Raw genomic sequence first — 72,089 nt, 5'->3', positions numbered from 1 at the left:
TGTGCTTGAGGGAACTCACTCACTACACCTTGGTAGGATCAAAGGTACGTCAGAGCTAGGTGAGAGATAGCCATAGGTGCTCGCTTGAAACACTTGAACAATAAGCGGTCCGTGGGTCTTGGTGGTTGAGCATGAGCTCCCTACAATATGAAATAATCTCTAGAAACCACATTGATTATTTGAATTGAGTGTTATCTAAACTCAAGCAGGCCCCTAACTATGCCTAGCACTACCATGAATTGTGAGACCCCAAGATGTGACCAACACTAAATCAAGGAGGCTACCACCTAATCACCTTGATTGGTCTCCTGATCATCTTGACCAAAAGATTCCATCATCTCAATTTCAAACATAATTTGAAGTGATTTTCTAATTTGAAAGACTACACGCCATTTTTTAGTTTCTCCTTTTTTCGCTTTCCTTGTACCTGTTGTAAATTTCCAAATTTTTTCTTCTACCTTCTCTTGCATATTTCTTGGTTGTGCCTTTGTAAATGGTTACACCTTCATAGATGGACTTAACAATTATCTTTTGTTTCCCTAAGAGAGAGTAAGATGTTACCCTATATGGTTTAATGGTAACATTAGGAGGCAAAAGTTCTAGTCGACCACCAATATCTATCCATGCATTATAGATTTCAATGAGGGCCTTTGTTGATAAAAGTATTTGTAATGTGCTCTCTTTTTGCTATCAACTTGACTCTAAGATACATGAACGATATCCTTCCTTGTCGTTTGGGCCAAATATCTAGTTTTGATCTTCCTCACAAAGATATTAGGCTCTATAGATCCAATAAAACAACTAAAGGATAACTTGTATTTAGAGGAATCCAAAACAAGTGTGTAATTCAGCAATTAGAGCACCTTGGTTCCATTCTCATTTTGCTCCTATTTTTGTGGCCATCAAGATGATACGTGCTCAAATTAACCACAATGCCAATAAGAGATGTCTTCTCTCTAATTCATTATTCCATAGCCTCTTTCTTGCCCAAGGACCATTCTAGAATTTGTATATATTTCTAAGGATTATATTATCATCTTTGTCATAAGCGACATAAAGTATTGTGTGTGTCTCATCTTCTTGTTGTTCCTTCACATAATTGGCTAGAACATTGCTAGGCAGTTGTTGGGCTGGGTGGTCTATGGATCTCCATGGGATTTGTCTCCCCTAGTCACCATAGGTCTCTACTCGCATCATTAGGTGTAGGTAGAACTAATGGTGCTCCTTTATCATAAGGTGGATCTCTATTAGCTTGATAAGGATTGTATGTGATTAGGAGAGAAATCTTTTAGAATCATGGCACACTTCTACATCATTTCCATTTCTCCCACAATTAGAGCAAAGTCTTCCCCTAGTCTCTTAGCATTCTAATGAAAAATGGTTACCATCATAATAGATTCAATAAAGATTGCTCCTCGTGAGCTTTCCTTTGAGACTTTCAATTATTCTCATTAATTCTTGTCTTAATTTTGTTACTTCTTGTGCTAGGCTAGGCTTGGTTTCCTTTACTTGTTGTTTCTCAAGGTTATAATGCCTATTATTTGTGTTTTTCCCTTGTTCTTCTCAAGTTTCTCTCCTTCAATAGGTCATCTATCTTGATAGTTTGTTTGAATGATTAGTTATTTTCCCGATGTGTGAACAAACCTTAGGTGTGTGCATGTGTGTATTAAAAGTGTGAACACCTTCTACACCACTATTTAGTATTAGATAAGGGTCAAAGGTTTGGGGGAAAGTCCATGCCTGTATAATGAGCCCCTAGTCCTTGCACTTTTACCATCAAAGTATCACATCAACCTATTTGGATTGGTATATGTGCAAGAGTTATCTCTATCTCTCTCTCTCCCCTCCAACCCTGGAGGTTCACCCCCCTTAGCTCCTCCTCTCACATGAATGTCCAATGATGTCAAAGCCACTCATTATGACCACTGCCACATTGAATGAAAGAACTTCCAATGTGTCACTTGCCACTCATGCCACCCCTTTGTCTACCAATCTAACTTACTTAACCACTCTACTTGAAGGCACCACCTTTTGTGGAAACCAACACCATCGAGAAGCCAACATTCAAGCTGTAAACTATACTAGTAGTCCTATGCATAGTTGTCACCTACAATCTTGAGCACCACAAGTAACGCTGCCTCTACTACGTCCTGCACTACTCCTTGTCCATTACTCGCATTCTATTTGTGTCATGTGATTCCTATCTTGACTTTGTATTTGTCAGTTGTGTAGCATGCAACTTAACAACTACCTTCAACCCATAACCTACTCCACGTGGCCCACCTTCAAAACTTAGATCATGTTGATTCATGTCAAGTCTTGCTCAACCTATTAGCTCCTACCTATTAGCTTCTACCTACCAGCTTCTACCTATCAACTCCTACCTATGCTTTCTATCTATCTTAATAGCTCATCCCCTATAGTTAATGATGCTAGGCTTTGACCCACTACCCCACATCATTACCACTCCCTCCTAGCTCATCCTCACTGCAACTCCTACTTGTACCATCATTATGGATGTCTCACAACCTCAAAAGGTTGTGTTTGTGTTAATTCACTTGAATTCTAGCTAGGGATACATCTATTTCAACCTATTGTGATCATTGGCATCGACATGCTATTGCAACTTTGACATCAACTATCACCGTAGTTTAAAATGGAAGTGTTGACATTACACAATGGTGTCTACTATTGGCATGTCAAGGTATGACATCACCATTGAGAAGTTATCTTGTATCAAATTCTGAATATGGAGGACAAAGTTCTAACTCATCCTGATGTGGAAAGGTGCATGAAAAGTCATTTCTACAAAAGAACTAGAGCATGTTTGAGGGAAATCACAAGTTCATCTTCAAGACTAGCTTTAAAAAATGAGAGCACCCTAGTCATCATCATGCTCCACCTCTTTAACAATATTTTCCATCACCTCAACTTAACCAAAATAGAAAAATAGATATGTGAAAATCTTGATAAAACATTTGGGTGACATTAATAACCCAAAATTACTCGTGAAAATGAAATTATGAAGTATCTCTTATAATCCATGTGAATCTTTTAAACAGCACCTTGATCACCTACCTTCTCTTTCAATAATTAATGGCACTCAATAGTCATCTAAATGACAATGATAAGAAAGTTGTCCTCCTCAACAATTTATTAAAAGGAGATAAATTTGATGAGGTTGTTATAGGCCTTAAAGTGGCAAGGGAAATGAAGTATGAAAAGATGGTCATCGTCCTCTTGGAAAAAAAACAACATACCAAATATGCATACATAGTGCTTGGAGCCTTCTACACCAAGAGAAATCATATGGTTTCTCACTCCATATCAAACATAGTGACAGTGACCTAGAAGAGTCACCCACCATATTCAATGAGGCTTCTACACCAAGATGGTTGCTATCCTCTTGGATAACAAACAACACACCAAAGATGTAGACATAGTTCTTGGAGCCTTCTACACTAACAGAAATCATGTCACTACTTAGTTCATATCAGACAGGTCACCCACTATATTCGACAAGGCTCTTACTTTTTCTATTCAATCATTGTCTTTAGGCAATGATAACCAAAAACCTTTTAAACATGCTTTAATAATAAATTACTTTAAAAATACTGAAAGTGGGTTTTGAATTAGACATTGACTATGCTCTTGCATGCATTAAGACCCTTTCCAACACATATATTACACTCTCCCTAGATTTTTACGTTAAATTTTTCCTTTTCTTTTCTATATGATTATATTAGGAGTTGTGTTTCAAGGGGTTGTAATCACTTTCTACATGATCTCTAAGTTGAGCCCAAAACCTTTAACTAAGTATTCAACCTTGAATCATGTGTAGTATGCCTCTCAATCATATTGATTGCCTTTGAGCCATTACACATGCACCTTAGAATCATGCCCATATGCCCAATGCCTTTGAGCTATCCTAGCTTTTGATCAACCTCTAAACCATGCACATGCCTCTCTGTGCCATATTCTACTTCAAATTATTGATCTTGTCAATAGATCCTTTCATGATCTAGTTAATATTGCATCTCTTTCACTCATGTATCTCCTTTATAAAATCTATTGTATGGGATTAGACACTATGTCTATTAAGGTAAGACCTTCTTATCATCCTTGTGTGTGTGCAAGATTTTTCTATTGATGGTCCGTAATGGCCTATGAAGCAATAGCTTCTCCAACTAGTCCATGTTTAAGTATAGCCTTTTATAACTAGCCTAGTCTTATACCTACTAATAGAACCATTTTCATTATGCTTGATTTTGTAGACCCACTTACAGTCAATAGCTTTCTTGCCATTAGGCAATGGTACTAGATCCCAAGTCTTATTGGCTTCTAATGCAACCATCTCCTCATCCATTGTAGATCTCAATGAGCATGACTAACAGCATCCTCAAAATAGGTGGCCTCAAGATCCTCAACCACCTTTACTATATAAGCATAATGGTGAGCTACATAACCTTTAAAACCAAATTTTTTAACAATGTATATGAACCTGCTAGATATATGTACCACTGGATCAGTTAGTAGAGCCTTTACATTACCATGTGCTCTCTATACGCCTAGTGTCCTACATGAAGAAATACGAAGCTTATCATCTAAACTCTCTAAACCACTACAATCTCTATCAAACTCCAAATGACTAGTAGATGCATGAATACCATCTAACACTTTCTTATTTCCTTTGTCTTTACCTACAATACTAGTAGATACATTTGAAGATATGGGAGTACTCCTTAATCTCCTAGACCAAGTGCTAGTTTTAGATGTAGTACTAGATTATGTTTTTGGTCCACTAAGGCTTTGTGATTCTTGCTTTTCTTTCTACATATAATTATCACGACCATCATCATCATCCAATGCATGGCCACTAGATGCATACCAACTACTCATCTCATCAAAAATAGCATCCCTACTCACTCTGAACTCACCTATGAGAGGGTTATAACAATGATACCCTTTCTACTCTAAAGAATATCCATAAAAATACATTTTTAACCTTTGGATCAAGCTTCTTTCATAGCTCATCTAGCACATGAACATATGCAATACAATCAAACACTTTCAAGTGTGACACATCAGGCTTCTAACCTATAAAGTATTCTTCATGAAGTTTTGTTCATAATATAGATAGCAATATGAAAAGCTTCAAACCAAAAATGTTTTAGCAAATTCTTTTCAGCCATCAATGTGCAACTTCTATAATATGTCTATTTTTTCTTTCTACAATCCCATTTTGTTGTGGGGTATACTTACAAGTAAACTCTCTCTTCATCCCATGAGACCTCAAGAAGTCACTAAACTCATTATACTCTCCCCCTCCATTTGACATCAAGTGAAGCACCTAGAAGTACTTGACTAAGAGCAAGGAGCAAATGGGATATCAATCCTCGCATTTGATTCCCACGTCAGAAGTACTAATAGTTGATAAAGAAGTTGACACATCCTTTGATTCCAAACCCACAAAAGGTCTTGACTTGATGCGAGTGATGATTCTAACCCCAAAATTCCACCACTCACAAAATCTTGCAAAGCTAAGACAACTCCCAATCCATATTAGGAGAAAGCACCCCAAGAATATATCACTAGATGACAAATTCTAAATCAAGAGCCAAAAAAAAAACTGCAAGATCTTCCAAAGCAATTCACAACATACAATGGAGGAGATCGAGTCATTATCCCACTTAGCACTCACAAAATATCATAAAGATAAGAACAAAGTCCCAATCCATATTAGGAAAAAGTGTCCCATTGATATATCACTGGACAACAAATTGGAAATCAAGATCCAAAAAAAAATACAAGATCTTCTTAAGTGATTTGCAAAATACAAAGGAGGATATCAAGTCGTTATCCTACTTAGAACCAAGAGAGAAGGGCAATCCAATGAATTTATTGAAGGCATGACAAAGGTGAAGGAGGCAAACCTTGTTGAGCTAGGGAAACCCGCCAAACTAGTCTACATCACTAAGAATCTTACCTATTGAGGAAGAAAAATATCTCATTGATTTACTAAAGGAATATTGCGATGTGTTTGCCTAGAACTACTCAGATCTCAAGGGCATACCATCCAAGTGCTAACACATATAATATTGCTTAAACCTGATGCCAAGCTAGTGAAGCAAAGACCCTACCCTATGAATCCTCATTATGCGCATGACATCCATGAAGAGCTAAAAAATTGTAGATAGTAAGATCAACTTATAAGATTGAGCATATGGATTGGGTATTACCCATCGTTTGGTATTTGAGAAAAATGGAAAGATATGAGTATCCACCAATTATAAAAAGCTCAATAGCGCAAGTAAGAAAGACCATTATCCAAACACTATCTTACACTGATTACATGAACATATGAGTGGTAGATAAAAAATCTTACAACTTTCTAGATGGGTTTTCTATGGTTACAATCAAATGTAAGTTCACTTAGATGATAAACCACCTTAACCATTAAATGGGGAGTGTTTGCCTATATTTTCATGCTATTTGGTTTGGCCAACACCTTATGTACACACTCTTCAAGGACATATTGAGATGATGGCTCAAGGTGTTTGTGGGATGACCTTTGTATCCATTCCAACTGGGAGGGGCACCTTGAGAAATGACCTCTTTGTTTTCTTAATACACGAGCAAGGTATAGATGATGAAGAGGAGAGCGAATTAGAAGAAGGTGAATCAACAAAGTATGAGAGTGAAGATGAATTAGATGATGACTCCACTGACTACAATATCCATGGTGGCACAGAAATAGACCAGATCTTGGACACAAAGCCCTCCCAAGTGAAAATTCAACTCATAGATGCATGCATTGTCAGAATAAAATCAAAGTTCAAATGGTTGAAGCATCTAGAAGTACTTGATTACAAACAAATGGGATATTAATCCTCAAAGTTGATTCCAATTTCAAAGTGTTGATGGTAGACCAAGAGAAATACGTAACCTTTAACACTCCACCCATGCAAAAAGGATCTGATTCAAAGATGGATAGATCTAACCCCAAAATTTCACAATCAACAAAGTCTCAAAAAGCAAAAAAAAAAAGCTTCTAGTCCATCTAATCTCAACAATCTCTAAGCGTACCACAAGTCTAAGCCCAAGTGTTAGAAGAAACTCCAAGATCTATTTGATTCTTTGATATGCACATTTGAGAGGAATTTTATAATTTGCAAAGGGAAGGGTTCGTTTAGAAGCTCAAGTTTATGGACTAGGAATCACCTAACATCATGGTATTAAAAAGGAATAGAAAAGTATGAGTATACATTAACTACAAAAAGCTAAATGCTACAACAAAGAGGGACCACTATTTGTTGCATTACACCAATCACATGGTTGAAAGAGTGACATCGATGACCTCGATGTCCACTCCAAGTGGAAGGAATACCTTGTGAAACTTTGCTTGGTCTTTGAGGGGTCTAGGCAATATCAACTCTCTTTAAATCCCTTCAAATGCCAATATTGGATTAAGCATGACATATTTTTGTCCCACATGATATCAAGAATGACATTGCTATTAAGACTGCCAAGATTAGAGTGATAATGGATCTCTTGCCATTCACAAACCAAAAAGGCCTTCAATGATTCTTAAGAGGTAGTAGATATTATTTGCGCTTTGTGCTAAATTACACTACCATAGTGAGGACACTTTACAAGCCCCTATTTATTTGGGAATGGACTAATGAATGCCAAGCTTTATATGCATCTTTGAAAAAGACTCTTATGATTGGACCCATTCTTTGAGCCTCGGACTAGATAGTCATGTTCTGTGTGCACATCGATGCATCTAAGATCGCAATTAGAGCAGTATTGTGCTGACTTGTGAGTATAATGTGGATTTTTCTATAAGTTTTACCAGTACACAACTCATTGATGTGGAAATGAATTATTCAAGAATGGAAAGGGAAGGGTTGGAAATGGTGTATATTATTAAAAAGTTTTGACAGGATTTACTGGGAATACTATTCATCTTCTTTGTAGACCATCAAATGCTTTTGTATCTAATGAATAAATATTACATCACAAGAAAGATAGTTCGATGGCTTCTATTCTTGCTAGAATTCAATCTTTTTGTCATTGTGTGAAAGGAAAAGAGACACTTTATGGTCGATCACATGTCATGCATGACAAGTGACGAGAACATCACTTGTAATGTGCCCAACTAAGGAGTCCTCAGTAGAACAATTTAATGGTCCATCGAGAGAGTTTTCCTAAACAATGCTAGTTGGTATTCTTTAGAATAACACTAGGTTTGTTGCTTAGGCTCTCTCGAGTCCGCTTATCGTAACCCATAAGCATTGACCCGAATTCGAGTTCCTAAGGTTACCTATCAGCATGTTTAGTATCGATCTTGGAGTGTCTACTTGTGCTAGATCACTCGAACCGAAGTCAATTTGTGTTGCACTTGGTTCAAGGAGATTGAGAAACTATGGGGAGTATATGTATGTCAGCCCCTCTATCCCCATATAGGGCATAGTCTCACTCCAATCCCCTAAAATAACACGGAGTCAGGGTTCTAGCTTATCTCTACTTAGTCAACATTTATTTCTAATTAGCATATTGAATTTTAAAGAATATCTTAGCTCATCAAGATCACCCTTCCTTAGGATGGGTCTATTGGGGATCTTGCCCTCTCCCTTCCCTCAATTGGTCAGCTTTAGTTAACTAATTACTTACACGCTATTGCTTGAACATATAAAGCCAACTTCTTTAATTAACCTTTTAGGATATAGGGTATGTTCACGTAATCTAAAGTCATGATACACAACAAGAGAAAACAATCCTTTAGAAAAATAGCTTTTATTTATCTTAAGAAGTTTTATACAAGTTTATCTTCTGTCCATAGGAAAGAATAACTTGAAGATTTTATTCCCACCAACATTTTCTCTCTTAACTCTGGTAGCATGGCTCTCAGGAATTCCATCCTGAGTCTTACGAGGATTGGGTGGTTCCTAGTAGCCTAAGGGATTTACTAGCTAGAGCCCCCCTAGTACTCTCACCTCCTCCTACCCAATAGTTTCCTAGGGAGTAACCTCTCTCCATCCAAGCTCTCCGAGGAGGTGGGAAAAAACCAACCCCCTTGGTGTAGGGTTCTATAGCTAGCCTTGGGGGAGGTCTAGCACAACTCTTTTTTTTTATCATGTTGTAATTCATATTCAATTAGGATCCTAAAATTATACAATACAGGCATATCTTTCCAAGTGCATTAAGCAATCTTTTGTATGTACTATCGAAACCACAAACATGTTTACAATCATAAGCTGGATTTAACCTAGTAGGCAATCTTTTAACACTAACATCTCCATTTGTAGCTCCAATGCTACCCACTTTAGAGGTTCCCTTCTTCGGGGCCATTGCAGGTGAAGAACTTCTTTCATACAAAGCTCCCAACTTTGTCAGAATTGAATAGTACAACTACTAGTCTGCGGCTAGGTAGGGTCTTTATGAGACAAGCCTTTGCAAGGATGGGTTATCATTATAAGTGTTAGAGGCTTGACAAGGTGGAAAAGATACTTGAGATGTGGATAAAGCCTCTGTCATATGAGAAAAAGGTGGGTCTCCACTCATGTATGCGACCTCCTTACACTTTTGATGGCAATTCGTTGGAGTTGAGAGTGGCTCTCTTTCTCTCTTATTATCCTTCTCTCTCCCCACTTTCCTTTATCTCTTCTTGTCCTCTCCCCTCTTCTTATCTTCTTCTTCTACTTTCTCTTTCTTCTTTTCCTCTCTCTCCTCTCTCTCTCTCTCTCCAAAAAAAAATGCAAGGTAATTGGTAGCTTTGTTAAGCCTTAACTAAGGCTTATATAACCTTAGCAAAGGCTATTATTAGTCTCTTGTTCTTCACACTATGATAGCAATCTCTCCTTCATGACAATCGACTCAAGGTAGAATTAAGTGGTAATAATGGAACTTTGATGTGACTGTAGTGATGATTCTGATGCATGATGATCATGAGGAGGGATAGGCAATGAGCTTACAATTGGTGTTGATCCGTGAGATGGTGACGGTAGTTGACGATGACATCAACTTTTTTTCTTTTTGTTTTTGAACATCTAAAAGTTTTTAAGCCCTTTAACCCCCCCTCCCAAGCACTAGTTCACACGAGGGGAGGAACTTTGAATCCTCTTCCCCTTAGAGGAATTGAGATGTCCTCATCTTGAAAGAAACTAGGGATGTTGATTACAAAGGGCTTCCTCATCAATCCAAGTGGCATCCTCTTCAAGGTAATCTTTCCACTAAATGAGATATTCCCTAAGGGTTCTTCCTTTGACGGTGCATTCTTTTATATCAAGTATCCTATCAAGTTGAAGCTCAAGGACTCCTTGGCTTGGCATTACAGCTTGTTGATCATCAAGAACATGATCACGATTGGCTATGTAACCTTTCAATAGGCTAACATGAAATAGATTATGAACTTTCAAGTACTCATTAGGAAGTTATAGCTTGTAAGCATTGAGTCCCAAATACTTGAGGATCTTGTATGGTCCACTATATCTTCGGCTTAGTTTCTTGAATTGTCCCAAGGATAAGAAACTCTTCTTAAGGTGGATGCAAACATAAACCATGTCTCCTTCTTTGAAGATTCACTCTTGCCTTCCTAAATCGTCATATGCTTTTTACCGATACTTGGAAGCTTAGATATCTTGTCAAATAGCTTTAACCTACTCGTCCATTTCTTCCAATATCTTTTTGGAAGCTTCTACCTTTAGGATAAGATTTCAGGTTGGTGCAATTGTAAGGGAGACAATCAGCATCAATGTAACAATATCATCTAAACCCAACATCTGTCATGATACAATGGAGAGGAATCATATAGCTAGTCTAGAACATGCATAACTATCACTCTACCAAGATTCAAGGTATCTGGGTAGAGAAAATCAAACTTAAGAAAAATATATCCTTGCTATAATTCATAGGTCCTAGGTAATATGAAAGCATATCAAGTAGAGTATTTTTATCAAACTAGGAATATTATTTACAACAGTTCTAACCATGGAATTTTGATACATCAATGATCTTTTAGTTTGAATGCTCAACAAATATATTTAAGATTTTACATTTTAGAGGAAGATCCAAAAAGATATCCTTATAATAATTATTATGACGTGAGCACCCTAAAATGGCAATACACTTAGCTTGGAGAATGCGCAGCACTTGGTCGTAAAGATAGCAACCTTGACAAATCCACTCTCCACCTATGTTGAGAATAGGTTTTAGGCATATTCTTCAAAGATGAATAGATTGACCACTTTAAGGTCTTCCATCCACTTCATCCTTTTGAGATTAATTTGTAATAAATAAGCAAGTTGATTGACATTTATGAAATAGTAGACTTTGCTTTGTATACATCACCACTCCCAATGCAGTGGGGAGTGTTATACATAGGCTCCAAGATTCTCATGAAGCAATCATGCCAATCAAAATCAGGAGATGCATTACAGAGATAAACATTGCTCAAAGTACCATGAATTTTTGCCAATCTTTATTATTCTAAAAACAAATCCCACCATTTGTTAGATGATGAGTCATTTTTTAATTCCCTTTTTCCTTAAACAAGATTGCAAACAAATCTTCATATGCATTAATTCGATTTTGCTCTAATACCATGTGTAATGTGCCCGAGTGAGAAGTCCTCAGCAACATGATTTAATAGTTGTAAAAAAGTTAATTCCCACAGCAAGTTAAAATGCCAAGAAAGCCATAGCCAAGGTTGCTAGGATACCGTGAATCATGTTAACACCACTTGAATACAAAGGCTACCATGAATCATGAGAGGCTACAGCATGAAATCCTTCTCATGCTATGGAGGGGCATGGAATCCACCCCAATGCTATGGTGTCCAAAGAGTATGCACCCTCAATGGATGGTGGAAGGTGGAAAACTCAAACAGGAAATGTTTACAATTGGCAAAAAGATCTCTGGCAAGTTACAACTTAGCCTTTTATATCTAACCCTAGACCTAAGGCTAAATATTGGCTAAGGTAGCAAACCCTTCCACTTAATGATATACTCCACAAGATTTTGGTTCCTTAGAATCTTCTTCCACTTACCAACAATCATTTCAGGTTCATAAATGTTGAGATACATGGAAGACATTGTGGTTATGAGTTGTTGAAGGCAAATAAAGTTGATATGCAAGATCCCTAACTTTCTTGATTATTTTGTGTAGACCATAATGGGCAAGTTTATTATGCCCTCCCTTAAGAGAAGCATAATGAGATTTTTGAACCTTCAAGAAAACTCATTCACCTTTGTCAAATTCCACATACCTTTTTTTTCATCCACATAGGATTTCATTGTCTCTTGAGCTTTTCTAATATTGTCCTTAGATTACTTCATAAGAGCCTCCACCTTCTCTAACTCTTCACAAGTATGAGGATTCACATCATCTTGAAACAATTGAAAGACACTTGAACTTTGTAGCCATACAATGCTTTGAAAGGAGACATCCCAATACTCATGTGATGAGTATTATTATAGCAAAACTCTGCAAGGTGAAGCCAATGATCCCATGCATTTTGTGTATCTTGCCAAAGGTGTCGTAAATAGGCCTTTAGCTATTTCTTGACCCTTTCGATTTAGCCATCTATTTATGGATGATAAGCAATGCTAGGAGTCAAAATATTTCCCATAGGAAAGAGAACAAAATCTTCCAAAGGTTGCCGATAAATTTAGTGTCACAGTTGAATACAATCTTCATTAGCATCCCATGAAGTTTGAAGACACTTTCCACCATAAACCGATCAGTCACTTGCTTTGCTGTAAATTGAACCTTCATTGGGATGAAATGGGCTAATTTAGTCAACCAGTCTACAACCACATAAATACTATTCCACCCATACTTCATTGTAGGCAATCTCGTAATAAAAAAAATCCATGCTACTGTCAATCCACTTCCCATGAGGAATAGGTAGTGGATGAAGCCATCCACTGGTAGAAGTGTGGAATCCTTGTTTTGTTGACACAAAAGACATCTCATGACATAATCTTTAACATCCCTCCAAATTCCTTTCTAATAAAAGCTCTCGCGGATATTATCAAATTTCTTGAACAAACCATAATGGCCTATTAAGAGTGCATCTTTGCAAAATACTGTCTTTGAAAGATGAATGAGGAATCGAATAGATATGTCCATGATACCAAAGAAGACTGTTATGCCACTTATAATTTGAATACTCTTCTCCTTTGCCTTGCTAAAATTTCTTCATCATTTTGGATGCTTGCTCATCAAGCAATTAGTCTTCTTGAATGTCATGGATCCAATCTTTATCCACGATGGACATAGTGAAAATGGAATGTTGAGTGTTGAAATGACTTGTCTTTTGGCTGATTTTTGTTGTTTTTGAGAGCTGAATGGTTGATTTTATGAGATGATTGATTGGTTTAGAAGTGGTTTGAGAGTGTTTTGGATGATATTGATTGTGTTTTGGAAGTTCATGATGTTTATTAGTGGTTCTGTGATGTTCTGATAGGTTCTGATTGGTTTTGTATACCTTCTGTTTTGTTCTGTTTTGGTCTGTTTTGGTCTGTTTTGTTCTGATTGTCTTCTGTAAGGAGGGCTGGAGTATTGATTGATGAAGATTGAGATATTGTGAAAGCTTATTGAATGGTTTGTGAAAGTTTGGAATGGTTTGAGTATGAGTTATGTGGTTTTGATGACCTTCTGTAACCTTCTGTAGGTCTTCTGTAGAGCTTCTGTTTCTGTTCTGTTCTGTTCTGTACTGTAGCTATTCTGGTACTGTTCTGGTACTGTTTTGTATGCTTCTGTATGTGTTCTGATGGATGAGAGTGTAGCTTGGGAAAGTTTTCTAGCCTTGGAAAAAGGTGAATACAAGTGCAAAAGAGCTGAAAGAAGTGGAAGAAGTAGCTGCTGAAGACTCAAGTGAAGACTAGAGTGAAGTGACAGTAGTGAGCTATGAAAAGACACTGTAGTGGCTTTGGTGACTTTTCATATCAGACATACCTCTTGGGAGGGGTATCCACGACCTAAGAGGGATTATTGAGATTGATTTTTGAGAGATTGTAGTGAGGATATGATGTATTATTGATGGAGAGAGAGAGAGAGTCAGAGATAGCCAATTCTACTCAAACAGAGTGATTGTATATGAGAGATTGAGAGAGAAAACTACGGAGATATTGAAGATGAATACTATGTGATGTATTTCCATTCAAAGATTGTGTATTCCTTTGCTTTCTTTGTTCTATTGATGGATTTTGTGAAGATGTTGAAGAATATGGTTGATTCTATCAAATCCGTGGGAGGTCTACATGATGCTGCATGAAGATTTGTTGTGCCTCGTGTTCTTTTCTTCATTGTGATCATACGAAACATGATAAACAAGCTTGTTGATGTTACAAGATAGATTTTCTTTGAAGAGAATTCCATTTTCCTTGGTGTTCCTCTTGGGGCTCCATGTTTTTGGTGCGCAGCCGGGGAAACTTGCCATCAACAAGCACCAGAAGAGGCTGAAAATGAAGGAAATGGCATTGCCAAGAAGAGAAGAATTCAATGGATGTTTGTAAAGTTCCTTCTTCCACTGAAGATTTGGAATTTCTCATAATCAGAGCCACTTTCCACAAAAAGTTCATCCCACAATGGCGGAAACACATCACCATCATGATGCATGCTCTATGTGGTGGACAGTTTCCTCTTCCTGTTGAAGCAGCAGAAACTTGCATCTTGGTGGCAAACTGTTTGGGAATAAACTGAAGAGAAGAAACAGAGAGAATGACCATCCATGGAAGATTTGGCATTCATTGAGAAGTTTCCAGACAACATCAAGTGGGAGATTGTGAAGAAGCTTCAGGAATCTTGGTCCGTAGAGGTTCACAAAGATAAGAAGGAAAAGAGTTGGAATTTGTTCGTGGATGCTCAACAGCAAGATACATGGGATGCTTGGTGTACTGATAATCTTCTGTTTGTTCAATTAGCAACCCACTGGAAGTTGGTAGACAGAGTGTTTTTCACAACCTACACTGTTGAAACCATCAGAAGTTGGCATTACTATGATGATGGCACCACCACAATGCTTAAACGGATGCATTTTGACACCTTCAGAACCAAATACCTTCCTCTGTGCAGTGGTATGAAAGCAGAATTCGGGGACGTTGAAAAGAAAGAAGTAGAAGAAATGTTGGCAAGAGAGTCCTCCAGAGACTGAAGCCTTCTGTTAACCCTCTGTGGAGCACTAACAACATAGTGGAGCCACACCCCTGATGAATGACGCAATAAAAAGGCAAGCGTTAGAACGAGTCCAGAGGTACGTGAGAAGAGAGAAAGCAAAAATCAAGGCTGAGAACGAGCTCTCAGCAAAAGCCGCCTTTGATGCCCTTGCGGAACTCTTTACAGAAGTCCCAATGGCACATCAAGCCCTTCCTCCTCCTGTTGGAGGTCCACTTCCAAGCTAGATCCGTCCTGTAAATATTGATGACAGGCCAGCGAATGTAGTCCCATTGCCAGTTTTTAAGGGAGAGTACAATGAAGTCCCCGATCTTCATGTAGCAGAATTTATGGTAGCATGTATGGCTAACAATGCCAGAACCCCTGAGCATTGGTTAGCAATATTCCCCGCCACTTTCAAGGGCGCGGCGTTTCAGTGGTATGAGAGACAAGCAGCAGGAACTTTTGGCACATGGGACGACCTGAAGTTGGCCTTCCTCACTAAATTCAGGCGTTAAGGTTTTGAAGAGCAGATGCGAGAGGAATTTATGAACCTAAGTCAGTCTTCTGGAGAAAGAGTGGAAGCTTATGTCTCACGAATGGAATCCATCCTGAAAATATGGACTAACCATAATCTAGATGATGGTATTCAGAAGGGGGTGTTTCTCAGAGGATTACAACCAGAAGTCCGTAAGTTTGTGGAGCTGCAAAGACCAGCCACCCTGCAAGCTGCAACAGAAGGTGCAAGACTGTACGATGAAGTGGAAGCTAGATTAGCGATGAATACAGGAAGAGGAGTCCTACCTCCTCTGATGCCAGGAATGATGTACCCACCCAATGCAGTCCCTGGGACTGTCCCCTACCCTTACCAATAGATGCCCCCAGTATCACAGTACAGTACACCAAATCCACAGTGGCCACAATCCATGCCTCAAATGGTGGTTCAACCACAACAACATTGGCCCCAACCAATTTCCTCAATGCCAAATCAGCAGCAACAGTGGAATCCTACCAACTGGAGCCAACTTCCAACAGTTCAAACAGGAGCTCTGAATCAGAACCAAAACAGAGACCCCTCTGTACCAGCCCAACCCGTTTATGCAGTGATTACAGAGACTCCTCAAAACCCTACTGCCAGTACGTCCGGAGGAGAAAGCTTGAAGGATTACTTATCTAACTCAGTTGCAAACATCAAAAAGGAGTTGATGGATGTGATTACAGAGCAGCTACAGACGCTGAAAGTGAATACCGCGAGCATATCCAACGTTGCAGGAGCAGGAAGAGATGTGATGCGGTCAAATACTTGGTGTGGTAAGTGTCATCAAGTAGGCCATTTAGCCACTGAATGTACACGAAAACCAACTATTCATGGGGCCTTCTGTTCCTACTGTTTGCGGAAGAACCATACAGAGGACATTTGCTCTCTGAAGGAGATGCATGATAGGAGAAGGAAGGAAGAAGACGCAAGATTCAACTTGCTGGAATCCAAAATGACAACACAGGATATTGGACCCAAGCCTAGAGAGTTTGGTCCTAATTTCGGGCTCAGAAGATTTCCTTCCCAAAGTTACAGAGGAAGATAGTCTGGCGGTGGTCAGAGATCAGAAGTGGAGTGTTACAGATGCGGAGAAAAGGAACACATTTCACCAAATTGTTCAAATCCCAGAAGGTCAGTGGATTACAAGTCCTTATGCAGTCGATGCAAAGGAGAAGGCCACACTGCAAAAGACTGTCCAAGCCCAGCCCCAGTGAAAAAGAGTGCTACTGATAGTCCGGCCAAGGCTCAAGAGCCTACCTCCAATTTAGTGGAATTGGAAGTTGCTGCCATCACTCGTGCAAAACAGAAGGAACCACCTATCCAAAAAGAAAATAACCCTCCAGCCAGAACAGTGAAGTTCAATCTTCCACCAGAAGAATAGAACAGAACAGAGCCTAACAGTGCCATACAGAGCACTACAGTGCCACAGAGAGTTACAGGGATAGTTACAGAGACAGGACCAGAGGTCCAGGATACAGAAGAGGAGGAAGTGCCACAAGTGGCAGAAGAAGTTCCTGTAATTCCTCTGTTGGAAGAAAGAGGGAAAATGAAAATGGGTATTGCCCTATTCCCTAATCGGTTAGAGAAGCCAATGGATCCTATTAAGGAATACGATCTACTAGTCAGAGATCTAGATACCTTTAGACCAAATCTCACATTCCGACAATTATTGATGTTGTCTCCCAGTTGCCGGAAAAGATTCAAAAGTATACTGACAAAAAGACGTGGTTTAAGGATTGCTCCCTCAACAGTGACAAAGTCCAACAAAGTTCCAAAGCCTATCAAAGAAGTGGATGTGGCTAATGTTTTCCTAGATCCGGGTACTCCAGAGACTGGCGTGTGGATAGAAGGCTGCTTCATTGCAAACGCACTGATTGATGGAGGCTCATCAGTGAACATTATGACGGATGTGACAATGAAGGATCTAGGCCTACAAGGTGTGCAACCAACCCAATGGCTCATCAGACTGGCGGATCAGAGCAGAATCAAGCCTTTGGGCATTCTTCCATATGTGAAGACTACAGTGGCTGGAAAAGATTATTGGCTAACCTATCTGGTGGTGAAGCCAAACTCTTATGGTACATCCTATCCTCTGTTACTGGGCAGACATGGCTTTTTGAAGCCCGAGCAAGGACGGATTGGTTCAAAGGAACCTTGACCTTGGGTAGAGGACCCAACAAAGTGGTGCTGAAACTGTATGGTTCTCAAAAAGGACATGGATCCACCTCCTTGGAATTATCTTCTGACTCCCCTAATGAGGCTACAGATGGAACATCAGCAGACGAAGATGCTGTCAAACAGATCCTTCCCAAGAAAACAGTGGCATGTTCCTTAACAGTGGATACTGTAAGCCGACTCCTAAAAGATGCAAAGCCATTATCAATGGGTGAATACTTCCTGCCTGAACTGGGAATGACTTCTGAAATCACTTCTGATAGTGAGATAGAAGCATGGATGTATTGCTCTCCCTGTTACATGACCATAGTAGAAGCCAAGACAAAGGCAGAAGATGAAATAGAAAACCTGTTCTTCTCTTACAGAGCTCCTACAGAAGCAGAAGCAGAAGCAGAAGCAGAGACAGAAGCAGAGACAGAGACAGAGACAGAAGCAGAGACAGAAGAAGAGACAGAGACAGAAGAGGATGAATATGATATTGACAAAGAAGGTTATGAAAGTGAGCCAGAAGAATCTATCCCATCCGAAGAGGATATATATGAAGAAGAAGTTCCAGAAGCTTCAGAAGCAGACGAGCTCATGCTATGGGACAGAATGGCAATGGTACCGTTTGGTCTGGTAAATGGATCTTCTCATATGCAAAATCTTTATAAGAAATGGATTAAGAAGAACAAGCCATCTTTCAGCAGCGGCTCATGCCGTCCTCACCCATCCTTGCCAAAGAAAGATGATGATGATGATGCACCGTGCCAACAAGCACCAGTCCCACAAACCCAACAGAAATCAGAGGGTCCCTGTTATGTGACGTTCCTGGATGTGTCATCTTCAGAAGATGAGTCTTCAAGCCAAGAGGTAATTAATTTGGAAACCAAACCCGAAACAGCTCTAATCCCATTTCAACATCTCAAGGAGCAACCTAAGTCTCCACCAAAAGAAGAAGTTGGTTCTAGTGGGACATCAAAAGAGGACACCACTCCCTTGAAGGAGTCGGATCTGTATCCAGAAGCAGTCCGTGGGACCTTCATTCGTGAAGTAGAAGGTGAAAGGCAGTTAACCTTTGTGGATTCAGAAGGCACTGAATGCCACTTGAAGGTGGGTAGCAGCCTCCCAGAAGAGGAGTTGTCAACCTTGTACAACTTGTTGAAAGAGAATTTGGACGTGTTTGCATGGTCTTACAAAGACCTAAAGGGGATTGATCCCACAATATGTCAACATCATATTGACTTGGAGCCTGATGCCAAGCCAGTACGGCAACGATAGAGGCGAATGAACCCGAATTATTCCACATTGGTGAAAGCGGAACTGCTGAAGCTTCTGGAAGCCGAGTTCATCTATCTAGTGGCAAATAGTGAATGGGTTTCACCCATCGTGGTTGTACCCAAGAAGAATGGCAAATTGCGAATATGTGTGGACTTCCGAAAGCTTAATTCCAAGACAAAGAAGGATCACTTTCCTATCCCTTTCACATACCAACTGTTGGACACAGTGGCAGGACATGAGCTTTATTCCCTTCTGGATGGATTCAGCGGATACAACCAAGTCCAAATCGCAGAAGAAGACCAGTCCAAAACAACCTTCACCACAGAATGGGGAACCTACGCTTACCGAGTGATGCCATTTGGGCTCTGCAATGCCCCTGCTACTTTCTAGCGAGTCATGATGGCCGCATTTCAAAATCATCTGCACGACTTTATTGAGGTATATTTGGATGACTTCTGTGTCTATAGTTTGATCCGTGAACACTGGGAACACTTGGAACAATGCTTTGACCGATGCTGGGAGTATGGGATTTCCCTCAACCCCGACAAATGCATCTTTGGGGTCTCTTCTGGAGTTCTGTTGGGCCACATTGTCTCTGCACAAGGGATATCAATAGACCCTTCAAAGATCGAAAAGATTGCAGCTCTGACAGCACCCACCAACCTCAAACAGTTGAGGGGATTCCTAGGCCATGTGGGTTACTACAGAAGGTTCATAGCCCATTTTGCGACAAAGGCAACCTCCTTGCACAAGCTTCTGAGGAAAGATGCGGAGTTTACTTGGACGGAAGAATGTGACAAAGCCTTCAACACTCTGAAGCAGTGTCTGATTGAGGCACCCATTCTGCAACCTCCTGATTGGACGAAAGAGTTCCATGTACACACTGATGCATCAATTGAAGGCTTAGGTGATGTCCTCTGCCAAAAGGGCTCCTCGAAGCTGGATCAACCGATCTACTACGCAAGCCGAAAAGTCACTGATAGGGAACGGAACTATACAGTGACAGAGTTGGAGTGCTTGGCAATGGTGTTTGCCCTAGAGAAGTTTCGCCATTACCTCCTATCCACCCACTTTAAATTTTATGTGGATCATGAGGCCCTGTCCTTCTTGATGAACAAAGCAGATGTGAAAGGACGAATGATGAGATGGCTCCTTCTATTTCAGGAGTTCGACTTTGAGGTGATTACTAAGCCCGGTCGTTCCCATGTTCTGGCTGATCATCTGTCGCGTATCCCACAAACGGCAGACGAGGAGCAGGAGGATCCAGACCTCCCTGATGCTTCCCTATTCTTGGTAGAAACTGTCACTCCCTAGTATGCAGACATTGCCAATCTGCTAGCAACCCAACAGTACCCTCCTGGCATTTCTAGTCGGGAAAGGAAGAAGCTCATGCTAGAATCAGCCCCCTACACCCTGTTAGGCGATGCACTGTACAAGAAAGGCAAAGATGAAGTGCTTAGAAGATGTGTTGCAGGAAATGAGATTGGAATTGTTCTGAAGGCTTGCCATGACGAGCCATGTGGAGGCCACTTTGCAGGAGAAGCTACAGCCAGGAAGGCTCTGCTAGCAGGATATTGGTGGCCTACCATTCATAAGGATGCCTATGATTACTGTAAAAGATGTGATGCTTGTCAAAGAATGGGGAAACCCACGAAGACAAGTGCTATGCCACTGCAACCTATCCTTCCTTTAAAGCCGTTTGAGAAGTGGGGCATCGACTTCGTAGGCCCAATCGATCCTCCTACCAAAAGGAAGCAGAGCAGATACATCCTCGTATGTACGGATTATGTTACAAAGTGGTGTGAAGCTAAAGCCCTTAAGCGGGACGATGGTAACAGCGTGGCCCTGTTCATGTATGAGAATATCATCACCTGTTTTGGAAGTCCCCTAGAGCTGGTAAGTGACAGAGGCACTCATTTCCTTAATAAAGTCATGGAAGAATTGACAGAGTTGTATAAGATCCGCCATCGCAAGTCCACTCCTTATTACCCCAGAGCCAACGGCCAAGTCGAAGTCACCAATCGCATCCTCTGCTCGATGCTGACAAGAACAATTGCCGCACATCGTCGTGATTGGGATGATCGACTTACAGAGGCCCTCTGGGCGTACAGAACCTCCCATAAAGCAGCAACACGACAGACACCATTCCAGCTGGTGTATGGTACCGAAGCTGTTTTTCCTGTTGAACTGGAATTACCTTCTTTGAGAGTGGCTATCAAAGAGCGTTTGGGACGTGATGATTCACTGCAACGCCATCTCCTGCACCTGGAATGTTTGGACGAAATTCGTAGGATGGCTCTACAGTGTATGGAAGCCACGCAAGCTCGATGCAAGGCTTACCATGACAGCTTTATCAAGCACAAGGAGTTCAAAGAAGGTGATTTGGTCCTCGCCTATGATTCACGATTTGGCAAGTTTCCTAGCAAGCTCCAACAGCGGTGGATGGGCCCATATAAGGTACTTGCCGTCAACCCTAATGGCTCTGTCCAAGTGCAGACCGTTGATGCCTCTGATGATCCCTTTCTGATCAATGGATATCGCCTGAAGAAGTACTTCCCTCCTTGGGGATCTTGACAATCATGGTCACTTGATCTTTTCCCTCATTGGCGCGCCACTGTACTTCTTATGCTACTACTTCTGATAGCCGTTTTTCAGCTATTCCTGATAAAGTGGACACAACCCTCTGTCCCCTCAAACCCCCCTTCCAGCCTTGATCTCTTATCCTCTATTTTCCACCAGCAACAGTGGCGAGGTTGGTTCTGACAAATGGTCTTTCTACCATTCCCTTGCTTAATTCGAAAAAAAAAAACAAAGAAAAAAAAAAGAAGAAAAAATATACATATCGGTCATGGGAAAAAAGGACTTAGGTCCCTGTCATGCCGACCTATTCTTCGAGAAAAGGTGGAAACACCCTCGGGAATAGGGGAAAACAAAAGAAAATAAAAAGAAAAAAAATAAGAAAAACAAAACTGTTATGAGAGAAAAGGGAGAACTTCCCTGTCATAGCAGGCCTCGTTCCGAGAAAAGGTGGTAAACATCCTTGGGCGAGAAGCTGGCTGTGGAAAAGGTGGTAACACCCAGCAGTCCAGAAAGCGGATTCATCAATTGATATCCTCAGGATCCAGTTTCGAAGCTACCTCCCTTGGTACGCCGTGTCCTGGGTCTTTCTGCAGAGTGTCTACCTGTCCTCTAGCAGACGACATGTTCCTGTCCAACACAACGTTCGATTTGATGGCTACCTCCCTGGGTACGCCTCTTCAGCAACTGATGACGCAATCTTCATCGACAAACAATTGAGTGACGGGAGCTTTCATCCCAATCGGATGGGGAAATAAGTATGGTTGCCCTCTATAATTATCAATAGAGCGTGAGACAGAGGGTGGGGCGAGTGACCAGTCTTTTCCCTTCAAATCAAATGAGAGGTGAGAAGTGTGAATGCAATGTTGCACGCATGGGATGGGCCTCTCAATGCACAAAGCACAATTTGTTCTGTGCACTGCACTATAAGGCTCCCTGGCCTTCCTTCTCGCACCGTATACCGACACAGGGAGGGATGCACAGTTGCACCATCAAATGCGCACAAGGCATACAACCTTTGCACAAGTGACCGTGAGGTTTACATCAACGGGTTTTAGGAAAAGGCTGCCCTTCTGTATTTATCAATAGAGCATGAGACAGAGGGTGGGATGAGTGTGACTGGAGTTTCTTCAATCAATTACCGAGAGGTGTGATTGAGGGACATTACGACATTTGGAGTCAAGTATGTTCCCGTTTCCCTATGCACCCACGGGATGGGTCTTTGCCGTCATCACAAGCCACGTCACCCTGTTCTGTACACTGCACTGTAAGGCTCCCTTGCCTTCCTCCTTGCACTTATGCCAGACGGGTTGGACGCACTAATGCACCATCAACTGTGCACCCTGGCATACTCCTTCTGCACCATTCCCCCCTTGTCGATTCCTCAATCGGGTACGAGATATGGGTTTCCATCCTTATTCCTTGAGTGATATTAGTCGTGGGGCAAGTGACTGTTCTTTCATTCCATTTGCGTGACTGTGAATTGAGTGTAGTATCCCTCATCATCGATAAATTTCCTGCGATTCCTTCCATCAGCTACCTTCCTGGATACTGCCGCGTGGTCCCTGCCATGACAGACGTGTGCCAAGAAGATGCCTTGGTACCTCCAGACGCCGACAACAACACTGGCCATGCCATCGACACTCAACCTTGCTTCTTGACGAAATGGGCCAAGTTTTTCTAACCCTCCCACTTTGGTTTCTTCGTGACGGTCATGTTTTAAGTGTGGGGACGTTAGTGGATGGTCTGTGGCATGGTCCTAGGTCCTTGTTGCTTGGTTAACCCTATCCGTTAAGGTCTTAAGTGTGGGGACGCGACCCTGCGCGTCTACATTGCATACCCTTCTGCATATGCCTCAACCTGCTAATGCCTCTATGCCATGCCTTGCTTTTACCTTGATGGGGTCCCTTCCCACCCAAGCGTTCATTTTCCACCCACCCTTGGGGCTGTTCCCTTGCAGTTTTCCTTCCTTCCCTGCTTTTGAGGTCCTGCCATGTGAATGCACCCTACGTTCACCAAAGTCCAAATCCAACCTTATAGCCCTGTTCCTCTCTTTGACTTGACCATTTTTCCTTTTTACCTACCCTTGTTTCGGTGCACGGTTTTTGCGTTATTAATTTTTGAAGCATTTTGCGCAAATTAGCTCGTTTTCCATGTGAACGCGCTTTTCTTGCTTCGGAACTATGATCTGATGTCATAGCCCTACCAACCACTTTTCCCCTGACATTTTCCCTTTTTACTCCGCGTCATTCCGCTGCACGGTTTGTCCAATATTAATTTTCCGGTTTTTTGATGACTTTTTAATGCGTCTTTTTGACATTTTTCCATGCGAACCTGCCCTGTTTGCATCGGAATTCCAATTTGATTTGATAGCCATGTCCCTTGTGCCTTCCCCCACCTTTTTCCTTTTTCCTCCCCCCTCTTTCGCCTTCTGGATTTTTTATTATTAATTTTTAAGTGAGTTTTCGGGTGTATTTTTGGAGTTTTTCGCATGTGAACCCCTCCTACTTCCACCAGAACTGCAGTTTAACGTGGCCATCCTGTGCAACCCCTTCCTACAGACATTTTTCCTTCTTACTACATGACATTCCGGCAAACGGTCCGTCCGATATTAACTTCCGATCCCATTTTTGAGTTTGTTTTTTGGGTTTTTTCCATGTGAACGCGTCTTATCTCCGTCGGAACTATGTTTTGATGTGATAGGATTGTCAGGCACGTCTTTTTGCATAGTTTTCCTTTTTCTTGCACCTCGTTCCGATGCACGGATCTTTCGATATTACTTTTTAATTGCGTTTTTTGGTTCATTTTTTGTGTTTTTTGCACGTGACCGCCCTTTCCCCCCCCGGAACCTCCGTCATATATTTTCCTTGTTTTTCCCCTGTCGTCTTGCCCACTTTTTGTTTTTACGCTATTTCCTTTTGAAGTCCGGATTGGGAGATATTAATTTTTCTTTAATTTTACGTGTTTTCGTGCGACTCGTCTTGCGCGTGAACGCGTCCTTTTTCGATTTTACGCATCTTAATGCACCTCGGTCGCCTCCACGTACCCCGTCGCGACGTTCCGGCGCTCTTTCAATCCCGTCACGGCAAATTTTTTTACCCCGCTCCGCGCACGCGCGCGGAACGGGGGTATGTCTCTTTCTTGGGCCCCTACCCCACCCATTTCTATTTCCCCCACCCCTACCCTTCCCTGGGTACCCCTTACCCTACCCTGCCCATAACCCTACCCCTACCCTGCCCATTGCCCTTCCTACCCCTACCTTTCCCTATCCCCCCTCCCCTCTCACGACCGTTCCCCACCCCAACTACCTCCCTTCCTCTCTCCCTCTCCCGCTCCTGCATGTCCTCTTCCATCCCCTCTCCATCTCCACCTCCTCTCCTTCCCCTTCTGCTCCTTCCCTCTCCTTCCCTTCTTCTCCTCTCTCATCCTCCCCTCCTTCTCTCCTCCCTCACGACGCCCTCCTTCTCCTCCCTCTTCCCCTCCCCGTCCTCTGCAGTCCAGCACGCCGACGTCGCTCCTGCCCTCGCCATCGCAGCGTCCGCCCCTGCTCCAACTCCGCCCGTGCCGCCCACGGCCACGTCGTGACGACGCCGCCTGCTGTGCTGACGGTCCTGCGCCGCTTGCCACCTCGACGCCCGCGCCCTCCCTCCCACGACGTCATCGCTGTTGGCCGCCGACGCCCTGCTCCACTGCTGACGTGGGCCTCCTACGCCTCTGCCCGCCCTCAGCCGCCTCGCCTGCCCCGTCGAGCCCTGTCCGCCCTGTGACGACGCCGACACCCGCTGCCCCTCCTCGCCGTCGCCCTTTGACGCCCGCCTTCGCCACGTGGCGCCCCCGTGTGCCTGCTGACGAGCCGCCGCCTCAGCCACGCCCGTTGACCTCCTGCCTCCTCCACGTGTCCTCCACTAACCCCCCTTCCCACCCATTCCACTCCACCCCCCCACTAACCCCCCTTCCCACCACCCACATACCCTCCCCAGTCACACCCCGATTCCCACCCTCACACCTTCCCACCTCCAAACCCCCATTCACACCCTTCTATTCCCCCCCTTATTCACACACCCCTACCCAAATCCCCATTCCCACCACCCTTCCTACGCACTCCCTCCCTACCCTAACTCCGGCTCACCCGTCCCCGCAGCAATCCCACGTGTCAACTCACCCATATCAACACCCCAAATACCTATGGTTCTCACAACGCAATCCGTGCGGTGGGTTTTATCGTGTCTCCTCGCGGTTGTTCGCGTGCGTGAATGCGGGCGTATCTTTTAGGTGCTGTTCACGCGCGGGACGCGCGTTTGGATTTGCTGATTGAGGTGGTGCGTGCTAGTTCATGCATGCGCAGCTGTCACGAGTGTCCGGGTATTCCTTTTGGCATCTCGAATATCATTTTTTTAAACATCCACACCTCCATTAAACACACTTAAAATTAAAAAAATCATCATAAACGAATTTGACAAACATTTTGTAATTTTATTAAAAATTCTTGACACCTTTTTCCACCATTATATATTTATTTATTTATTTATTTATTTATAGCCTGAAATTTCTTATTCCACAATTCCAAACAATTTCATATTTTCCAAATTTATTCAACATTACCTGAAAAAACAGAGAACACAAAAAAAACCAAACAAACAACAAACAAAAACTCATTTTAAATTAGTCAAAAATACCCCAAACAATTCTAAAAAAATTCTCCAAAATTCCTCTCACCCCCCCTTGACCTTTTTTCCATTCCTTTTTCACTTTACAATATTTTTACACATGGAACCCATATTTACAACCAATTAATTAATTTACAAAAAAAAAACACACAAAACACAAAATACAAAAACATTGAAAAATACAAAACAAATCATTAAAAACTCCTTTCAATTCTGAAACAAAAAATATCCAGAAAAATCTAGAAAACTTTCCTTTTATTTTTGCAACCCCTAGCCATATTTTCTAAACCTGTCACTTTCGGAAAAAATATTTTTGCCTATTTTTGAACTTCCAAAATCTTTCAAAATACCCAACAATATGATAAAAATTCATTATAAATGCTACAAAATTCCAAATTAATTTTTGAAAATTTTCTAACACTTCTCTTCACATTTTTATTTATTTTTGGCATATTTTTCTCAGATGTCACACTATTTAATTTCACACCTAAATTCCTTAGAAATAAAACACAAACCTAAATTCCTTAGAAATAAAAACACAAATCAATAAAATAACAAACAACCTTTTTCATTCAACACACCAACTAACCATCTAGAAAAAAATCCAGATATTTTTGGATTGAGGAGAGTGCATTCTTTGCATTTTCATACACCCACTACCAGGTATTTCCCTTTTCTTCGTTTTTTTTTTAAATAAAACATACACACAAGCTCCCCCAAAACCCACTATTAATGTAAAACTAAAAAAAAACAACCACGGCAAACAACAAAAAACACACAAACAATACCACCATGGCACGTGCATTCGCGCTATATACACACATACTTTTTAATTAAAATAAGCCGTTCACTTAGCACGCGCTACGTGCGCTACAGAGACACTTTAATTTTTAATTAAAATGAACCAGCCGTCACATGAGCACGCGCTGGCAAAAAAGCGCTCCACATCACCTTAATTTGTAATCAATGAACTTGCATTTAGAGACCCCGTCTGGGTATCGCAGTCCGGGATTCGAATTAACGCACCGGTTTAACCTAATAATTGGTAATTAAATTTATAATAAGGAACCGCCGTTTTCTTGCTAAGGTTTATCACCTAATAAAACTTCACCCATTCTTAATAATTTCTTAAAATCAACCCTTCATTCAATTAATCCCCCCTCACTGCACTTACTTCCCCTTTTTAACGAACCGTTTCGTGGGATGGGTATGCGCAGTCCTTGGAGTTATTTCCATAGTCAACCACTGGTTTATCAACGAGGTAGTCTTGATATGTGTCGGATGTGGTATTGTTTTGGCTTACTGTCTTTGTTCCGGTTCCGGGTACGGTGTGCAATTTTTTCTTTTATTGCCTGATACGGGGTTCTGGGTGTTTGTCTGATGCATAGCATGAAGCTTTCGGTCGCATTTGTCTCGAGGTCATGTCGAATTTTTTCTAAGCTGTGGTTTGCTTGGGGTTAGTTAGTCGAGTCACGTTTCATTGTTTTGGTTGTTCTCTTATCCTTGGTTTTTTGTCTGTTGCTTTGCAGGCATTCTCCTTGATTGTCTGTGTTTGTGGTGTGTGTGTAACCATCTGAATGGTGCCTTCTCATGCTCCTCCCACTATTTCGTGTGTGAGCTACATTTTGGAGAATTGTGGTGAGTTGGGGTCGTGGATGGAGAGTTGAAGCTGATGCAGATGAAGAAGAAGCAAACTCTTATATCCTTTACAAATTTGTTGTGATTTTTAGTTTGATCAGAAGTGTTAATGTATAAAGGGTTTTCCTTTCTTTGTATTTTTTATATCAGACACAGGTTATGAGTTGGGGTCGTGGTGGATGGATTCTTTTTGAAGCGATATTGACGATCAAAGTTGAGCTTTTCCCTGAACTTGTATTCCCTTTTTCCTGGGTCGCGAGGACGCTTCCTTATTAAGTGTGGGGATATGTTGAGTGTTGAAATGACTTGTTTTTTGGCTGATTTTTGTTGTTTTTGAGAGCTGAATGGTTGATTTTATGAGATGATTGATTGGTTTAGAAGTGGTTTGAGAGTGTTTTGGATGATATTGATTGTGTTTTGGAAGTTCATGATGTTTATTAGTGGTTCTGTGATGTTCTGATAGGTTCTGATTGGTTTTGTATACCTTCTGTTTTGTTCTGTTTTGGTCTGTTTTGTTCTGATTGTCTTCTGTAAGGAGGGCTGGAGTATTGATTGATGAAGATTGAGATATTGTGAAAGCTTATTGAATGGTTTGTGAAAGTTTGGAATGGTTTGAGTATGAGTTATGTGGTTTTGATGACCTTCTGTAACCTTCTGTAGGTCTTCTGTAGAGCTTCTGTTTCTGTTCTGTTCTGTTCTGTACTGTAGCTATTCTGGTACTGTTCTGGTACTGTTTTGTATGCTTCTGTATGTGTTCTGATGGATGAGAGTGTAGCTTGGGAAAGTTTTCTAGCCTTGGAAAAAGGTGAATACAAGTGCAAAAGAGCTGAAAGAAGTGGAAGAAGTAGCTGCTGAAGACTCAAGTGAAGACTAGAGTGAAGTGACAGTAGTGAGCTATGAAAAGACATTGTAGTGGCTCTGGTGACTCTTCATATCAGACATACCTCTTGGGAGGTGTATCCACGACCTAAGAGGGATTATTGAGAGTGATTTTTGAGAGATTGTAGTGAGGATATGATGTATTATTGATGGAGAGAGAGAGAGAGTCAGAGATAGCCAATTCTACTCAAACAGAGTGATTGTATATGAGAGATTGAGAGAGAAAAGTACAGAGATATTGAAGATGAATACTATGTGATGTATTTCCATTCAAAGATGGTGTATTCCTTTGCTTTCTTTGTTCTATTGATGGATTTTGTGAAGATGTTGAAGAATATGGTTGATTCTATCAAATCCGTGGGAGGTCTACATGATGCTGCATGAAGATTTGTTGTGCCTGGTGTTCTTTTCTTCATTGTGATCATATGAAACATGATAAACAAGCTTGTTGATGTTACAAGATAGATTTTCTTGCAAGAGAATTCCCTTTTCCTTGGTGTTCCTCTTGGGGCTCCATGGAACATACCCACATTCTTGACAAAGCATTCGCTACCATATTATCTTTTGCATTCATATATGATATCTCAAAGTCATATCCTTGAAGAGTGGCTAACCATCTTCGTTGCTTGGGAGACAAATTTGGTTGCAAAATAAAGTATTTTAGCACACAGTGATCGCTTTCGACTTTGAAATGCCTACCATAGATATAGTGATTGCACTTTTTAATAACATGCAATATTGCTAATATCTCCTACTCATAAGCATGTATTTGGCGCTCCTTGTCATCAAGATTTTGGCTCTCATAAGCTATTGATATAAAATAGCCCCTACTCCTCTTCCATAAGCATCTGCACATATAATATTGGCTATGGAGTCCCAATAGAAAGCTTCTTTTTTAAGCCTATCTATCAATGGAGCCACCACATGAGCATAATTCTTGATGAACCTCCTATAAAAAGAAAATAATCCAAGGACTCTCAAAGATGTTGACTTAGTAGGGGTAGACCATTCTTTGACACATTTCACTTTGCTTCAATCCACTCTAATTCCTTGCTCTTCTACAATATGACCTAAGTATTCCACTTCATCATCTTGGCAAAGAGTGCATGTCTTCTTAGTATATCAAAGACCTCCCATACATACTTCAAATGCACATCTTTGGACTTACCATAGATAAGGATATCATCAAAGAATACAATGATTATTTTGAATAAGAACGGCTATAATATTTTGTTCATAAGGGTTTGAAACTAGCGGGTGCATTGGAAAGCCCAAAATGCATAACCAAAAAGTGAAATAATCCCCTTTCGATCTGAATGGCTATTTTGAACTCATCCCCTTGCTTCAATCAAATTTGATGATAACCCAAACAAAGATCTATTTTGATGAAGACTTTTGCATCCTTAAGCTCATCCAAAACATTGTCAATGCACGAAATAGGATGCCTATTCTTAACCATTGACTTGTTCAAATCCCTATAATTAATGCACATGCAAAATGATCCATCCTTCTTCTTGACCATGAGTACGGGAGAGGCAAATGCCAATTAACTTGGCTGAATTAAGTCCATTTCCAACAACTCTTTGACTTAGTGCTCCACCATTTCCCTCTCAAACTTAGATAAGCTATAGGGAGGTCTATTGATGGGCTTTGTATTGGGCAATAAGTCAATAGAATGGTCAACCTCTCCTTCAAGAGGCAAGGATGATAGTGGTTGAAACAAATCCTTATATTTCTCCAATAGCTCTTCCAATATGGGTCCTTTTTCTTTGAAGAAGAAGATGGTCAATTTGATGGTTAATCTTCATCTACTTTTGCAAGCAAAAGTGTGAAAATGCATGACTTGGCATTCATTTCCTTCCATAATTTCTTCATGGAGTGAGCTCTATGTATTTGTGGTCAATGCCCTTGAATTCTATATGTTGCCCTCGCCAATTAAGTTCTATTTTCTTTTATTCTAAATCCAAAGCAAAATTTCCAAGAGTTTTCAATCAATTACAACCAATAACAATATCAATTGGACCCATATCCAAAGTGATCAAATCTACTTTTATGGTACAGTTAAAAGACAATTCAATAGGAGTACATGGACACACTTCTTTACTAGACTCATAGACATCATTTGCAACTTGTATCTACAAAGATGATTCCATATCAATGGGTAGCAACTTTAGCCTACTCAAGGAGTTGGTATTAACAAAGCTATGAGTGCTAGAATTAGAATCACTGGTGCCACCCGAATCAAATGAAAACCCATCCCTATGATCATAAAATTCCTCATTGGTGACATCTTCTTCTTCATGTATTTCTTCCACCATTGGATAAGCTCAATATGCAGTAAATTACCCTCTTGTTCTTCTTCTTCTTCTTCAACTTCCAATCTTGAGTAGTCACCATGTTGATCTTGGAATTTTTGGTTTTGCACTTGAGTTTGTGATCTTCTTGGGACCACTTCTCTCCACATTTAAAGCACAATCCTTTGGAGTGCATTTTCCTAATCTTGTCATGAGGAAGGAAGTTACTGTTGAAACTATTTTGAGTAAATTTTAGAGCACTTTCAACCTTGAAATTTTTCATTTTTCCTAAGCCATATTTTTAAAAATTTTATTCCTATTTTGGAGCATAATCCCCACCTTGTTTAGAAGCATAAACAGTAGGAAAAGTTAGCACTTTGCTATAATTACTATTATGACTACTAAAACCCTTGTTTTCTTGCTTGAAACCCTCTCTTGGTTGGCTAAAAACTTATCCATATCTTGCAGGTTGATTGGAGGAATTACTCCCCAAACTTCTTTGCTGAAAATTCCCTACATCTCTCTTGTATTTCTTAGAATATCTTTCAACCAATTGAATTTCTTCATGTAAAGTTTTGGGTTGTTGAGCTCCCACTTCCGATGACAAGACTAAGTCAAGACCAATGATATACTTGTTCAACTTTGGAAAATATGAAATGCCCTTTAATATACATAAAGAGATTCAAATAGGTGTTTGAATAATCTTTAATGGAGATTCCTCTTTGAGCCCATGCATACCATCTTCTTTGAAGTCTTTCCTTCTCTAAAGGGGAAACAAAAACATCAAGCATGGCTTGCTTGAACTCTTCCCGTGTAAAAAAGTATTGGCCAACCTTGCAGATACATCGCCACCAAGTATGAGTGTAGCCTTCAAGGTAAAGAGCCACAAAATAAAATTTTGCTTTATCACTTCAAGGATAGAGAGTGAAATCCATCTCAAGTTTTTTTATCCACTCCTCCCATGCCGAAAGTGAAGAGTTGTTTCCCTTAAAGTTGGGATATTGATCTTTTCTTTGTACTCCTCATTGTAAGATGGTTGCAAATTATTATTTGGATATCAATAAGAGTGTTGTCTCCATGAATCCTTATTCCAAGAATGTTGCCTAGGATAGGATTGTGTGTCCAAAACCAAGTGACAAGGGTTAACCATTTGAGATGTGCTCTTTACTTGAATGATCTCAAGATTATCTATTTCTGTCATTTTTTCCATTAACATGAGCTTGGTTATTGATTGCATTCCCGTTAGGCACATTAATGAGCTAGTGATAAAAGTACTTATAAAAAGGGCTCACATCCATGATAATCTTCATCCGCCCTAATATCATCTTATTCATCTACATGTCTATGATCATCTTTAGGGCTATTGAACTAAGGTCTTGAAGTATAATTGCCATGAGCTTGTGTGATGAAAAGAAGTTACCCTTCACTTTTAATGGTTCACCTCTTTTAAAAGTAGGCATAATAGGCTAAGCACTTTCCTTATTAGGATGGGCTGGATTGGAATCACAAGAGCTCTATGAAGGTCACCAATAGGTTGGGATTCTCTTTGTGATTTGTTGTCCATAATCCTTATGGTTGAAATAAGCTCTTCAAATAGGGATTTGTTGCTTTGCTATAGTTCAATAATCCCCTTATTCATCTGTGCCACTCATGGAATCAATCCATCATTAATTTTTGTCAAATCTTCATTCAATTTCTTCAAGCCATTAGAAATCCCTTCATTCATGTGGTGCAACTCTTTGGATAATAACAAATAGTCATTGGCTATATGTGGCTCATGAGTAGCTTCAATCCTTTTATGCATTATGTAGACAACTCCTACAGTAATGTCTTCATCCATTTGCTCATGATTTTGAGCCTCATTAGTATAGTTTTAACCCTCATGAAACTCTCTAACATCATCATTCATTGCTTCTAAAACAAGATCCTTCTTCTTGTTCCTGGCCATTGAAAAAAGAGTGCTATAATAGTAGACTATCTATCAGTAAATCCTTTGTATCTCTCCAATTATAGTTCCAATCAAGTGCTCTATAGCTCAATTTGAAGTTTATAAGATGGAGATATAGGAGATTTAAAGAGGTTTCAAATTGTTATAAAGGTGTAGGTGAAATAATGTCAAATAGTGTTACCATGTTATGTTGTCTAGGTGTTGTCCCACTATACCTCCTGTCAATAAAACTGAAATATCTTGAGCTCTCGATATCAAATCAATGAGATTTTTGATTCAAAATGGAGCTGAATATATATCCCCTCTATGTATGGAGCTATCAAGCTCTAATCATGGATTAATATAGAAATTTTTGTAATAAGATATTCATTGTTGTACTAAAGTTTCATGCACCCTATCTACTACATATAAGAAATATGAAATAGTCACAATATGTTCTATGTTAGGCTCTCTATACTCTTCAATATCAAGCTCAATGATTGATTACTCTTAATCTCCCCTTTCCAATAATAGGATCAGCTCAACAATGGGATAATAAAAGAGATTAAGAGCATTTGGTAGTAGGAATACCTCTTGTTGCTAATAAAGAGTATTGAATGGGCAACAACCAATCAATCCTCCACATAATCCATCCCCAAACTAATCAAGATTGAGTGTTGTAGGTTCATCTTCAACCAAAATTTGGTCCCGTAATGCTTGCCCAAATATGTCTTCAGCTTGTATTAATGAAGATTACTCCAATGGATTATAAGAAATCCATGCTTGGGTAGATGACTTCAATCAACATAGGAGAAGAGCCTTTGAGTAATGAAAAAGCACTAATTCTTGATGAAGATCAAGAACTAAAGAAGATACCATACATTCAAGTGTCCAAGAGAGTGAAAATGCATTCAATCTTCATGATATGCTTCAATGTTCGCCAAATCTTAGTGGTATGGATTTAGTCTTGCCTTCCTTGAGTTGAATAAACCATAAACCCCATGGTTGGAGCCTCATTCAAGCAAAAATTTAAAGAAATTTGTGGCTGCCATGTTTTTCCCCGAATTGGAATGAAGAAATTGCTTAAAATCTTGTCAAGAAGCTCCGATATCAACTCAATTATGAATGTATATACTTGACTTCAACTTCCTAAGGCCAAGGAGCACAAAAGCCCTCTCTCCTGAATCTACCATAGCTAGGGTTTCCATAAAGCTTCTACAACTCAAGAGAAGAGAGGGAGCTTAAATATAACTAGCAAGAGCTCTGTATTGGAGAGTATAGAGCCCTGGTTGTAGCTCAAATGAAGCTAGAGGTGACATGTCTTGCTAAAGATGAAGAATTTGATGGTTGAAATTCAACACAAATTGCGTTGATGCATCATGATGTACACATGGGGTCTTTTGCTCAGCTTTCCTAGCATGTATGGTGCTCAATGGGTAGGAAATAATATCAAGAAGAAGCCTATGCCATCTTAAAGCAGAAAAGGAAGAAAGAAGAAATATTGACACAAGAATCTCTATGAAAGCTTGTGAGAAAGCTTGAGAGAGAGAAAGGTAACTCTTGATTAGTGAAAAGTAGACCTATTTAAGTCTTTTTCTAGTCTTCACTCATCTCAATTATACCAAGGGTATACCAAATACCTCTAAAATGGGCCTCTTCTTGACTATGAACTGTCGAAATGTCCAAAATGCCATTTCCACTTCAAATCTTCTCCAGGAGCTCTAAAATTGGTCAAGACTAACTGCAAAAAACCCCAACTAGTCACAATTTGAACTATACCAAGTCTTGTAACCAAAACTTGAACCCCAATTACTCAGAATGGTGTTAGTAAACCGGATCTAGACTTGAAAATAACATTGCCAAGAATCAAATTCAAGGCTTTGATACCATTGTAAAGAAGCTAATTCCCACAACAAGTTAAAAATACTAAAAATAAAAAAATACTCTAAAATGCCAAGAAAGCCATAGCCAAGGTAGCTAGACTACCATGAATCATGTTACCACTTGAATACAAAGGCTGAGAATCATTCATGAGAGGCTGCAACATGAAATCTTCCTCATGCTATGAGAAGGGGTATGGAATCCACCCCAATGCCATGGTGGCCAAGGAGTATACATCCTCAATGGATGATGGGAGGTGGAAACCTCAAACGAAACATGTTTACGATTGGCAAAAAGATCCTTGGCAAGTTACAACTTAGCCTTTCATATCTAACCCTAGACCTAAGGCTAGATATTGGCTAAGGTATTAATTTTGATTTATTGCAATAGCCCATCGAGAGACTTTTCCTAAGCAGCATCACCAAGTACTCCTTAGAATAATACGGAGTTTGTTACCTAGGCTTTATCAAGCCCACTTTGCAACAAAAGGTTCTAATCATAACCCCTAAAAGAATCGGTCCGAATTCAAGTTTCTAAATTAAGCTAAGATCACCTTTCTCTTTTATCAGTCTTTGAGTATTTGCTTGCGCTAGATCACTTGAACCAAAGTTGACTCATGTCGCACTTGGTTCAAGGAGAGTGAGAAATGAGGGGAAGTATAGGTACATCAACCCCTCTATCCATAGAGCATAGTCTCACTCTGATTCCTTAAAACAACACGTAGTCAAGGTTCTAGCTAATCTCTACCTAGTCAACGTTTACTTCTAATTAACATATTTAATTTTGGAGAAGCTCTCGGATCATCGAGACCATCACACCTTAGGATGGATCTGTCGGGGACCTCACTTAGCTCTAGTTAACTAAGTATCTATCATGCTTATGTTTGAAGATATAAAACCAACTTCTTTAATTTAGGAAACATAGTTCATTCACATAATTTAAAGTCATTATCCACAACAAGAGAAAACAATCCTTTGAAAAAAATAGCTTTTATTTATCTTAAGGAGTCTTATACAATTCCACCTTTTGCCCATATGGAAGAACAATCTGAAGGTTTTATTCCCACCAAGATTTATACCCTTAACTATATATAGTAATAGGGCTCTCAAAAATTCCATCCTAAGTCTCGCAAGGGTTGTGCTATTCCTAGGAGGCTAAGGGATTTACTAGTCAAAGCCCACCTAGCACCCTCACCTCCTCCTACCCAACAGTTTCCTACAGAGCGATCTCTCGCTATCCGAGCTCCTTGAGGTGGTAAAAAACCAATCCCCTTGGTATAGGATTTTGCAGGCTTGCCTTGGGGGACATGTAGCATGACTATTTCTTTTATCCTATTGTGATTTAGATTTAATTAGGATCCTAAAATTATATAATACAAATATATTTTTTCAAGTGCATCAAGCAATCTCTTGTATGCACTATCGAAACCACAAATATGTTTGTAATCACAAGTTGGATTTAACCTAGTAGGCAATCTTTTAACCTTCCAACTTGGTTTCTCTTTCCCTTGAAAGTCTCTAAGATTTCCAAAGCTTTGAGCTAGTAACTCCTATCAAGTTTTCCCTAGCTATAGTCCACTTACCTAATTTGTTTAGGGTCTTTGATCAGCAATTTCTTTCGGTTTAAGTCCCTTATTGAAGGTTGGACAATCAATCTATTGTAAACTTTGATTAATAGATTAATTTAGATATCTTTTTCAATGTGTTAATGTAATGGGGCTAAGGCTTGGATTAGTTTAGGGAAGCTAAATCAAGACTTTCAAGTCTTTCTAGTGAAAACTCACTTAGGGATTATCGCTAAGTAATTCATTGAAGGTGTACCTTGATTTTGAAAGGGGTTTAAGTTTCTAATATTTCAGAGAAATGATCAATAGACCCTTGTATTTGCCCCCTTGGGTAAGGATCATACATCCATAAACTAGGTAGGTTTAGCTAAATTACCTTTTTTAAGGTCTTCTAATGGATTAAAGCAAAAATATCAAATTTTCAGTAAAGAATTTCAATTTTTCCTTGATAACTAGCACAATTTATCTCAACAAAACAAAAGAAAATTTCTAAGTATTTAACTTAAAATAACAAATGAATTCTTGATTTTAAGTTAACTTTCCCTTTCCCATCTCTAAATGATCTAAGATACCCTTAATATTTTATGCATTTATTTTGTCAAGAGGAGATTTTATACAAAATTTCTAATTGATTTTTTTTCCCAAGGCTATTGTTTAATCTCATTCTTGATGTAATTGGCTTAATTTAAAACTACCTTTCAATTTTTCTACTTTCTCATTATTTTCTACTATCTCGTTTTCTTTTATTATCTAGAAACAAACTTTAGTATTTAAAATGTTATGCATTTTTCTCTTTCAAAATTAATTTTCTAATATCGTTAATTCCTATAATATCCCTTAATGTGAAATGTATCCCCTTGATTTATGAAACTCATGTTATAATTTAATGAAACAATGTTATATTGTCTTAATTCAAATTGGAAAAACCTGGGATTGATTCACAAGGGATAGCGTGTTGTCCATGCTTACGGCTCCATTCATAGCTCCAGTGCTTCCTGCTTTAGAGCTTCGCTTATTGGGGGCCATGAGTGAAGAAATTCTCATGTACAAAGCTCCCAACTTTGTTGGACTTGAATAGTGTCGCTACTAGAGGCTAGGTAGGGTCTTTATAAGACGAGCCTTTACAAGGATGGGTTGTCATGATAAGTGTTAGAGGCTTGAAGGATGTGGATAGAGCTTCCAAAAGGTAGGAGAGAAACTAGAGATACTAACAAAGCCTTTGCAAGATGAGAAAGATGTGGGTCCTTGCATGGTGTTTGCGACCTCCTTGCGCTTGTGACAACAATTCATGGGAGTTGATAGTGGCACTCTTTCTTGCTTATCCTCTTCCTCCTATCCTTATCTCTCTCTACTTTTCTTATCTCTTATTCTCCTCTCCCCTCTTCTTATCTTCTTCTTCTTCCTCCTCTCTCCTCCTCCTCCTCTCTCTCTCTCTCTCTCTCTCTCTCTCTCTCTCTCTCTCTCTCTCTCTCTCTCTCTCTCTCTCTCTCTCTCTCTCTCTCTCTCTCTCTCTCTCTCTCTCTCTCTCTCTCTCTCTCTCTCTCTCTCTCTCTCTCTCTCTCTCTCTCTCTCTGTATGGGGAAAAAAAAATTGCAAGGTAAAAGCTAGCTTTGTTAAGCCCTAACTAAGGCTTATATACCCTTAGCAAAGGCTATTATTAGTGTCTCATTCTTCACACTATGATAGTCATCTGTTCAATCCCTCCATGATGATAGACTAAGGCAAAATCATGTGGTGATAATGGAACTTCAATGCCATCGCGATGATGATCACGAGGAGGAGTTGGTGAGGACGAGCTTTTAGTTGACATTGATTCGTGAGATGGCGACACCATTAACGATGACATCAACTTTTTTTGGTGTTTAAAGGATTTAAAAACTTTTATATTTTCAAAAATGAAAATACTAGCTCATTCTCTCCAATAAAACTTGCTCTCAATGACTAAAAAGTAATGAATAAATGTGGAGGAGATAGCCAAGAATAAATAGGTAATAAATAATGCCTAAAATGCATCAAGGTTGCCAACATCATAATGGCCTATAAGTAAAGTTGACCATCCAAAAAGTGCATCTGGTCGGCCAACATCATAATGGCCTATAAGTAAAGTTGACCGGCCAACAAATGCCAAAAACCTCAAAAATAAGAACTAAAAAAATGTATAAAAATGTCTCATGTGCCCAGCCCACAAATGTACATGCACAACTCACTCATGAGCTAACTAATCTATCCCTAATGATGTGTCTATCTTTCTTGATGATGTGAGGTGCTTGTACTAAAAATTTGGGAGATGGGTCAAGTTCTAAGGAACATTATCCCATACTTGTTAAGTTCTGAGGATTAAGTTTGTGAAAGGTTAGTGTGGTGTGCCACCCTCTTAGGGTGATAGGTCTGCGAGGAAAGCTCGGGATGTCCTAAGCCATGGCGGGAAGGAATGTTACACCACTAGAGTTGATGACAACCTTCCTGATGCTACCTATTCAGAATATAGTAGGAGGCTAAACTATTTAAGGTAGATTTGACACCTTATTGTGGAGATGACATAGTCTACATCCAAAAGAATAGATTACAAGAATGACCTATTGAGAAAGCATTGCTTGTATGTCAAGACATGACCCTATCAAATGATTGTCTGACAATTATATAAATTTGAGCAGGACAATCTTCTTCACCAATGCGTATGTGAGTAGAAGATTGAGTAATTTCTCCAAGAAGCACACATGGAAATTGTTGAAGGTCACTTTGATGCAAGTGCTATGGTAAGGAAGATCTTACACTCTTGGCTCTAGTTGCCAACACTATTCAAAAACATAGTATGCTTTGTCAAGCATTGTGATGAGTGCAAAATGCAAATTTCAAAGGATAAGATGGAACTCTCTTGTGATTGCTCATTAAGCCTTTGAAAAGTCGAAGGGTAGATTTTGTGAGACCCATTAGCCTTGTTGCTCACTACTCCTACTTAGGCTTGCTACATCATTGTGGCCACAAATTACATGACAAATGGATAGAGGCTAGGGCCACTCGCAAAGAATGACACTCAAACTATGGAAAAGTTACTATGCAAGCAAGTCATTTCTCAATTTGACTGCCCCATTGAGATTGTCAATGACCTGGAACTCATTTCATAAATGCAATCATTAAACACCTCCTATCCATGCTCTTAATCCTAATATAAGAATTCTAACCCATACTATGCTCAAACCAATGGCCATGCAAAATCAAAAATAAAGTCGTCATCATTAATGTACTAACCAAAATGATTACAACCTCAAGATCAAACTGGGATCATAAGCTCATAGTAGCACCTTTATGGACCTATCAAACTATCTTTTAAAACAACTACAAAACAAACCTCCTTCATGCTCACATACAAAATTAACATAATCATGCATGTCAAGCTCATGCTTCCTATTCTTTATATCAAAATTTAAGAATTGTACTTAGTGAAATTGGAATACTTAACAAAAACCCTCCTCTTAACTACACATGTCTTACTAGTTGAGAAGGCCAGACAAAAGGTCTGGTTTGACAAGCACATAAAATAGAGAACCTTTGACAAACTTGGTCAGTGCTCTTATACTCAATCAAGGGCCATAAAGAAAAGCTCAAGCTCCAAGACCTCAGACATTACCATGTTTACATCATCAATAGAACAAGCAACCTAGAATTAGAAACTTGGATGGTTGGACACTTTAACAATAGTCTCATTAAAAACTATTGCCCACTAGGGCATTACTTACATGAGTTTCCCATGATGGAACCATACATTTCTATCAAGTCTATCACGGTATGGACAATTGGAACAACAAACACAACTCAGTTGGCAATCACAACCAGACCCTTCTTCCATGCCCACATATTGCAATGTTAGAGAAATCACCATAATCAGCTTAGGCTCTCAAGATGAACCCATCATACAATCTATGTACCTTTGCATTCAATTGATTGCAGCACCATGTGCAAAAAGGAAGGGTATGACTGATGTAGAGGTTTATCATGATTGTTGGAATAAGTATTGGATGGAGAATAAGGCAGAGACCCAAAGGTATGGGAACATGTTGATTCAATTGTTTGGGCATGGAAATCAAATGGACAAGTTTAGCATAAAAAAGTGAAGATACCAAAGGCAGCATGTGAGAAGGCACAATCAAGCCTATGGAACATGCAAATTTAGTTCACAAGCATATGAAGGGTAAGTAACAATGCCTTCAATATCACATTTCCTTAAATTATATTTTGTTAACTATTGAGTTTTGACTACAATGATGATAATGACGTTCAAATTTCATTAAATATACTTTAGTTTTCATTTGAATTTATGAAGGTTTTTTTTTGCAGGTTTTATTTGATCTTTTGTCTTGTGAAGACTTTGTACTATGACATGGTCTAGTAATGTAACCCTAAACCAGTACTTGCGATGACTAATCGGAAGGAGTTCCAATGGTGTTTTAAAACACCACCCACTTTTTCTTGAGAGTTATTTACTAAAAGATAGAGTTGCCAAGTCTTGCCAGTCCAACATACTTCTCATCATATACTATCATCAATGATCTTGCTAATATTGATACTCACCATAAAATAACAATATTACCTAGTAACAGTCAAGCTAGTCATAGCTAGCTGAACTCAACTCCTACGAGTGCAGACCATACTCTTTGTTAGGGAATTGTAAACTAATGTCAGCAATGTAAATAGAAAGCCTTCCTCTCATCTTCTATGTTTTGCCAAATAGAGAAGAGGTGAGAATCAAGACACTCTTAGGGTGAACTTTCAAATATCTAGAGACTTTTAATGTCAATTATGATGACAAACAAATCTAGTTGTAGTTCTCATATGCAAAAGTCATCTCTGCTTTCATTTTAGGGGGTTAGCCATGGGGCACATGCCAGCTAGTACTACCCCTACCCCACCACCTCAATATCCCCTCAATTCTAGTGAAGACCTAAAAACAAATCCCAATGTGGACCATGATGCCCTCTTGCCACCACACATCATCGAAGATGGCCCAAATGGTAGAAGCAAAATCGTTGGTAAATTTTCACAATGCTTTGATGGGTATATAAGGCCCTTCCAAAGGCACGAGAGCACTATCAAGGTTGATGTCAACTCTAGCTCCCAAAAAGAGTCCACTCCCAATCAACCAACCCTTCATGAACCATAGCCATGTTCAATCCAAAAGCCCAAAGACAACCAAAGATGGGAACCAAACAAAAAAGGATGAAAAACAACTAGTTAGACGAGTCTGCACATCTACACTAGGTATGCTGGCGGTCATCATATTCCTCACATGGCCATTGACTCACCATTTATTAGATTTAGTTAATTATGTATACTTACAACAAGCATAGTTATAGCCGCAATTGATTATTATAGTCATTTATGCATTGTTTGATTTTGTAATTTAATATTGGATATAAAAAGACTAGGGATGAGAAAATCGACTTGCAAGACTACATTGGTTTCAATTGGCCTAAATTGGATTGACCAACTTGTAAGCTCTTTAATAAGCCCATAGTGTTGCCATAAGCTTATGATCCCAATCCGATCTTGAGGCTAAGTCAGTCTTGGTTAGGATGCTAGCAAATATCTCATTAGTGGATTCTGCTTGGCCGTTTGCTTGAGGATAGTAAGTGCTAGACTTTTGTTCAAGACCAAGAATGTGGACAACAGATATTCGATGAATTTGTTCAAAAATGGGCTCCTTAGTGATCATTAGAGCCTTTTTAAGCACTTCATACAAAGCTTGGCATTCATTGCTCCATTCCCACATAACTAAGGCCTTATAAAGCAGTTTTGATATTGTAGCATAATTAAGCACAAAGCTTCAATAATAGCCAACAACAACGATTAAGATATAGGTAGCAAACATGATTCTTACAACAATATCAACAACCACCTCCCTCACAATTGTCCCTATCCTTGCATCCCAAGATCTAGCCCCACCCTCTACCTCTTCACCATACAAGAACAAAGCCCTCCATAGCCATGAATTCTCTCCCCCCCACCAAGTTTCCAATTCAATCCCTTCTTTGATGATAATTAACAAGTTGATACAAAAATGGAAAAACTTACAATTATGCCCAAGATTGCCACAACTATGACAATTGCCTCTTTAGTAGAAGAGAACCCAACAACACAACCATGAAAATAAACTCTTCCCATTCTTAAAAAATACCCTATATTTTACATAGAAATTTACCCATAGACATTCACAGTCCCAAGTATTCTCCCCTATAAGATCTATGTCCTCCAACATTACATTAATAATACATGGCTATGCTCACTAGGACAAAATTCCAATGGCACATCTCCCTCTACATAACACACCCTTGACTTGGAACCAAATTCAAACCATTTTTACGTATGCAATGAGCTTACTCAAGCATCACACTAATAGAAGAAATTTATCGAGCAACAAAAGGGAATGTTGAAAGAAAATAGACCAAGGACTCCCACTCATTTATGGGCCAAAAATCACCATGGTATGATCCTTTCCTCCACAACTTTCTACATTGGGCTACTTATCTCAAAGTGGTTCTATGCCTTAGCTAATCAACTAGTGATAGCATTTAACAATTCATTTAGTCCTACTGCAACATTTAACAAGGCTGCTCTTTGAACAATGTAGTATTTATTAGTTATTCAAAATCTCCTCCAATACCCTACCCATCTTGAGTATCTCAAATTTGCTCATGGCTTTGTGTACTATCAAATAAGTTTTACATGTTATCTGCAACCATAACTAATAGACTTAGATGAGTTTACATGTGCAACTAGTACATGACTAATAGCATGAGTGTGATATGAACCTTGTAAATGCCACATAAATAAGATCAATTAACAAAATTTAAATACCTCAAATAACACGCTAGCAAATGGTGATGAGTTGCACGCATGTATGATGGGCTCTCATCATAGCCAAATTCCTTTACTATGTGGAAGCACAAGGAGACAAAGGGGGGGTGGGAGATACACACATAAACTTGCCTTCATTTTTATGTCTCCACCTATGTGTGTACATTCATGTGTGTGTGTGTGTGTGTGTGTGTGTGTGTGTGTGTGTGTGTGTGCGTGCGTGCGTGCGTGCGTGCGTGCGTGCGTGCGTGCGTGCGTGCGTGCGTGCGTGCGTGCGTGTGTGTGTGTGTGTGTGTGTGTGTGTGTGTGTGTGTGTGTGTGTGTGTGTGCGTGCGCGCGCATGCACATGTGTGCACGTGCGTGCATGCGCATGTGTGCATAAGGAGTGGAGAATGGAGCACATGCCACACACCGAACTGAGCACATTTTACAAATGAGGTATGTTAGTCTTGGGGGCTTGGTAATTGTATATGCATGTCTATGTAAGAGATGGGATGTATGACAAACCTAATCATCAACCTTAAGCTCTAGCTTTATTCCTTATTGTGTTTGTGCCATTTAGATCTCATTTAACTTGGATACCTCCATTAGTTAATCATATTAGAGAGTAAAATCAAACAGTGAAATAGTAGCACAAATGGTATTTAAATTGGTTAAGTTTTCTTACTAAAAATAACCTTTAAGGTGATATGTATTGGATTCTCATAACAACCCATGTAGTGAATATCTTAATTGAAAAGGTGTATTAAAAATCACCAAATCTGCTATTTTTCAAGTGCAAGCCATCATATTCATATGCTCTTATTTATAAAAACAATTCAATACAAAGAAGAGTTGCCCTTTAGTGACTGGAGTGAGAACCTTGCATACCTTTTAGCAAACAAAGATTTTTGTGACCCCCTAACTTTACAAGTGTCTTTTGCATGAGAGTAAACAACTTATATGGATGTGACTCATCAAATACATATTTGTAAAGAGGATACATTAATAGCTAGATTTACTCAATTGCATACGTAACAAGAAATAAGTCTCAACAATCAATCACATATGATAAGCCTCTTCATAAACATTGTCCAAACATTTCATTTTAATAGCATGATTTTAATTTGTGATAATTATATCAATCTTTAAAGCCATCACAAGAATAACCATCTCCCTTATGAGTGCAACAAAAGAATAAGATCTGTGTAAATCCCTTATTATAACCAAAATAAGAGATAAATTTTCTTTATAAGTCGACCTACTGGCACCTTGGTGAAAATCATGATTATAAGTTCGTGATGGTCATGGAGAATAGCATTAAAGTGTGATTATTCCACTTATTCTTGTTTATGACCATTCACCTAGACTTAAACATGAAGATGTAGCATAAATAAAGAGTTCATTTAACATGCTTATGAGTCCCATTCATTTAACATACTTGTGAATCCCTTCAAAAACCTACAATCTAATTTAAAAGACTAATTGTTACAACTATGACTAAACTTTCTCTCTTGTGTCCAATATTGTGCTCATATAAACATCCTATTTATATCCAACATTTGACTTTAACTTGTCTTTATGTTTCCCAAGTGTTATTATCCCCATCATGGTTACTTTAACCTAGACTATATTGTAGCATTGTGCATGTTTCTTGGAAAAGAATCAAGGAGATGCGTTCCCAGTTTGATGCCTTCCTTTGTAATTCACATTACACTATTCTAATGTGGAAAGTACAAAATAAAATGCACAAAATATTATTGGATGCTCTTGGTGAGCTTGACTACCATACTATGCAAGCATGTGAGTTAAAGGCACCATATGCTTGTCAATTGTAGATTCTGTAACTATGCTTCACAAAAGTTAATGGTAAAGGAGTTATGTAATGCTATCATTCTTTTATGGGTGTATACACAATCCTACAAATGTGCGTGATGAATTGCAAGTGGTACATGTCATTTAAGGTAGTGGTTCACACATCTTGCCTTACAATAGTGAGAACATTTTATGCCATAAATGAAGAGGGGAGGTCATGTGATTTTGATTAAAAAGCAATGGACAATATATCTGAACTTCAAGCCTTACACAAACACCCAAAGCATTCCTTTTTTTAGAAAGTACAATCTCTGTGAGAAGCAAGGAGATGAGTTCAAATCATCCTTGTCTCTACATGGGGTTCTAAAGAAATTAATCGCTTCTAGAGGTTAACACTGGGTCGTGGCATGTTCATGTTAAGTACTTTATGTGTGCTATATTGCTTAACTTAAATGGGCACTTTCCAAGTGTTTATAGAAAGGCTCAAGTATCCAAGAACAAATAAAAATTTTAGTAAAGCTTTTGTGGAGGTCGTGTTTCAATAACATAGTTAGAAATTTGTGGTTTCACGCAAAAGAATCCTTTTTCAAATTGGCTTACAGCTGTGGCTTAGTGTGAATGAAGAAGCTTTCAAGGATTTTGCATGTTCTTGGATGACGAGTGACATTGTTGAAATGAGTGAGCTTTCGAATATCTAGGACTGTTTTGAGATTGGAAAAATGATGACTTCCAATAATTGAATTACACTTCTCACATAGAAAGGTGGAACGAGAGAGAGAGAGAGAGAGAGAGAGAGAGAGAGAGAGAGAGAGAGAGAGAGAGAGAGAGAGAGAGAGTGTGTGTGTGTGTGTGTGTGTGTGTGTGTGTGTGCGTGTGCGTGCGTGCGTGTGCGTGTGTGTGTGTGTGTGTGTGATAGCTTAAGGTGTCGAAAAGTTGGCAAACTCATGGACAATAGTCCCCAATTACAATGCCATACATATAACTTCAAGCATGTATAGATGATTGCACATTTGTATGCATGCATGCATCTTGCATGGGTGAAGTTTATCTTGTGTGTGTACAGTGTTTATTTTTTAGTCTTGAGAAAAATCACTAGAGAGGCAACAAGATTATTCCCATTAAGAAGTTTTTGTGTGTGTTTGTGAGGTAGGATAGTGTAGTGCTAGTTGAGTGGTAACGGCACTATCAAAGGCAATGCTAACAATGGCGGTCTCAAGCCTCCAATCTTTGATGTGAAAGACTAATATATTAAGTATTTACAACGTTTCTAAAGAGACGAAGTCTACTTTGAAAACTTGATAATTGATCATGCATGTCTTTAAAGTGGTAGGAAGCATGTAATTAGAAGACTATTAATGAATACATTCAAACATATATACATTATCTTTCGACAATATCAGAGAATTTTCTTAGTTAAAGGACCTCGAATGTTCTACCATTTTCATAAGCTCTCAAGAGGATTTCACATAACATCAAGCATATTAGTTTTATGGTGTTTTTTAATACAACTAGTAGGAAGCAAACCATGATTTTTTACATTTCCAAGAATGTAGCCTTGAAATTTAAAGTCTTGATTGTAATTCAACTGCCTACAAATCTTAAAAATGCTAGCAAAAACATTGCAAGATAATTAACTCAAATGTTAGGTAATGTTTTTCAAATCAAGAAAAGTGAGTGACTCACCTATGTGATAGCAAAATAGTGTAGAAAGGTCTATAATTAGGTAATGCAAAAAACATGAAATTTTTAGAAGAGTTAATCCTTGGATAAATGGCACAAATGTAGGTCTAGAGAGAGAGAGAGAGAGAGAGAGAGAGAGAGAGAGAGAGAGAGAGAGAGAGAGAGAGAGAGAGAGAGAGAGAGAGAGAGAGAGAGAGAGAGAGAGAGAGAGAGAGAGAGAGAGAGAGAGAGAGAGAGAGAGAGAGAGAGAGAGAGAGAGAGAGAGAGAGAGCTTTGACCCCTTTAAAGAGCTAGCATGAAATCTAAGAAGTGTGTCTACCACAATTATTGGCACAACTTGCACATGCTTGACACTATCTTGTAACTTTGTGTGTTTGTGTACAAGTCCAAGCAACCTTTTGAACTCATGGATATTTAAACTTGTAATATCTCAAAAGAGTGTAAGAGTGAAGTTTAGCATCTCATGTCTTACAAGTAAGTTCTAAATGCCAACTTACACTATTTTTTTGAAAACCTTAGTGCTTAGAGCCCTTGACAGTACCTTTGAAGTAGAAATGCATTATGTTAGATAGAATACCTACAAGAGTAGGTGTGCACTAGTGTTTGAGTGGCCAAGCCACCAAAAACTTATGAATGTAAGGACAAAATAAAGATCTTTTTCTTTTTGAGCATATTGTGCAACCCTTCCATTATTCCTTATGGCACATTACTAAAAGGCACATGCCTCTATCCAATTACTAGTTGCCTAAAACTCTAAGGTAGTTACATGCAACAAGCTAGCTTTTGAAAGTTAGAACTAACTTTTGGATGCTATGATAGAATGTAAATATGATTACCATACTAATGTAAATATGCCAATGTAAGTATACCACCATACTAAATGTATGCATGCTTTATTGTATATTGAGATATAGCACATGAGCCAACCAAACTTAATACCCAAAGTTGTTGAGCATGGGAGGATTCTACTTTCAAGTCTAACTTTGCCACTGTGTGACGTGTAGAAACAACTAACACTCTATGTGGGAAAGAAAACCTATTGGTTGTTCTAGTTAGAGGCTTTCCTTTTATGATGAGAATGGTTGGACGAGGATCCCAAGCGTGTGTAATCTAATGGTGTCACTTGGAGCTCAAGGCAAGACACTACTATTATTTTGCTTACACCCTCGAAAAAAAGGAAAAGAAAATCAAATGGAGGATTGATTCAAACATGAATGCCATAAGAGAGTAGAAATGCGGTCCTCTCCTTGACAAGGTCTATCGAGAAATAGTCAAGCTTTTCCTTAATGCCAAGGTAGTGTACTTTCTTACAAGGTCTTTGAGATGGTCGAGAGTGAATCAATGTTTTTCTTTGGTCTTCGCTTTTACAGGTCGGTCAAGAGGGTTGATAGTTGGTCAAGATTTTTCGCAAGATAAGTGTAGACTTCTTTTGTTACAAGGTCGGTCAAGATGGGTGATGGTCAATCGAGTTTTCCCTTAGAATGAGTGAAGTCTTAAAAAGGTTTTACAAATGTTGAGAGCTAGCTAAGATTTTTCATGGGACAATTGCAATGGTCCCAAAAGAAAGACTTGGCCTTTGGAAGGAGGGGCAATTCAAATTCAATGTAAGTCTAGTGGAGTCAAAGGGAGAGTAGCATCATCAAGTGTAGAGACAGATTGGGAATGCCACGTGGAATGTGAGGCCTAAAAGGGGTGCAAAGACTTGTTGTTTGTGGGAAGGAATAATAAGAAGTCAACTATGCTTGCTCTTGCATAAGGTTAAAGGGATGTTGTAGGCTCTTGGTCTTAGACCTTTTAGGCCTAGCTAGCTCTAGGTGATATTAGCTTTGTATTATGAGGACTAAGGTAGGTAGCAGCCACGTAGCTTATATTATAAGGACTAGGTAGGTGAGGAGATGTTTTTGCTTAGAAAGGGAGAGGTGATGGATGGATGGATGGATGCATGCATGCATGCATGTAAACATGTGGAAAAAAGCATGTCGGTGCTGTACATAGACATATGTATGTATGTATGTACGTATGTGTATGTGTATGTGTGTGTGAGAGAGAGACGGAACGTCACGTAACGGGCAGGCCCAGAATGCCCGTCGTGTGGCCGTCACTGCCGTTACACGGCTACCGTTAAAAGGCCGGCTGATGTGGCGCCGGATTTGAAAAAAAGGTTATAGGGCCGGTGACGTGGCGCCGGATTTGAAAAATGTTTTACTTTTCGCATCGTCAGCCGCGTACCACGCACATCCCCGCTGACGTGTCAGCCCCGACTAGCTCGGAATGACGAGGTGGCGGCCTCGGCGCCCGCCACGTAGCGATGGACTATGTTAGAGCTGCGTCCCACGGACGTGCTCTTATATATAAATATATAAATATATATATATATATAGGCTCGTCATCGTAAGGGACCTTATGATTGGGAAGCTCCTGAGTCGCATTATGTATGTGTACTAACCTCTTAAGGATGGGTCACCCATACAAAGTTCTTGTACACAACAGAGATGCCCAACCCAGGAGAAAATGAAAGTTCTAGCTTCCCAGGTCTTGGGTTCTTTATTCCAATCTTACATGCCATGTCCATCTAACATCCCATACATCAATACTTCCCAATCACATACCTTCCTCACGTAGACGTTCCCTCTACTGATTAAATTTGCTTGCACAAGTAATCGTAGTCGAGTCTTCCTATGCGTGGACCACTGAAGTTGGCCTCCACTCTATCCTTGCTGGGGAAAAGTTGTGTCAATAGAGTAACCCCTTCAAATGGAGGTAGGCCAAACCACCCCATTCGAGAAAACGTTGTGAAATCATGAAGGTCCATTATTGACAAGACCTATAAAAGCCTCCATTCCCTCTCTCCTAACGTGGTGGGAGTCTACGTAATTAGCACTTCTATGTGGGCAAAGTCCATCATGTAGGTTAATAAACTTACACAAGGAATGGCTCTAAGGGAACATGCCTCAAGCTCCAAGTCAAAATGTCAATACCATGCACTATTTAGAGGTGAAATACCCCTCTACACACAAACCACACCTGTTGCAAGTGCTAGCTTTTGAACCAATGGCCTACAGCCAAAATATTCAAAAGTAATCATTAAAAAATCACGATTTATGCTTATCGCCAACAAGCTACATATTTTTTTGTTGTCTCTTTGCTTGTTCAAGTGAAATTTTAAGAACATTGTCATCATTTGGATGATTTTCCCATCCCTAGTTTGCACTTCTCTTCCCCTAGTACCAAAAAACCATCTTGTTTAAGATGGTTTGTTAGAGACATCGCACTAGAAGCAAAGAATTTATGTTTGATTTATGCTAGTTTTGAATGCATCCAAAAAGATTGCATGAAGTTTCTTATAATGTGCATTGAAAGGTGTCTAATTTTCCAATTGTAGGAACAACTAAGAGACTTGTTATAAGCCGATTAGCACCATCACATAATTTCTAATGGTAGAGATAGGTTGTGTCTCTACCCACTTGCTCTCTAAGCATCATTGGAAAATCAATCCACCTAAATTATTGGAAAGAGAAGGATACTCTAACTATCATGATCATAACAATTAGTGTAATATGGCAATTTACACACAATAGTACACACACACACACACACACACACACACACTCTCTCTCTCTCTCTCTCTCTCTCTCTCTCTCTCTCTCTCTCTCTCTCTCTCTCTCTCTCTCTCTCTCTCTCTCTCTCTCTCTCTCTCTCTCTCTCTCTCTCTCTCTCTCTCTCTCTCTCTCTCTCTCCCCCTCCCCCTCCCCCTCCCCCTCCCCCTCCCCCTCCCCCTCTGCCTCTCCCTCTGCCTCTCTCTCTCTCTCTCTCTCTCTCTCTCTCTCTCTCTCTCTCTCTCTCTCTCTCTCTCTCTCTCTCTCTCTCTCTCTCTCTCTCTCTCTCTCTCTCCATTATTTCTATTTGTCTTAATTGACAACTAGTGAATGCACATATACGATCTTAGTTGGGATTAGCTAAATCTTCTACATGATTTGCGAAAGTGTGTGGTCCAACTATGAAAGTGGAAGTTAGGATGAAAATTCTACTAGTAGCTAACATATCAATTAAGAAAATACATGTTCCCATTGCATATGGAACACAGTTTAAATGTAGATTGTTGATAGTAAAGATATGTACTTAGAAGGTTTGCATTGAACCTCAAACAATAGATAATCCTAAATTGAGATGTTCTCACACAAGTCATGCATTTCAATGAATGGTAGTCATCTAAACTTGGTCACATTAATGAAGGTTGGTTGATTCTAAAGTGCTCCGTTAGGTTTTGATGCTTATAGGTTTTCAAGGCATCTCCACATAACTCTAGAAGCAATAAGAAGTCGATATGTCCTTTGCAAATGAGAACTCTATGAGAGTATGTCACAAAGAGTTAGCCATCTAGAAAAGTGGCATTAGAGTTTCAAGAGGTAGCAAAAGTTTTCTAGATATTATTCTCACATTGCCATCAAAATGGTCATAGAAAGCTTGGTGGTTAACATGGATTAAAAGGGAGCCAAGCTACACGTGTATGTGAATAAGCCCTCGTAACACAACCAACATCAGTACCACTTTCAATATCGATAATTCTACAATTGGCAAAAGAATGAGACAACCAACATGCAACTTAGCCCCTAGTTATGATTCTTCAAAATAGGTTAGAGACTAAGTTGGTTCCTAATACTTCCCCTCCCACTTTAATCACTACCATGCTGACCTCTTTCATCATATAAGTCAAACTACTCAAGAAGGTATCACTCTTCTCTCCTTCTAGTTTGGATAAAGATTAGATGCAATACTCTAATGGCAAATGTAACAACTAGTTTTCATGAATACGTGCCCTAACAAGAACACCCTAATATCCTAAAGGGATAACTTTTCTCATTGAATAACTAGGTCTTTAAATATGCTAATATAAGATTGACAGTGATATTGAGAATGCCTACAAGCTTGTTATAATCAAGAAATCAATTAAATTTTATGAATGCATTAGAGATCTCATCACAAACGTCACTAGATAATAAGTATGGATATGGCAATGATACAATATCAACTAAAATAGAAAACAAGTGACATGTTAAAACATAATATAATAGTATGATTTGAAAATAACCCAACTACTATGGTTGCTTCAAGTAAGGATCTAAGAAGAGGGGTGTTTATTTGATAGGTATTTTATCCTTAACCTTCAAATGTGTTTATGGAATAGTTACAAGCTCATTAAAGGTGTGGACGAACCTTCTTATGTGTGTATTAGTACTTGTGGGCATCTTAGGTAAGGGGATGTTTATAGGCTAGCGTTGCTTTTAAGTGAAGCAAAGTATATGTTTATGCTAGATATTTTGTTCAAGGCAACGTCTAGTTTGACTATTTACACTCTTGTCACTAGAGTGTTTTGGGAACATAGCTCTAAGTTTTTGGAATTGAAAGTGAGAAGACATAAACAAACTAGGTAACGTATGATAAGTGTCACTTGCCAACCCTCCCTAGATGGCCATTTGTTGGTGGTGCTTGTTAGTATGTCATTGTCAAGTTGTCCACATCACACTCCACATATATTTTCTAGACCATTTGTTAAAGCTAACATTTGGAATTCGAGCATATCAAATTTCTATGATATTGATATTTTATGTTAAAGGTGTCAAGGATTTGAATACTTCTATATTCTCCATTAAATGGAGTTATAGAAAAATGAGTAACTATGTCTCAGTAGCAAATTTTGTTTTATTCATATGAGAAGTGTCTCTATTGGAAGAAAAGTCTATACTCGTTTATGTAGTGAAAATTTGTCTCAATAACTCGTTTATAAGATGAAAGAAGAAGCTTCATCGAATGTGAAAGATGGAACTCCATACCTTTGCTTGGTCTAGCACAATGATATCAATGAAAATAATGTTTGGCATTCGGTGTGACTTTCATCCTCAGAAAGAAGCTACTGGGCTTAATCAATGAGCATTTTTGAATGCTTGAAAGAGCAAGCGTCGATGGGGACAAAAGCTATGCTTATATGACGCCCTTAATCGAGTTACTGAACTTAGTGAACCACAAATAAATGGGGGTCCCCGACTTTAATAATTATGGTATTTAAGAAAAGCCCATGGCTTTGTGTAAGTTATAACTTGTAATAGAAATAGTTGTGTAAACATAGCTCTAAGATTTCTCATATTATGCCCAGAAACAAGCACTTTGAATAACTTGATGACATCATGGGTGAAAAAGACTTTAGGAAACCATCATCCCAGTTTATTGTTTTGCAATAGTACACGTCCGTGGAAAATGTACACTTCTTTGGAGTGCTTTGATTTAGTTCCTCTTTGTTACACATTGTTTAGGTGAGGGATAAATGCTCATAGGAATGTTGACAAGGGAAGTACATGATGTCTCATGCAAGCTACTTGAAAAGACCATAAAATATGTATGTACCCTGAGGTTTCATGATTATCTGATCTAAGAAGTACAAACACTTAATCCATTAACCTCTGTTAATTGTTTTATGGGTGGATTACACCAAGTATAAGTTTAACCCTAGCAGTAAAACTCCAAATTTCATGTGCTATAATTATCTTTAGAGGCTTAGAAGGTGCATGTGGAATATAGATATGATATGAACTATGGACTTGATGTGATAATTGTGGGAACATGCTCCACCCACAAAAGCAATTGGAGTTTACCACATGTACTTGAAGTAAACATTGTTACTAATACATGTTTGGTCCTTTCAATTGTGTAGGTTTCATTTGGATACACACATTGTCATTTTTATAAGATTGTGAGCAGTTACTACAATCTACATTTGAGATGTCTACTCCTTCATGCCAAGTCAATTTCACAAAGAATGATAGCTGCTATGCAAGGATATGCATTGCCCATGATCATTAAGGCAAGCTTGAAGCTTAGTTGTTGCAAATCACTAGGCAAAATACATTGTTAGATGGGGAGTTTGGCTAATAAAGAGTAGTCTTTCTACAAGGATTGCAAACACAAGCATGAAACTTAGTTGTTGCAAAGCAGCAAGCAATGTACATTGTCTATGTACAATAGGAGTTCCCACTTAGGTATAAGTTATGGTCAATGGAAGCAAGTCCTTCCACTTAAGTATAAGTTATGGTCAAAGAAAGCCCTTGGGAGCAAGGACAAGACCTTCCACTCAAGTCATGGCTTATGTGAACCGGTTCTCCTTTCAATTAAGAGTTTTTAGGTTGCAAAATGGATGCTCAAGAAGCATATAATGTAACTTTACTATTGCATTCAAATTTATTGGTTATGCCCAATGAGAGCCTCACGCTCGCCTCAAGGAAGAGAGCACAAAAACTTTCGCTTAACTATTTGGAAAAGATATTCGGAGTAAGGTCTTTTGACAACCTTACAATTGAGACTCATGTTGATTCCATAAGAGCTCTTTTTGGATGTTATGAAGGATTTGCTAAAGGAAAGTTGGTGTCTCTCAATGACTCTCTTAACTAGCTCCCCTCGCTAACTTCAAGTTATTTGGATTAGGCCAAGCCTTCATACACTTGGTATTGAGAGATTGGGCCTTGAATCCTTGTGGGGCAAAAACCACACACTTTATCTCTATTGGCTTGGGTTCACTCCTAATGATATTGTGATGGCTTCATTGGCTAGACAATAACTTTGGTCAAGGGGAAGGTGAAGATCAGAGTTTTCGAGCTTGCCCAAGCACTAATTAGTGGCTTGAATTGATTATCTCCAACCTTCAATGGAAATGAATAAGGGGGAGGAAAGGTGACCCTTCATTGTCATTGTTAATATGGATTTGCGAATGCAACACAAGGGTGGTACCACTCTTATTGCCCAATTTGCAACTATTGACCATGGTTGCTAGGAAGATTTTGTAAATGGCAAGACATTTAGGAATAGACAACCTTGGCCTTCAAGGCAATCAATGCCATAAAAGGATAAATCGAGTTGTCTAAATCGAGAGAAAACTGGTTGCACTCTATCATGTTTAAATCCCATTTTTATATACGATAATCCATGCAAGTACTAGGTCACATGCTAGGGCAAGGAGCTCCTTGAGGCAAATAAGTGCCAAGACTTCTTAGAACCAAATGGAAGTTGGATACTTAAGGTGAGCACAAACTGGTCGACACCTTCCTAATGACACAACATGTGTTTAGAAAAGGAGGGTGCACACGGCTTGGAAGTGAACATTGTCCTACATTATGCTATGGAGAGTGGTAGCTCATAAGCTGCCCACAAAAGATAGACTTACTAAGTCTATGACATCTCACCCGAGTGCCTTTTTTGCAGAAGAGGTTTGGAGAATATTTTGCACTTATTCTTGGAGTGTCTAGAGGTGAGGCCCCTTTGGAAAGGACAATGGAGCAAGTGGGATTCCACTCATAGATTAACATGAAGCAAATGCTCTTTGGTGCATAGGGGAGACATGAATGAAGCATCTTCGAAAGTTTGGGAAATCATTAAAGCTATGATGCTCAAGGACACAAGAACATTTGACTCCCTAAGGATCTAGTGCATCTAAGGCACCAATCTTCATGATGAATAGAAGTTGAGCCTTATGCCTTGTCTTATGCCCAAGTGATGATATCATCGAGCATGTGAGAAACCCAAATTTCATCCTAAGGACATCTTGTTCAAGTTTGTGTACGCACACAAGAGGGATTTGCCATATGAAGTCTACTAAAGTAAACTGTGCAATACACATAAGTCTTTTCCTATGAAAGGTGTAAATATTACCGTGATGGTAATTACTTAACACACTTTACTCTTTTTAGCGTTAAAAAAGGGATTAGGCGTATGGTCAATGGAAGCTTTTGGGGAGAGGGGTACACCTAGAGAAAAGAGGAAGGAGGAAGAAAGATGGAAGGGTAAGAAGGCCACATCGACCACCGAATACGAAATGGCTGGACTGTGGATTGAGAGAGAGAGAGAGAGAGAGAGAGAGAGAGAGAGAGGCACAGTGTTGGTAGCCTCGTTTCACCTACGACTTTTAGAACGGAAGGGTCCAATTTTCCGGTTGGGATTTCGACCTCTCTCTCTCTCTCTCTCTCTCTCTCTCTTTTCATCTTCTCTCCCCTATCGTCCCTTCTTCTTCCTCCCCTCCCTTCATAACCTGTCATTCCCAAAGCAGCAGCAGTAGAAGAAGAGAAAGAGTAGCATAAGTGTAGGCACATTATTGTTAGAAAGGATTATACCTAGTAGATCATCTGTCTTTCTCCCCCTGTCCTCCTTTGCTCATTATACTGCCTACATCCTCCTCTTCTTGTCCTCTTCTCTCTCTCTCTGTGCCCATGCTGCCCCTTCCCCCTCTCCTCTCCCACCCTCCGCGGGGCCTTCCCTTTCCACCATACCCACCTCCACATTGCCACTACCCTGCATAACCCATCTCCTCTTTTTACCCCCTAGTAGCCATTCCTTCATCGCTTCTCTTCCCCTGATGCATTCGGCCTCAGCGGAGGAGCAGATGCAGCAGCGTTGAGGGAGAGGGGAAAAAAAACGCGCAATTTCGCAGGGGTTCCTTCAGCGAAAACCTCCGGATCGAAGTACACTTGAGCAGAGCCGCTTCATCCGAGCCCCCCAGCGTTGATTTATCAGTCTATTCTTTCATTGCCCTGCTCCTCTCCCCATCTCCCTGCGCGGCTTCAACCCTAACCCTAACACCAGTTCCGTTTTGGTGGTGGTGCATCCCTCTCAATATTGGGCGCTCTCACACAGAGCCTCCCCATGCCGCCCAGCTTCGATTTCGGCGAATGGTGGAACAAGGAGAGCCACAGAGGAACACCGGTCGTCGTCAAGATGGAGAACCCTAACAATTGGTCAATGCTCGAGCTCCGCAGCCCAGAGGATGACTTCAATTCTGCTGACAAAGGGAGGGGCAAGAATGCCAAGCAACTGACTTGGGTCATACTTCTTCGAGCACATCAAGCAGTTGGATGCGTGACCTGGGTCGCCCAGGGTCTCTGGACGCTGCTTTCAGCTATCAAGACCAGGCTCATTCTCAGGCAAGGTGTGGCGATCAGCTCAGATAAGCCTCATAAGGGGAAGCTGTACAATGCCATCAGGGCTTTTCTAGCTTTTGCTATCTTTATGCTCATGTTTGAGGTTGTGGCGCACATGAAGGGGTGGCATTTCACCCGTCCACATTTGCATATTCCTGGCTCCTCCGATGTACAGGGCCTCCTACATTCCACCTACATTGCTTGGGTGTATGTGAGGGCAAATTATCTGGCTCCGCCACTGCAATCGCTGGCAAATGTCTGTATTGTGTTGTTCCTCATTCAGTCGGTAGATAGATTGACACAATGTCTGGGTTGTGTGTGGATCAAGCTGAAGAAGATCAAGCCTGTTCCAAAAGTACAGTCATTTGAGTCTGATGACCTTGAGCAACCCAATGCTGGCTATCCGAAGGTGCTCATTCAGATGCCTATGTGCAACGAAAGGGAGGTATGAGCATATTGTTACTGCCAATATAGTATTTGGACGCTTGCTGTATGAGAATCTGTCAAATGGCTGCTTGCATTGGGTGCATATAGATGCTGTTGGTCATCACAGTAGCTGATTCTGCTCGGCGGTTACTTTATCTTGTGTATCATATCAGTCCAGTAAATTTTAATGCGAGTTTACAGTCTTAGATCTGATTCCTGTTCCCAGTTTCCTTGTAACCTGGTGGGCAGTGATTCCAACTAGATGTCTGCTTACCTTTGCATCTGAATATTGGTATTTGCTTGTATGAGCAGGCTGTCATTATCTTTTTCCTGCAATCTTTGCAGGTCTATCAACAATCGATTGGAGCTGTCGCACAGTTAGACTGGCCTAGAGATAGATTACTTGTCCAAGTACTGGATGATTCTGATGACAAAGATACTCAGCTGCTGATCAAAGCTGAGGTGCAGAAGTGGCACCAGAAAGGTCTGAATATCGTGTACAGACATCGCTTAATCCGGTCTGGATACAAGGCAGGCAATCTCAAGTCCGCAATGAGCTGCGATTATGTGAAAGATTATGAGTTTGTTACCATTTTTGATGCCGATTTTCAACCACAGCCGGATTTCTTAAAGCGAACAGTCATACATTTCAAGGTGTTTGAGAGTTTTGCTCTTTAACATTGAAATTTTTATCTTTTCGAACATGCAGTCTTTACAATCAATCTGCTATTTTATGCAGGGAAATGATGATTTGGGCCTGGTTCAGGCCAGATGGTCTTTTGTTAATAAGGATGAAAATCTTCTGACAAGGCTGCAGTACATCAATTTGTCATATCACTTTGAAGTTGAGCAGCAGGTTAATGGAGTCTTTTTGAACTTTTTTGGGTTTAATGGAACTGCTGGTGTGTGGAGAATCAAGGCTTTAGAAGAGTCTGGAGGTTGGCTGGAGCGAACAACTGTTGAGGACATGGACATTGCAGTGAGGGCTCATTTGAACGGATGGAAGTTCATCTTTGTCAATGATGTCAAGGTAAGCCAAGTTCAGCTATGGAGAAGTGATTTGAGCTGCATGTGCTCTGAACTTAAGCTTTGTACAGTTGTATTTACTTTGTGGCCTGCTGGTGGTTTTGTGCAGTGCATGTGTGAAGTGCCCGAGTCCTATGAGGCTTACAGGAAGCAACAACATCGTTGGCATTCGGGTCCTATGCAGCTTTTCCGGCTTTGTCTTCCAGACATAATTACCTCAAAGGTAAACCTGGGTACATGATCGAATTTGAAATTTGTTTTGATTTTAGTTCTCTATCTTACAGTTGATGTGAATTAGATGGGGTCTTTGAATCAAGTAGTATACATGGCAGTATTCAAACCTTTTCACGTGGATTGAGTAAAATGAAGCTGGGCATGATGTTTCTCTGCTTTTTATGCAGATATCTATGTGGAAGAAGGCAAACCTGATTTTTCTCTTCTTTCTGCTGAGGAAACTGATTCTTCCTTTCTACTCTTTCACTTTATTTTGTATCATTCTTCCAATGACCATGTTTATACCAGAAGCCCATTTACCTGCCTGGGTGGTCTGCTATGTTCCTGCTCTCATGTCTTTCCTGAACATTGTTCCTGCCCCAAAATCATTTCCCTTTATTGTGCCTTACTTACTTTTTGAGAACACAATGTCGGTTACAAAGTTTAATGCCATGGTATCTGGCCTGTTCCAACTCGGGAGTTCATACGAATGGGTTGTCACAAAGAAGGTTGGTAGAGCTTCAGAGACAGATCTGGTTGCATTTGCTGAGAAGGAAGCTCAAGCAGAGCAAGTTCCGCCATTGCATCACCGGGGAGCTTCTGAAACTGGACTTGATGTTCTATCTAAGCTGAACGAGCAGGCTCCCAAGCCCCGCAAAAAGAAAAGCAATCGGGTGTACAGAAAGGAGCTAACATTGGCTTTCCTTCTCTTGACTGCGTCTGCAAGAAGTCTTCTCTCTGTGCAAGGTGTTCACTTCTACTTCTTGTTGTTCCAAGGAATCTCATTCTTAGTAGTGGGCCTTGACCTCATTGGTGAGCAGGTGAGCTGAGGCTTCAGAATTTGACTGTTACGGCCTTCCATCATGACTGTCCAAGAGGTCCAAAGGTCCATTTGAAAGGCTGTCTTGGATGCATGCTTCAATAAAACAAACCAACTCTTGGCTGTTACTGGCAACGGCTTCCCGTAGAGGAGTCATCCAATTCTACTCTGCTGTTATATGAGCTTAAGGGCTGGTGGTACATGCAAGGGAGTAATGTAGGTAGTTGCTAGCATCTGCAGCTCCTGTGGGCCCTATGGAATCTGTGGACTGACAGAAAGCCATATGGTGCTTCTGTTCACCAGAGGAGTTGGTTCAATTTGTGTAAAAAAGAGCATTGTTCTTAGCTCTTGTTTGTCACTAGCTGGTTTCTCTACTGAATAGCTAGGCGAGGGCAGTACAAGTACCATCTTGGAGGCAGTTTGTGCATACAGATGTCTGCCATCCGGCTCAAGTTAATCGTTCATTATTTGACAGTTTCATTCTTTGGGTCTGAGACATTACTTTGGGCCATTTCCTCTTAAATTGCAGGCCCATTTCGTATTCCCATGTGGAGTCATTTTGGCCTGCCACATTGTTGTTTGGGCGTTTGTTTACAAGGTGAATTCATTATTGTAATGCAGGGTTATAGCAATGTTTGACTCTTAAGAAAGTGAATTTTGTTTTACTGGATTCACTATATTTCTATGTTATTGTTATTACTTTTATATGATTCATAGTTGTTAAATGTAGGGATTAACAGTCAGATTGCCTGCAGGTACATTTGTATGTTAGTATTCTTCAAGGTAGAGCTGAAGTATTGAGCAATGTATTCCACACAAGTTTGCATTTGTTATGTAAATAAGCTCCTATATTCATTCTGTTAAGTGCACTGCTTATAGGGAATGTTTTTGGATCACCAGACTGGACTCCATAATGTCATTTGATATGTGGCAGATCTGCAATTGTATTGTAGGTTTAGAATTATGCCAGTTGAATGAATGATCACTTCTGCAAGCTGAGCCTGCAAGTATCAGTACAGTGGCATGCCCTGCATTTGTTTCCACAATAAATAAGTGCTGCTAAGATGTGTTTATTCAGTCAAGATTGTGGGCATTACTTAACAGCTAATATTGAGGTTCATTGCATTAGGAGTGTGCATCTTTTTCTTTCCTGTGGCATACACACCCAAACAGCCGTGAGGCAGTGTGCATTCCCCATTCAAATGTGAATGGAGAGAGTAGGACGTACAATGGATTTTTCGTGATAGATACACTGGAGGTTTTGCTTCGTGGTTCTAGCAATAGCGTGAAGGGAACTTTCCTCTTGACTTGGCTTGGTTTTGATGGGATGCATCATGAAGTAACTCTTTGCTAGCAAGAAGAGAAATAGGCATATACTCATGATGGGCTATGAACTGTGTCTATTCTCTCTTTACACGACTACCCCACCTTGATTGATAAATAGTGGGGTAGTTCGGCATCTCATTGATGACTGAGGTGACTTGGTGCTATCTTTCCTGATTGTTGCCTGCCTGTCAGCATAATTTTGCTGCAAATAAGCCCCGGTTTTGGTTGTGCAACCTTAACATGTCTCATTACTTAACAGCTTAAACCTCTTGAATGGCGTTGAGAGTGGCAGCTTCCTTTGTGGAGAAGTGCTGATATAAACCAAATATATATTTTGCAACTTTACCATTTTCTTGCCAACTTTTCCAACTCAATGGTTGACAATAAAATCTTAGTTTTTACTTTTCTGATGCAGTTTGGTGTGTATTGTCAAAGTACAGTATTTACATTAACTCAAAGGATGCAAAGGGCTTTTTAAGCAGTTTACCAGTCACTCTAAACGTGGGGGCCTTTCTACTTAAATTTTCAAAAACAGCTGTTATTTCAGCAAAAAGCTTCTCTTAAAGTCTGGAACTCCAAGAGGAATCTACCAAAAAAGAACATATATTTCTGCAGAACCAGATTAATCTAATCACAAACCACAATTGGCTAATTTCATCTGAACTGCCTCTTGTCTCCCAAAAGGGCTCGCTTCACTGTGAAGACCAGCTTTATCCATAGCATTCATAACATATTTCCAACATCTTTGGGTTTCCATGCAATACCATAGTGGATGCTAAATAGATTCTTCCAACATCTCTGGGTTTCCTTTGCAATCCCATAGCAGATGCTTAGTGGATACTTCCAACATCTCTGGTTTCCCTGCATAGCAAATGCTATCCTTGCAATTCCATTGTAGCTCCTTAACAGAGGTACTTCCAGCTTCTTGCGGAAAGGGCACATAGGGGCAACCATAATGAAACCTAATGCGGCCCTTTGATTGAATCTTCCTTGCTGGCACTCACAACATTAAGATTGATTTGAAGGATGGGTTTGCAGACCACACCCTTCTAAAGCGGCTTTTCCAGAATGTGGGTGTAGCCTACACTCTAGTTGCCTCCACAGCCCTCCATGGCTCTTAGGACCCATATCTTGTTTGCTGAGTTGAAATGACTGTTCTTCTCAAGCACACTTGCTCCTTTGCCTTTATGGCTTTGCCAATACTTAAGATCGCTACCACCCCTTACATGGTACATTGTGGGCCATTCTTTAGCCTTTAGAAATAGCTTTGCTAGCCAGGCCTCCTCTTCCTCATTTAGGCTATGTCTTTGAACACTTTCCTCATTGATATGAGGGAGGTGAAGTGCACAAACAAGTATTGTAACAGACTTCCATCTTGCAAACGTGTGGGTGTTCCTCCCTCCACTTGGGCCCTGCGCTTTCATAATACAACTATTCTCTTTCATTCTCGAAGCTCTCTTGCAAGCTACTCTCTTTTTTAGCAAAGTGCCTTCTTGTGAGCGAAAGTGGTGGATTGACTATGGAGGATCATGGTGCCAATTATGGGTGATGAATGAAAAGTTGGGCAAAGCACTCCATGCATCCCTCGTGCGTCACACTTGGTATCAAAGCTCTCCTCATGCGAAGGCCGGGCGTGGGAGCGATTTAGGTAGGAAAGCTAGTTGTGGTTCATCAACATGGGTGGGCGCAACAAGAACAAAGGTGGGAATAGAGATGGCCAGGATGAAATCTTGGTGGCCCTAGGAATGGGGCCAAGCAGACCTCTACTTGCGGGAGATGAAGAATATGCAACTGAATCTGAAAATGAGATAGAAGTAGCACTTCATGATGGAGATGTACCTCGGCGTGACTTCGAGAGGCCATGTGGGAGATGATGAAAGACCTGCTAGCCACTGTGCTACCCAAAGCTTTGGGAAAGGCTCAAGCTGAGACTGACAATGAAGGTGATCACAAAAGACGCAGAAAGAAAAAAAGGAAGGATTGAGATGACTCTTCATCGGATGGACTAGGGTAGTATAAAGGAGAAAGGGACTTTGTGAGTTTGAATAGATGGATTCGTGAAGTAGATGGGTATATGAGGCTACTCAAAGTAGATGGGTATTCGTGAAATAGAAGATGAAGGCAAGGAATGGGAAGGAAAGCCCAAGGTCAGTGTGCCTGCCTTCATTCCGAGCATCACCAACATGTTTGTTCAGACTAAGGTGGGGAATCGACCCCCAATGATGATGGTGGACACATAAGCAACCCACAACTTTCTATCCCCTCAAGTAGCAGCTCGACTAGGTGCGAGGCCTATGAGGGTAGAAGGATTGGAAGTGTCATTTGTACAAGGAAAATATAGATATTGTGAAATAGCAAAGGATATGCCTGTTCAAAATGGGCACTGGCAAGCAAGCTTGAGTTTTATAGCGGTCGTGATGGATGACTTTGAGGAAGGATAGGACTAAGAAGATACAAAAGGGGGAAATAGAGAGAGAATTAGAGAAGCAGAAGAAGAAAAGAGAGGTAGAAAAGGGAGATATGAAGAAGAGAGCCTAGAAAGAGGAGAGAGAAGAGAGAGATTGAGATGAATGAGATTGTGAGAGGATAGGGGAAGAGAGAGATTGAGAAGGATAGGGAGGGAGAGAATGAGAAGGGTAGAAAAGAGAGATATAGAGGGAAAGATAGAATTCCAAAGAGTGATATTTTATGCTACCCTCGCAAACTATTAGGAGAAGTTATCAAAGCTATCAAGGATCACTTGAAGGATTAAATGCAAGGACCAAGACAAGGATGAAATGAACTGCAATTATGGCGCACATAAGACTGTAAGGTAGAACATGACTTGTACTAAAGAATACAAGTAAAGATGGACCCTCAAAGAATGTCTAGCATGTGTGCAAAGAAATCTACCCTAATAATTATTTACCTTGAGTATGTATCCCCTAGAAAACTCCCATTCCTCCATGCTTGCATTGACCCCTCCTACATGCTTCTTAGATCTTCATACAACCAATGAGGATCATAAATGTGTGTAATGCCTCAAAGTACTCTAGATAACACACAAATTGTATATTGTGAGATGCCTTGAAGGCCTATCTTGCTAGCTTTCGTGGCTCCCTTGTAGCCATCACAAACTTACCAACACTATTAAGGTTGAGAGTTCAAGATGATTGCATAATGATGTCTCGTACCTAGCTACTTTATCAAACAAGTAACATCCATGACTTACAAAGGACCACGGGTACTTGTTGCATTCCTACTCCTATTCTTGGCAATTTCAGCTTTGAAACTTGATCAAATAGGGAAAGAAGAATAGTTATTCATGATGATAATTTTAAGTCAGAAAGAAAGCAAGTTGTATTCTATAGCAAATGATTATTATTTTGAATTTGAGCCCAATGGTCCTTGTGCCCTCATTGGAGGATTTTTGATTATGCACTATACCTCTTAGTGGCAGAAGCCCTTCACCAAGGGGTTGGTTTGACCATGCTGAAGGATAGGACTAATTTCAAAACACACCTTGAGGAAAGTGAGAGGATAAAACCCACGATAGGTTTGTCCTACCGATATGGGTGGTCTCAGTGAGCCGAGAGTTTTCCTTCAAGGCGATATAATTAGGAAATGGGGGAGTACTTGAATACATAGCATGCCATCTTAGATCTCGATCAATACTATTTTAGGGGACCAGAGTCGAGACTATACCCTACAGATAAAGGGGTTGACGAGAATTGCTCTCCCTCATTTCTCACTCACTATGAACCAAGTGTGGCATTGATATGCTTTGATTTGAGTTGACTTGTGAATACAATGGCTCAAGGATTGACACTAGTTAAGCTACTAGGTGACTTTAACATTGAATTAATAACCAAATTTAGGTTGATCTTTACAGGTTATAGCCGGGACCTTTAGCCTTAGTATAAGGGGGCTCAATAGCTAGCCTTTTGCTTCTTCGTACTCTGAACATGCTAGAAAGAGAGAGAGAGAGAGAGAGAGAGAGAGAGAGAGAGAGAGAGGGGGGGGGGGAGGGAGAAGTAGGGAAGAAGAGAAAAAGAGAAGCAAAGAAGAGAAAGAGAAGTAGGGAAAGATGAAGAAAATGGAAAAATATAAAATGCAATTATCAGTGTAGCAATCAAGTACCAAGAACTCCATAGAAAATCCTCACCATACTACCCTCGAGCTAACGGTCGGACGAAATCCATGAATAAGATCCAAGTAACTATTCTAACCAAGGTGATCTCTACATCACACGGATTGGGACAATAAGCTCATCATAGCACTATGGGCATATAGAACAACGTATAAGATAGCCGTAGAGCAAACACCATTCAAAATGACCTGTGGAATTGAAGCAATCCTGCTAGTGGGGTTCTTTGTTCCAATTTTGAGAGTGGCAGTCCAAGAGAGATGGGATGGAAACGAAGCATGGATAGAACAACTGGTAGAGTTAGAATGCCTATCTAAGACCCAACTCCTAGCGACCCATGCACAAATCTGTGGAGCAATGAGAAGGCAAGATGCAAAAGCTGGTTTGACAAACATACTAAACAATGCGACTTTGAGTAGGGTGACCTAGTGCTTCTGTACTTTATAAAGAGCCATAAGCAGAAGATGAAGTTCAGGGGATTGGGACCTTTCAATATCTCCAACATTAGTTGAACTAGCAATGTAGAGCTCAAGACTGTAGAGGGAGAGGGCAAAAGGTTCTTTAATGGTAGTTGCCTTAAGAAGTAGTAGCCTCCAACGCATCCGTTGCACGAGCCTCCCCCATGCTGGGACCACCCCCGTGAATGTAAGAGTCACTACCATCACCGAGATAGAGGATGAGGATGAGGAAGCAATAGCACCTGCCTACCTGTGCATATCGGTCTCACTGCCCACAAGACACGTGCCTTTTGATGCACTCATTGATGAGGGAGGTGACTTTAATATTCTTACACATGACCATTAGACCCTCATTGGGTGGTCACAGCCCCAATTGCAGCCTACTAATGCTGGGGTGGTAGTCTTGCTCACTATTGGGAAAGTGCAAATTAGCGGTCTCTATTAAGATTGAAAGCCTACCAATGATCTTCTACGTGTTGCTTAACACTAAGGCTACCAAGTCACGATGGGTCCCCAAAGCCCTATTACATGCTCAAGGCTACTACGAAGATAACAAATGGATTTGGTTGCACAAGCCCACAAGTGGCATGTGTGTCCCTCTGACAATGCCTTTCGGCCCCATAGCCTCCACAAGACAGTAAGCTAGCTAGGAATGAGAAACCAATCGGCTCAAAAGCTACCAAACCCATAGACCACAATAGGTTTATCGACCAAAGCCATAGCTCTCTACATCAAAATTGACTCAACCTGACGCTCCTAGTGTCCCAACTATTCCACAAGTAGAGTGCAACTCACCAACTGAGCCGCAAGGCCAACCCGTTGCATAAGTGGTCGACAGACACCCTATTGACTTGTCCATGAAGCAAGCATAAGTTGCTAAATTAACCAGTCTAGTCAAAACCCAACCTCCCACAAGCCTTAAACCCTCCTACGAGCGGAGATCTATCCTTACTTTGGCCTTGGACTTAGCCACAAATACGAGGGACGACCTAGTTATATGCATCACACGCTTGGATGCCACCTTCACCATATTTGCTAAAAGCTATGAACGGTTGGATTTAGGCCTTCTAGACAAGTCATTAGCAATGGATGTACGCTCCTTGCCATGCACTTGGGAAGAATATGAATTCATGTTTGTCAAGATTCCTATGGTGGCCGAGGAATTGATCGCCAACGAGATTTCCCACAAGCAAGCTCTCAAATAGGGCTGATCACCTCCTATAGCAAGCTCTCTTCATGTTTGTCAAGATTCCTATGGTGGCCAAGGAATTGATCGCCAACAAGATTTCCCACAAGCAAGCTCTCAAATAGGGCTGATCACCTCCTATAGCAAGAGCAAAGTCTCTATAACAAATCAAGAGCCAGAAGAGTTGAAAAAGCTAGTCGACTCTCACTCGTTCTTCTTGTGCAAATGGTATGCTCTCTGTCTCCAATGGGAACAAGAGGGCTTCCAACTTGAAGAAGAGATGTGCAATCAAAACCTCTGAGTACGACCCAATCTGTGTGGCTCCTACATCATTCAGGGTCTTGGCCATCACTCGCAACAATCGACTGTTAGAAGCTCATGTTCTAGCCCACCCCTATCTAGTCTGAATCTTGACTGTTGAGAAAGAATTACATATCGCTAGTAGCAGAATGAACTGTGGTGACTTCCTAATAACTGATGTCCTAACCTCCATTGTATACATGGGCATTAGGCTATATGACATGGATCATCATGCCTACTTAGAGCATAACCCATAGTTTTATGATTGGCTCATGAAGAAGTAAAACCCATCCAGTTGGTGGTCTTAATGCTTTTAACCTTCATTCTCCAATCCTAGGAAGGATCTTTATCATTCTTGAGGAGGGAGGGGAGGGGAGGGGGTAAGGTGGACAAGAAAACATGACTTGAACCTAAAATCGGATTTCAAAAGCAAAAAAGGATAGTTAAAGTAAACTTGTACTTGAGGAAAAACTTCATGAAATTCTCATTGGAATGTGTGGACTGCTTGAAGCAAAAATTTTCATTCTATACTTAAATATTTCACCGTTCCATAACATACATTTGTGATCCTCTTATCTTTTGCAAAAAGTTGTTTCAAGTAAACTAATAGTAAATTGTCACATCATGATAAGAACTGGAGATGGCAGAACACCACGCCAAAGGCAGCAAGCTTCCATTCTCAAAAGAGGAGCTAGGCCAAATCTGCATTTTGAAACGAGAGCCTTCAACCAACTCAAATACAGACACATTCAAAACCTAGAAGACCAGGTGATAGAGGAGCATGCCATGAAACAGATCATTGACCAGTGCAACCTTAGCAAGTATCTAGAGAAGGTCGGCCAAGCCATCGATTACAACAAGTGCAAGTGCACAGAGTTCCTACGCTCTTTTGACACCAACAGGAACCGTGGCATGCTGATGATGAGGCAAGGAGAGGAGACATGAAGGGTAGAAGTTGAGCTAAGTCTTGAACTAGTGGAAAGGGCTTTGGCGCTTATTAACAAGCCTGAGGAACGATCGAAAATAGACATTTACAACATGTTGGGGATGGACAAGGGCCAAGTGTACACCAATGATGAGATCAATTTAGTTGACATCCCCAACCCCAACATCAGATTGCAGGAAAAAAGGGTCCACGCATTGTTCTCCAACCAGAGATATATTGCTTTTAATGAGCAGGATTGGAGTATTGCTGCTCGAGAGCCTTGCAGTTAAATCCTTGGATGAAGTCAACTGGAACAACTATGTACATAAGACCATTGAGTCTTCAACAAAGGGGCTAGCTACAGGCCCTACAACAATAGGTGGGGAATCTCCAATTTCCACAACGGAGACATCAATAAAGAAACTAGCAACAAAAAAGGCCAACATAGAGTTCGAGGGCATGCTAACCACCATAATCTAGGAGGTGGTGGGAGATGTAGAGAGGAAAGAAGTGGTGGTCACCAGCCCATGGGTCACCAATGCATTCGCCCAGTAAGGAAGAAGCAGAGTGAGTTGCAAAAAAGCAGGAAGCTCACCTCCAAGCCCGACAACAATAGGAGGGTTTGAGCAATAGAATTGTTAGTGAGTGAGGTGAGGAGGGATCTACCCCATCAAGCCAGGGAAGAAGGGGAAAAATTATACTGAGAATTCCAAGTAAAAAGAAGAGAACTACAACAGAAGGGGACACGAACTTAGAAGCCTCACAAAAATAATCAAGGTAGCTAGAAGAAGAGTGAGGGCGGAAGCAAAAAGAGGAGGAGAAAATGCTAAAAAGAGAAGACGATGAGTAGATAGATCTCACCATTAGATTGTCACTTGAGCAACCCTCCTGAGTAGAAGATTTGGCGAGGAGCCTAGAAAACGCACTAGGCACTAGCTCCATAGTAGGAGAAGCAGCTCAAGGACCTGTAGTGGTAGGCAAAGGGGAAGGCTCTATTTACACCCACCACTACCTTTCATGGGTGTGGCACCTACCACCACATAGGAAACCACAGAGAGGCCACGTTGAACCAAAGCAATGTGATGGCTTGGGTGTAGTACCTAGTCAACATAGTGCAGCGATTGGCCCAATGCCAAGTGGAGGATCCCCAATGCCAGGAATGAGGGGGACAGTGGCTGTAGATGCAGAGTCAAGGAAAGACATGAAGAAGCCCATAATAGAAGCCTTGACGACATCCATACCCTTGGCTATCCCAATGCCAACAAGTTATGACGAATACGTAAAAGAGCTACTAGTCCAACTAGAAATGGTGGAGGAGAGGAAGGCAGTGTTGGTAGAGTTTGAGGCAAAAAGAGAGGCATTCTCAGCTTATCAGCTAGAAAAGACAAAGCAAATAGCCACCCAGTAGAGGCAAATAAACGACTTGAAAAAAGAGTTGGAAGCAAAGAAGGAAGAAGAGAGTGCAAAAGAGCCCCAGGATGCAAAGGCAGGGGAGGAGATAAGTCTGGAGATGGATTTCTCAGCCCTCTTATAACAAAATAAGAACATGGAGGAACACCTCAAGCAACTAAGAAAAATCAAAGATTAGCTTACCAAGGAGCTGGAAAAAAGATTAAAGATCCAGGCCTATGCAGAGTTCCGTAAGGAGAAACAACAAAAGGAATGGTTGCTTAAAGAACTACATGAGGCCAAGGTGCAGAAAGATGGAAGTGTCGAAGGCTGGCAGAGGTGCAAAATTGACTCGATGTGGCCCTCCTAGAGTAAGAATGACTAAAAGAGTAGTTGAACCACCATAGACAGTATAAGGAGAAGAGGCTCGAGATCTGAAAGGAGCAAGAATCGATGGTAATGATGATGTCTCAATGCCAGAATCAAGGCGTAGAAAGGATGGAGGAGAAGGCCAGGGCTTGGCAAGAAAAGATAGCTGGAAGGCTCAGGGACCTTGCCAAATGCCTTATCTTGGCGAAAAGTGAACAAATCATGACACAACAGAAGCAATGGAGGTAGGTATAGAAGTCTAGCATCAAGCCTTCTTGAATACCCTGCTACACGTAACCCAGGGCTGAAGGCGAGGACATGGTAGAAGGGTTGAAAAGGAAGTTGCTTGAGCACAGAGCAACAATGACAATATCTAAGGCAGGCTGGGGCTCTCAAGGTTCGGAGAGCAACAACAACAAATGCAACACCCTACTAAAAAGCCAAGAGAGATAGTGTAGGAGGAGGGGCCAGACTTTGAGTAAGGCCAAGAGGAGGAAAAGCAACCACGCAAACCTAGTCCACCACAACAAGAGATGCCACTTGAAGATCCCGAGGGAAGCGCCGTTTCAGAATGGGGTGGTGCTATCCTGTGAATTAGGCCTAGGAACTAACTGTCTGGGAGCAGTGGGTGAATAAATGCTAACCTTTTGAGTTCTCTTTCCACTACCCTCGCTCCTTAGATAGGGTCCTATCTCTAAGAGTGGTGGAGCAGGTGATCAGGCTTGCCAAACCACTAGGAACCTGATGGACAGATGAAAGAGCAAAATACCCTACAAGGTGGCAGAGAGAGCATGCAGACTACTAGCAAGACAAGTTTTGGGAGATCCCAAAGATCGTCAGTGGATACAAAGCCCTACTGAAATGGTGGCGACATGGTCTGAGACTCCAACCTTGATGCTTGGATGGCCTTCTATAGCATCATACCAGAGGAGCGTAACGATCCACCCTACATGCCATATCCTCGAAGAATAGGGATATATTATAACTCGGATATGCATGATGGAAAGTATGATTTTCCAGAGATCTATAATGTGAATGTAGGGAGTCCATAGGACTCCTTAATTTTCATTGAGAAGGACATATGCCCATCCATCATGCACTTCCTCGATGAATTTTCATCCTACCGTAACCTTGCATTCATCACTACTACATGTCATTACCTCAAGATACTCAAGATTTTGCTCAAGCAAAAGTCCATAGTGGAAGAGGCCCGGATATCGCCACTCTTTTTTTTATCTTAATACAACAATTGATAGCTATGTGATGGCCTCCCTCATGATGAGGGCCATGCTCATACCTTCCTTTTGTATGGCAGTCCTTGAAGATATGAACAACAATCACTTCATCAAGTGCAGTCACCCCTTCCTATCATAAATATTCTTTCTGTTTACTTATTCTGTAAGTAAAGCAGTCTCTATATCATTGTATTTAAAGCCATCTTCAAGAGCATTAGCATTCATAGGAGTATGGAATGTATCCCATGACTCAGTCTGATGGCAAACAAGAACAAAGACTTTATGTTATCCTCAAACTGAATGTTGTGTGAGATAAGCTGGGTGAAAATAGAGTGGAGCTCATTCAAATGAGTAGACATAGGGGTGTTCTCCTTCATGCAAAGATCCATAAGCTTTTTTGACAAATACAATTAAGATGCAGGGCTTTGCTTGTCATTAAGATCACATATCTTCTTCCATGAATCGTATGCACCACCATCAATTGAAGTAACATTGAAGTATACTTGCTTAGACAAAGATAGTATAATTGTGAACTTACATAACTCATTGAGCTCATCCCAACCATCTTTATCCAAAATTTATCGCTTTATACCCTTGGCTTCCAATGTTCAAGCCTACTTCTTTTGCACCAATGCTTATTATATTTGTGTCTTTCAATATTGAAAGTTATTTCCATTCAAATTTTTGATGTTAAAGATAGCATTGTCATTGGATGCATTTACTGTTATATTTGTAAATGACTACAAAGTATAAGAGTATAGGCTATTGTAATCATAACAAAATTGCCCCAAAATTGAGCCAAAATCAATCGCAACGAGTGGAGAACTAAAGAGTATATAGCTATCCATAAATAGTAGATACTAGAGTGCTCAAATAAGACACATTCTCTCTAAGAAACCGCTCATAAACAGTTCTCAGCATTGTTGTCCATAAAATTGTAGTATACGACCATATATCTATAGAGAAATAACCAAAGGGGTAAGCTTCGATAATCTCCCACTACTAGGAATATCCGAGTAGCAACTACAACTTTCATAGTAGCCCCATTTTAGTCCATTTGAGGTATGCATTGGCTTCCCTATCTTCAACACTTGTTCTACACTAGTTGAGGAGCTTCCTAGGGCTTAGCTAAGCCTTGTTGAGTACTTATTGAACTAAGAAGCATCCTTGCATCCATTTCAATTGGATACAATGCATGCTATGCAAAAGTCATGGATAGCTATGATAGCTTGACAACACTTTCATATTTTGGACATAACTTTTGTATACGATATCGGACTGAGGTGTTCTATAGCTATAAACAAAGAGTGCGACAAAAACTACAAATTTGAGTACTCAAAGAGTTGATTCTGTGTAGTTTTTAGTTCTTTATTTTATTCAGAACAGAACATTTTTGGTTTAGATAACAAGCTTACATGTTAGAGAGCTTTATGTATTACATGTCTACA

General features: G+C 40.3%; 1 protein-coding gene across 1 annotated transcript; it reads left to right on the top strand.

Annotated features, from left to right (window-relative positions):
* Positions 1-55,836: 55,836 nt before the first annotated feature.
* LOC148019730 (putative xyloglucan glycosyltransferase 8) lies at positions 55,837-60,004 on the top strand. The gene is made up of 5 exons (XM_087699872.1): positions 55,837-57,287; positions 57,614-57,922; positions 58,008-58,298; positions 58,404-58,517; positions 58,696-60,004. The coding sequence occupies exons 1-5, from the start codon at positions 56,568-56,570 to the stop codon at positions 59,335-59,337; spliced, it is 2,076 nt and encodes a 691-aa protein (XP_087555998.1). The 5' UTR covers positions 55,837-56,567; the 3' UTR covers positions 59,338-60,004.
* The last annotated feature ends 12,085 nt before the right edge of the window (positions 60,005-72,089 follow it).

This window comes from Lygodium microphyllum, chromosome 19 (genome assembly GCF_053477565.2).
Source record: "Lygodium microphyllum isolate KBCC chromosome 19, Lygodium_microphyllum_v1.1.10, whole genome shotgun sequence".
Lineage (NCBI taxonomy): Eukaryota > Viridiplantae > Streptophyta > Polypodiopsida > Schizaeales > Lygodiaceae > Lygodium > Lygodium microphyllum.
Note: the sequence above shows the minus strand (reverse complement) of the source record. Positions and strands in the feature narration are given on the sequence as shown.

Excerpts from the sequence above, each read along its gene's own strand:
- LOC148019730 (XM_087699872.1), top strand. The coding sequence starts at position 56,568 with ATGCCGCCCAGCTTCGATTTCGGCGAATGGTGGAACAAGGAGAGCCAC. Across the intron at positions 57,288-57,613 it reads CTATGTGCAACGAAAGGGAG|GTCTATCAACAATCGATTGG; the intron begins GTATGAGCATAT and ends CAATCTTTGCAG. Across the intron at positions 58,299-58,403 it reads TCTTTGTCAATGATGTCAAG|TGCATGTGTGAAGTGCCCGA; the intron begins GTAAGCCAAGTT and ends GGTTTTGTGCAG.